Raw genomic sequence first — 57,591 nt, 5'->3', positions numbered from 1 at the left:
AAAATTGTGAATTTTATGACCCCAGATTTAAGGGTTCTGGTGAGGGGAGGGGGGGGGGGCTTCTATTGATTATAAAGTGAAAAAGCAAAATGTATTTGAAAATATTCCTTTCTGCTTCTGGTTAAAATAGCAATGAAGCTAAGTGTATAGTTATGATGAGCAAGAGTGCTTCTTCCAGAGTAGTGAATTCCATGACCCCTGGGTCAGATGTGCTGGTGTGAGGGTGGGGCTCTTGATAATATAGTAAAAATGCATTAATTCTATTAAATAATCCTGTTTGCTCCTTGGTGTTAAGCAGGTAAACAAAGTGATTAGTTATGATAAGCAAACTTATGGTCCCAGGGTCAGAAGCTCTGGTGGGGGGGGGGGGGGGGCTCTATTGATAATATAGTGAATCTGTAGTAAAAATGCATTATTAGTCCCCTACCGGTGAAACCGGAGGGGACTATAGGTTTCCTCTGAGTCTGTCCGTCCGTCTGTCTGTCTGTCTGTCTGTCTGTCCGTCTGTCTGTCTGTCCCTCTGTCTGTCTGTCAGTCTGTCCCACTTGGTTTTCCGCACTTTCTTTCCTAAACGCTTGCAGATATTGAGCTGATTTTTGGTATGTGAGTGTATCTTGATGAGTTACAGATCAAGTTTGCATTTCGTTTCGCTTCATTGATTTTTGACGGAATTACGGCCTTTTCAATTTTTACGGGTTTTCCGCAATTTTCTTTTAAACGCTTGTAGATATTGAGCTGATTTTTGGTGTGTGGCTTTACCTTGATTAGTTATAGATCATGTTTGCATTTCGTCCAGCTTCATTAATTTTTGACGGAATTATGGCATTTTCAATTCTTAACGGGAACGGAACCAGATTACACTTGCCAGTAGGGGACTAGTATTGCTAATGCAATACTCTCAGAATGCTTGTTTCTTTAAAAATCTTCTCCGCACCTGGGCATATCAGAGGCAAGAAGAGTAAAAGTTTTAATAAGGAAGATTATTTTTACCAGATTTTTGAACATCTGGACCATTTTGGTCAAGTGTTCTGGTCCTGGCCAGGGCTCTATTATTTTGTATTCTACTGAGAGGAGTTATTCCCCTTTGCCATTTACTTTTGATAATTTATCACTGTAAATAATGTACTTGAAAGGTAAATAGAATACGATAATTATGCAAAAACTTTTATTGTATAATATAGAAAGTACTTTCATAGTTTTAATGATCAGATAGACTTGTAAGTAGTAGATAAATAAAAATGAGACAAAAATAACTTGTCTTCTTAAATGTTCAGTAAGGACCAAGAGAGGCCAATGTAAGAAATTTCAACAAAGGATTAAAATAGTACAGAAGCATTGATAATTTGTTAATATACTGTATGGTGATAGTGATAAATGGGGATCAGATTTATAGAACATAATTTATAAACTGTTAATGAATGTTAAGACCAATTATTTTGTTGATCATGATCACCCTATTTTTCTTGCTTTTTGGCAACAAAGTTTCACCTTTCAGTTCATATTATACTCTATGCATCCTTTAAATTGTTGTATCATACTCAGGTGACCGTTAAGGCCCTTGGGCCTCTTGTTTTTTTTCACCATAGATTGATCCTAATAGGGTTTGTACTGTGCAGCTATAATCAGATAATCCGGCATAGAAAATGTAAAATTCTCAAATTAAAAAAAAAAGATATCATTTAAATCTTTTTACCCTTTTAAAAACGTGTAACAGTCACCCACGTGTAAGTCGCAGTGGTTAGAGCGTTTGCTCTAGAGTCGCGGTGTAGGGAGTTGACCCTTACGTCGCGGGTTTGAATCCACTGCGGGACCTGGAGACGGATCCGAAGTCTCGTGTTGCAGTACTTAGGTGTTGGCACAAAAAAGATCCCTCACTGCTCAGTGGCCCTAAGTGCCGAATAAAGGTATAATTTTCATCAGCCCTCCACCGGCAAGTGGTGGCGTCTTGAGTGAAAAATTCTCGAAAGGGACGTTAAACAACAAACAAACAAAACGTACGTGTAAGGACGGATCAAGATTTTTTTAAAGGCGGAGGGATTGTAAAATATATATATTCTCGATCAAATAATTTTTAGATAAATTGAGGACAAAGATAAAAAATACCCCAATCATTTGGGGAAAGATGTCAAAATTAAAACCTATGTTGGGATAAGAGGGAGAGAGAGGGAGTCCCTTTAATTTAATTAATTTCTGTACACAGAAGCCGGAGATTGAAGATGAATTTCATTTTCTATTCAGCTGCCAAAAATACAATAATCATAGGTTAACTTTTGAAAGGAATTTGTTGAATTTTTTTTCAAGGGAAAATATCAAATATGTCTTATACTAAAAAAGTTAAGCTCTGCTTTAATAATCAATTAATGCCCTGAAATACTGAAAATAACACACTCATTTATTGAAAAATGTCATATATCTAGAAATGATTGTATTACATAACTATTGTACAAGTGATTGTATGATTTATGCATTTCCTCCCATTCTAGAATATTGTTTAAATGTATGAACAATTAATGATTCTTATATATGTTGTGTCTTTGCCAATTATTGTAATTGTGTTTGCGCCAATATATTGTATTGTACATACAATGATAGTTCCGCCATTTTTCGGGGAGGGGGGGGGGTGTCATTTTCAGTCTTATTGATTAGAATAACACTGAAAACATCGGTGGAGAAGGGCTCTTTAAAATAAACTTGGACTGCGGAGTCCCCAACCCCCTTCCCCCTGCAGTTTACGTCCTCAATGTGAAGAAAACCTTATTTTTGAAATATACTTGATATTATATCAAGATATTTATTTTAAACTGCTCTAGCTAGTCAAAGACAAAAAAATAGCTTATGCATCTTGCAAGACAATATTTAGTTAGAATAATCTGTGTTTCGGGACAAGCCCTCACCACAATTAATTAAACCGGGTCCGTATGACAATATCATTTTAACGATAGAACATTCTATCTAGACAATATTAAGATAATGAAGGCACATTGTATTCACTAATTCTCGAAATACATTGGTGCGATCTATCTAATGTTTGATAAATCATATTTGTATCTTCATTTACCAAAGAGCTCTAACATAAATTTTCTGTTGAAATTGATACACATTCGACCAACAGGGAAAGTTTTCTTACATTTGGAAAATGTGCTGAGTTTGGATATAAAGCTATGAGGGAATGGATATTTACATATGTAGAATTCACCACAAAAGATTTACATACGAGAAAAATAAACATCTGCTTTGAAATCGTAAGTATGCTATTTGTTTTGTTTCGTGCAATCCACTCACTTGTTAGAAGTCTTTCTTCCAAGTTATTGTGTTATGAAGTTTTGTCATTAAACAATTCTGCCATTTAACACTGGTGTACTGTACATAAATTTTATTCTGACATAAATCATTTACTTCATTGCAATGCATATATACATACTCTATATTTGGAACTGAGAAGTTGTTCAATCTCATTAGATATTATACACCAAGGAACCAAGGAAGCAGTATTTCCCAAGTAATATTACTATTCTAGTAACTTAAATATTTATTCTCCCCTTTTGAGACTACATCATAACACCCCCGCCACCCCTCCACCCCCCCCCCCCCCCAAAAAAAAGCTACCAAAATATAATGAATCTGTATATGGTGTAATTAAAACACATACGAGGTAAGAAACCAAAATTATTAAACAAGGAAATTAAAGAGCATTCTGTGAAGTAGAATGTTATATTGTTAAAATGATTAATGTTCCAGGGTTCTCATTAACGCAAGTATCTGCGTCCTAGACGCAGCAAAATTATTTGGGACGCAAGGTTCTTAAAAACGATGCGTCCGCGGACTCATGAGTGGACGCGTCCTCGTCAGCGAGAAAATTCGGGTGCTTTCGAAAACCAGAGATTTCAGATGTTAGGATTTGTCAAAGAAATATTTAATCGAAACCTTCCTGTAACTATCATAAAGTTTATCCTAGAAACAACTTTTCTTGTACCTATTTCTATGTTTTTTTTAAACAGGGATTGATTATAAGATATTTCATGTTTATTAGTCCAGTGCCGCATGCCGAACTCCAATAGCTTTAAACACAAAGCAGCTTTTTTTTTTTTTTTTTTTTTTTTTTTTTTTGTAAAAACACTTTTGAATCTTGAGTTTTATCTAGAAACCATAATTACTGCTTGTATACACAATGCGGCTTGATTATCTCGTGAATTTCACCCAGTGCAGACGACCGACAGGATTAGTTACGCCTCATTGCACATGACAGCTGTGATTGTATACAGTCAACTTTGGGGTACTAATTGATTATGCAACAGTTAATTTTTGCTTTATAAACACCAAGTTTATTTTTATGGCAATTGATTACGCATGTATTTTAGAATATGGCTTGAATGCATCACCAGTTTACGTATTTGAATATGTTAATATTTTGTAAACAAACTGTTAAAATAATGAAAGATTTTTTTTTTATGTTTGGATGGAACAGGGACCTATATACTAACTGTTAGTATATAGGTCCCTGGGATGGAAGGATACTGCAATAATTCAGTTGGGACTCAACATAATTTTTCTGGGACGCATCAAATTTAGCTGGGACGCAACCTTGTCAGAAATTTTGAGTCCTGGGACTCAAGTTAGCAAAATCCTAGTGAGAACCCTGAATGTTCTATGGATCTGGTTTAACAATAGAATGTGTTCTGTGTATTGGCAATGTAGCAAAGCAAACACAGGTGATAATTCTTAGTCTAACTCAGTGCATTTGCTATTAAAAGTCTAGAGAGTTCTGAATGTCAATATGGCTTGTAAATTTGAAGCGAGTAATAAAAAACTTGAGAAAAAGTGTTGAATTCTTCCATTTTATGTATTAAATTTTTGGGTGAAAGGTATCCACAATCTCAGAAAGATTTGTCATGAATAATTTGATAGTAATTTCAATGCAACTTCATATATTTTCTTCAAAATCGTTTCGGAGCGATTCTGCCATTTTCTGCTACATTGCAGGTATATGGGAGGCATTCTAACTGTGGTGAGGGCCTGTCCCAAGACATGGTTAGATTATTCTAACTATCTGTCAGGGAGATGTTACTAGTCAGTTTACCCTTAACTGGCTCACACCAATCTGTGTCTAGCTGTATATCTATATTTGTCAATATTGAACATCTGAATCAAACTGTCATCCTGTAAACTGTCATCTACAAATGAAGCAATAGTAAGTAAGTAAATTTTATTTAAAATCAGCATTTTGTACATGACATAACAATTATATGAGGGGGAAAGTACTCTGGAGAGCTTACACTTCTGCCATCATAGGATGTTACTCCCAAAGTTTCAGCCCCCAGGGTCCCTATACTGGAAAGTTTAAGAAATTAACAGAGTTAAAAATATAGCATAGAGGTAAAGGATTGTAGATAACTAAATAAAAGAGATGGAAGGCTTGAAAAATAAATAAAACATACTACAAAATAAAACTATGATAGTATAATAAATAAATATTGTCTAATCGGCTATGCAGTCCACATGCTGTGGCTTATGTAGGAACTACATTTATTTACTATTTTTGCATTTTACCTCTTTCCATGTGTCGATAAATGTTCTAAACTGGTTGAGGGTGGATAGTTCCCTAGCATGGTTTGATAAGGAGTCCCACAATGTAGCAGCCGCACAGCTGAATGACTGTTTACCATACTTAGAAGTTCTTTGCCTAGGTAGTTCCAGAGTCTTCTGAAATTGTATGTTAATTTCTTTGTTGAACTAAATCTTGTAGGAATAATAGACTGCTTAATAATTAACAATTTTGAAAACTTCTAGGGCCATGTCTCTCATATGCCTGATTTTCAGTGAGGGGAGGTTTGATTTTTCCAGTAGTTGGTCATAACTGCTTCAGTCTATAGACATTATAGATAAACTTTAGTGCTTGTTCTTGAATTTTTTCTATTTTCTTTTTTACAATTCCAAGAATTCCAATTCCAAGTTGTCTACCAATACATTTTTATTAACACATTTAATTGTCGAGCTGCTTTCTAAATATTAAATTTGATATATGAGACTTAAAAGTTAGGTTAAAATCAAGTATAACATCAAGCAGTTTCACTTCTTCATCACAGGCAAGAGTTGTTCCAATTTTAATTACATTCTGGGTAACTTACCTGTGTTTACAAACAAATTGGCTGTACACAGGTTAAAGGTAAGTATCAGTAATCCTTTACTCAAAAAATATTACTTAAGTTCCAAACTGGAATATTTAATAATTTGTTCGTGTATGGGGTTTACATGTAGATGTACATGTATATTATCAAAGATCTTATGCATATAACAAATACGGTACTTCTGACATCTTATATAATAAAAAAAAAAAGCAAAACATATGGTGTTTTTATGATGCACACATTCTGGGTATGTAAAGGATATTTGAATTTATTGGATTGAAGAATTTATACCAGATCTGTCTGATTTTTCCACACCTTTGATTGAATATCTGTTGGAAAACTCAGCTTTCAGAGGCTGTATTCACACCTTTTAGAATTTGTTTTCTCATGGTGACCTTGATCAAGAATTCAGCTTCACACCCTCTGACACGTGCCATTTTCAGTTTATTGTGGGTAATCCTGGATTCACTGTGTATGATAGTTTAAAACTTGTACACAAGTAAGACAGAAGCCCCCCCCCCCCCCAAAAAAAAAATAAAAGGTGAATGATGAAAATGAAAATCATATGCAAGACTTATATATATATATATATATATATATATATATATATATATATATATATATATATATATATATATATATATATATATATATATATATATTACTTTTTACTTAGACACTGACAGAAGCTCCCCCCCCCCCCCCCAAAAAAAAGATGAATGATGAAAATGATTTTGCAAACCATATGCAAGATATATATATATATATATATATATATATATATATATATATATATATATATATATATATTTATATATATTTCTATATATTTATACTTTTTTACTCCTTTTACTCCTATAACTTGCAGACACTTGGATTGTACTAAATACCAATTACAATTTACGCATTTTTCAGAGTAGATTATGCTCGCAATAGAGAAAATTATAGGTAAATTACTTGTTTGTTGTTCTGATCAACATGATCAAAGCACAGTTTTGTCAGAAAATATGATAGAAACCCAGGACAATGGTAGGAGGAAGCTTGCTAGAACAAGAGTTCTGGCCTTTTCTTATGATTGTAAACGTAACAAAAAAGACCAAATGTGTTGTAAAACTACTATATAAGCAACAAAACATATATATGTGTGAATTAATGTAAATTAAATTTGTTTAAGTCATAATTCTGGCTTGGTTTCAAGCCTCATTAGAAGAGTTTGCATTACACTTTTTTTTTAATTATATATCAATCAGACTAATGTACTGCCTCTTAGATTTTCAAGTTCATTTTGTATTCACTTTTAAGGCAATATTGTATTTTATGTTCAAAATGAGCTTTTCACTTTTTACTTCTCCTGGGAAAAAAAATTCTTCAAGCAGTGATGTCCTTGCTGAATTCTATTCCAGGTTCAGATCACAACTAAATGGCTTCTTCTAATTGGTTTTTCCTCCAAGTCATTTAAAACAAGCAAAGATTGTGTGAACATATCAAATTTGTCACCTTCTTCAATGCTGACATTCGGAGCATGAAAGTGGGAAATTCATAAAACAGTTACACTGCCTTTGTTGATGAAAAAGAGAATGCTTCAGGCAAAAATAAAAAAAAAATTGGGTTCATTTTTGTCATATGAAAAATGAAAAAAAAATCATCAATAGACTGATAGAACCTTTGTTAGTAGTCATGACGGCTTAGATATCTAGTGTTTGAAGGTGAGTGATCTAGCTTATATGGGTAATATGATAGCCAAGGCTGAGGAATGGAAACCCTATCACATGGTGATATTTATATGAGTGTCAATAATATTTCTGATGTACCAGTATATTAGACAGGCTATTTTATTTTTTTCTTTTTCAGATTGGCTATTGGTAATTCTCAGTGAATCTCACAACATTGGAACGTAAAGAGTGATCTCTGTACAAATGGTGGAAGTCATTTCACAGATTTTGTTTTAAAGAGACTTTTTTACAATAAAAGCTTCAAATGGATGCTTGAATGAACACATATTTCATGTTTACATTAAGTTGGAAGAAACAGTGAAATTATAGATGGCTCATAGGCTGCAAAATGAAATGGAATGAGTACCTCTGACTGCGGAGTACATTATGGTATAAGGTAAGACATAAAGCAAACTTTAAGGTAATCATGGTAATATTGACATTATAAAAAAATTAATTATTATTCATGTCATTGATAATGACACAGATTGACATTTAAGATAATTGAAGAATTCTTAAACAAAACTCATTGACAATTGCTTCATTGCAAAGGTTAGCCAACCAACGCATTAGCATTTCTTAGAGAACATCTGAACTAGAAGATATTATGCTACATTTAGCTGAAGTTAATTGTTAATATATTTTCCATGGGAGATATTAAAAGCAGAAAGTTGATGTGGAAAAGTTAAATTGAAATTTCTCTCCTGATTTTCTCAAACTGACTGTAGCTGTGAGTCTTAGGTAAAGTACCTTAAAAGATTGTAAGGAAGGAATTGTTGTCAAGTCATAAATGTTAGAATATCTGACAAATCCTATTTATTAACAAGGAAATTTCTGAAGAGGTATTGAGGAAGCTACCTTAATTTCAAAATACCTTTAACAACAATTACAGATTTCTACAAAGTTGTGTATGAAGATCAGAAATCTGTCACCAATGTCTAGTGGTGCCTTTGGAGGACGGTATTTTATCCACAATGCAACAGAACAAGAATCGGATGATGCATATTTCAGTTGTACATCTGGGGATGATTGCAATCGAGTGAATAGTTGTAACGGAATAACCTCTGAATGTCAAACTAGCAAAATGACAAATGGAACATGTTCTCCACCAGATGATGGTGAATGTTCCCTAGAACAGGTTACATGCATGAATGGTGCTTCGCCAGATCGAGTAAAAAGGAGATCATGTACGCGGCAAAATTCGTCAATTCCAGGTGAAAAATATTTGTGTCAGAAGGACTCTAAAGGACTTGTGTCCAGATATGATGTTCGGAATCTGGAGTTCATGTCTGCTGATTGTTACCGTAACGATGTTCCCTACAGACAAGAGGAAATGGACGATGAGGGAAGTAAAGATTCAAAAAAAAATTCAGAATGCTCAAATTTAGAAACTGAGACACCTTATCAGCCATCCTGTGTTGTGAATTCTTGGGGACATTTTTCTCAGTGTGTGAAAAATCGGTACAAATATCGGCGAAGTGACTACTCGAGTGAGAGTGAGGAAGAACAAAGTGTTCCGCAGTGGCCAAACAAAACGGAGATCATGCAGCCTCAGAAGAGTCACCTCCCAACGTGTGATCTTAGTACACTGACTCCAGTGTTAAAACCAAAGGATGCGGGGAAAAACGAAGTCATTAAAAGTATCACATCGCGTACAAAAGACGGCATCAAACCTACTGTATTCAAAGAGAAATTAGCAGTAAGTACAAACAGAGGTGTCATGTTGGTGTGTTTGTTTTTTATTCTTTATTAAAGATGTTTTCTGTTCTTTTTCAGCAATTTATATTCAGTTTGCCTCAGGTCCTTTTGAGTAGTTTGTTCAACTTGTCTTAGATCAGTTGAAGTAATTTATTCAGTTGTCTTATATCCTTTGATTGAAAGATATTTGAACAATTTCTCTAATCTTTTTAAGTATTTAAATAAGAAGTTTATTCAATTTATCTTTATGTCTTTTTGAGTAATATTCTTTAGCTCACCTGAGCTGAAGGTGTAAACTACTCTCATTTTCATCTTCTCCAGAACCACTGGGCTAGTTTCAAACAAACTTGGCACAGCATATCCTTGGGTAAAGCGGATTCAAGTTTGTACAAATGAAAGGCCACACCTTCTTTTAAGGGGAGATAATGAAGAAATATTGAAAAATGGATGGGGTCATTTAAAAATCTTTTTCTTAAGAACCACTAGGCACCGGAGAAGATTAAACTCATGTAAAAGCTTCTTGACATAGTGTAGATTCATGTTCAAATCATGACCTCTGGGAATAGGGCAGTGTCACTATGGGCTATCAGAGTTTTACATAGGAATGTTTAAGAAAAATCTTCAAAAATCTTCTCATGAACAGCAAAGCCATGAACTGTCATATTTATATTGAAGCTTCCTCGGGTAGTGAAGTCTCAAATTTGTTCAGATCATGACCCCAGGGGGTAGGGTATGGCCACGGTATGTAATCTAAGTTTTGTACTGGGATAGGTGAAAAAATCTGCTGCTGAAAAACAGAAGGGTGATTAGTGACTCAGGTGAGCATTGTCTCCCATGAGCCTCAAGTTATTTATCCTACATCCTCTGAACAATATATCATGTATATTGAAGTAATTTTTTTCATTTTGTCTTGCATCTTTTAAGTAATTTGCTCAGTTAGTACTAAGCTGACCTGTAGTGTAGGCTCTCTAATTTTATTGTATTGTCTAATCAGATATGATTAGCTGATAACATCAGACAAGAATCTGACATTTGTTGCTGTTACTTCTATCTATATATACAATTGTAAGAATGTGAAAAATTATAAATATTGGACTTTTCTGAAATATTCTACTTTTCCACATGAAGGGTGAGTAAAGAATGAATGAATGATTTGCAAACACTGAATAACATGAACAAACCTAGGGCTTGACATGGTGAGTGAACAGTGCATGAACACTGAACACAACTTGGTGTATGGTTAGTGAATACTAAAATTAAATGCTCTGTGAACAGTGAGCACAAACTTAGAATTATGAGTGCTCACCATACTCACTGAATCCATACTGAACTCACAGCGAATAAAAAGTGAAAAAGTAGAATGCTTCAGGGACTGTACATTTTCTATTTCGTATCAAACTTAAGCATATTAATTGATGAAAAAAGTAAGAAAAAAAACTGGTTGGAAAAATTTCTCCAGACTTCTCCATTTTATATAAGATGGCCGACAAAGCCAAACAAAGCTTATTTTATTTTTGGTCTCGTAAAGAAATAGAGCCTTTATTTCACACTTACAGCTACCTTGCTTTCCCTAAAATTTAATTCATTACTTATCAATCAGAAGTTCTACTGGCCATGCCTGATCAACTAATTGTGCACAGAAAAAAGGTTACTTTAATATTGCAACAATGTAATGAAATGAACATGTTGAATGCAAGTAGAGTGTGTGCAAGAGTGAATGTAAGTTTACTCATTATGTGGATATTTTGTTAGTCTGTTTTGTGAGATATTGATGAAAAAAAACTGTACATTTCTTTGCAGACAATTCTTCGCTGGTTTAATGAATTTAATGATATCCAGAAAAACACACTGATCAGTCGGCTCCTGGTGAGTAGTGTTAAGGGTGTGGATATTGCTTTAGTTGTGTTGTATTCCGAATTCATTGAGTAATTTTAATCTTTACGTTTACAGAGGGAAATCTTTTTATTGAGTAAAATTTTAATTTTACGTTTACAGAAGGAATTTTATATATTTAGTAAATTTTTATCTTTATGTTAACAGAAGGAATTTTATTATTTTTATAGTAAATCTTAACGTTTCAGAAGAAATTTTATTATACAGTAAATTTTTATCTTTATGTTTACAGAAGGAATTTTATTATTTTTATAGTAAATCTTTACATTTACAGAAGGAATTTAATTTATTTAGTAAATTTTTATCTTTATGTTTACAGAAGGACTGTGATTTACCCCAGAACCACCTTCTGTCCGTCAGGGTGTCCTCACAGCTACACAAAGGCTGCCCCCCAAACTGTCAGGACATCATCACCTGGCTACCAGCTACCATAGCAACCAAAATCATGTCTTACCTGGACCCTGGTTAGTAACCATGGTAACAAATATTGCAATACTTAAGAGAGTATTTTCCTCCTCTAAGCAGATGTTGGGGATATTTTTACAGATATACACATCAGAGCTGTTTTAATACCACTGTATTTTGAGTCATTTATCGACCTTGAGGTCACGAACGTTGGTCGGCTGATACTGGTAGTGCTGAGTTGAATTGTCACCATTCACTGTAAATCGACTCCTCTTGCCTGCTGTATATTCGCTATATGATACAGCTGTCAAGTAGTAGGCAGATATTGTCACTCATCGGTGAAAAAATTATTATGAAAATTGATACTTACTGTTTGTGTTGTTAGTATTTTTTTCATACATTTTAATATAATTATAAGGACCCTCCGAACACTAATGAAAATGTTTTTCCTTGTTTTTGGACATAGAGAAAATTATATTGTAAAAAGGTGACTGACTTTAAATATTGACTGTGTATATTTCATTTTCAACACATAGTACCTAAGCCTTTTACCCTCAGGAAAAAAGTTCAAAGACATCAAAGCACCAGTAAAAATCTCAATTCAGTGTATTTTTGGTCACCTAAATCTAGGAAAAAGTAAGAAAAATGTTAATATACAATTTGTAATACAGCTGTAATTGCTTAAATGAATTTCTTGGAGTTGAACTTATGTTCAGTCTCCTTAGGCCGGCCATCGTGGTACAAAATTAATAACTAGGCAAGTGATTTATATATAGGTTATATAGCTCCACTTCTGTAAGAGCCAATTTACTCTTACATTATAGAGTATAGACCAAGACAATCATGTTCACTGACGAAATTGAACACCATAATTATCATCTTTCATTTTCTTTCAATATTCTGTAGAAAATAGGTTAAAATAGGATTAATCCGTGTGTATTTATTCTAAGTTAAAGGTTTCTTTAGCTTTCATGTGAAATTCATAAATGATTCTTCTGAAGACTGTGATCGTTATTTTGACCGTAAACTGCACGTTTGGCACTGGATGGACCGGTTCATTGCTGATTTACGTCTGGGAACTGATTGCAGCTTGTCTCCAGAATACACATTCAATGTGACCCCCAAAATATGCATATACTGTATGCAGGGAAATTTTTGCCCCCATTTTATTTTCACCCCTTCCGCCCTACTCACAGGCAGGTGAATTTAAAACGGGGCAAATTCAAACAACACAGTTTAATTTCTTAAACAGAATTGTGACTGGGCAAATTTAAAAAAGGGCAAAATTGTTTGCAAGTTTGAAAGGGTGAAAATAACACGGAGCGAAAATAACCCTGTATACAGTATTTGTTTTGCCTCAGACTAGAATGACACACTCTCTCTCTCTGGATAATAGATATCACATGCCTGCCATCTTTATATTATTATATACACATTTTATGAAGTACTGGTAATTACATGTACATGTGATGCATGAATATTAAAAGTATTCATGTAGTATTTCAGGGTTTTTTTTAGGGGTCGTAGGGGGCCTGTAATAGGCCCTATTCCCAATGGTAAAAAGTAGGTGTTTTTCCCAATTTCATAAAAGAAAATTCCCAAAAGAGAATCAAAACAAACAAATATGGTTAACGTTTATCAGGAATGGTGTTCAAAAAAAAAAAACTAAAAGGCATGCTCCAAAAACTGATTGACTGAATGTAAAATAAGTCAATAAATACCTTGCAAATGAAAAAAACCCTCTTATTTGAATTTATTTACAAAAATATTAAATATGATATTCTTCCCAATTTCAACCAAAAGTCGCTATTTTTCCCAAATGGAAAGACCCAGGCCCTTGATTTTAAGACCTAAAAAAAACCCTGTATTTTTTAAATGCATTACAGGATGTAGTAATGTTAACTGTAGGCCTGAGTATCGCAAGCTACCTAACAATACGATACATATCACAATGCAGTCATGCGATACAACATGTATCATGATACAACTGTCAAAAATGGAATTAACTGTTATCTTAACATATTATTCTTTGCTAACCTCCACAGTTATAGAAAATCTTGATATCTCTGACCAGAGTTAATAAAAGGTGGATTTATAGTCTTGACATTGTATTTTTTCTTTGCTACCTTTTTTCAGCCATTTTAAAACATAAAAATTTGTTAGGTTGTATGTAAAAGTTTCAAATAAAACAATGAAAATTATCTTGTACTGTATCACGATACACACATGGCGATATGATATCGTGAGCCCTTGCGATCAATATGATCGATGTATTGCTGTATCGTTACACCTTTAGTTAACTGTGTTATTTTTGTTTAAAAAATACTGTGATATTTAATAGATTTTTTTTCTTTATATGTTTTAAAAGTTCAACTATTAGGAGTACATTCTGAGTTCTGATTTAAACATTTCATTCCTTTCATTTAACATAAAAGGAAAAAGCCAGTGCGACATGGTACATGTTCACATACTGTGGAATCATTTTTATTCATGGGGGTCAATGTTCGTGGACAAGCAAAATTTTACTTGTTCGAGGGGACGTAATTTCGTGGGTTACTCGTTTATACGGTAGATTCATTTAATCAATATGTGTACAAAATAAACGTTCGTGGGAATGAAAATTCGTGGGTAAGGGTAACCCACAAAATCCACGAACATTGGTTCCCCACGAACAATGATGATTCCATAGTATTATATTTATGAGTGTTAGGAATATAATACATTGTACTTAGTAAGATAAACAAAATTTGACATACGTATTAGGATCTAAAAGAAAATTCTATAAAACAACTTGAACATTACAAAGATAAAAATTAAGTGTTTTAAAAATTTGCAATTAAATTTTCCTACACTGTATTTTTATTAATACATCAAAATGAAGCTTTACTTTGGTTACAGTTAGTTTGTGTCGTGCGGCCCAGGTTTGTCGGGTGTGGCGATACATTACTGAGGATCCTTCTCTGTGGAGAAAATTCTGTTGTCAACAGACATGGAGGCTTTCTAAAGCAGCAGAACACAAACAAGTCATCAGTCACATGACCGGAGGCAGCATCATGGTTTGTCAGATGTTTGAACATTATAACAGATTCAATGCTTCAAATAAAACATTCCTTTGATGTTTGTTTGGGGCTCTGATGTTATTTACCTTTGAAAAAAAACTATTTTATGTTTTTATACTTCTTCAATGGCTAATTGATGTCTGTAATTAATAGTTAATCACTGGTTTATCACCATGTCAACAGGATATTATAGAGTGATCGGATTTTTAGATTCAGAATGGTACTTTGTTGTACATTTTATTAAATCCTCACTGATTGACTGTTAGAATTTCCATGTATCAGATAGATTAACTTAGTCAGTGTTCATTTGAATACATATAAATAACAGAAAAAAAGAAACTTTAAATTATTGGTCATAATACCACATAATCATAATTTTTGTTCAATCCATGGGACCAGGTAGAACATTGGGGGGATTTGTGGGATTGCCTTAGTTTGTCTTAAAAGCACTTGAAGTATTCTGTGACAAATTTCTATGAAAATTTCTGAGTGCATGGTGTAAATTAATCTCAAACATCTACATCTACAGTATTTTGTCCAGTATTTGCCCAATTTGTATGTTGGTCTGTTGTATGACTGAAGTAACACTCTTGTACAAATGGCCAAATAGTTCTTCATCACACCTCCATATTTATAATACTGACACTATTACATGAAAAGGCAACACTAATGACATACAAGGTCAAGGTCATTAAACTAAAACAAAGCACTTTAAATTTGTACTTTCAGTTTCAATTTACAATTTACAATGTAAAAGTCTTCTATGAAAAGATTTTAGACTGAGCAATACTGTGTGTTAAGGAATGCCTTGAAACCTGTACATGAAACATATAGCCTTCACACATTTCCCCAGTAGCCTTCATACTTTTTACCTCCACCAAATAGAAATAGAATTTATTTACCATAAAATACCTTGTACAGTAGTTGATAATTAAATGATCTGACACTTAATTTTCTTCATCAGAGAGTTTAAGGACACGATTGTCTTTGCATATCTTTACAGTGGAAGAAGGTTTTTGCTGAGCGATTCAGACTCCGAAACAACTGGCTGAGTGGGCGTTGTACTGTCAGGACATTTGAAGGTCATTCACAAGGTAAAAATAGATTGTCTGCATTATACATGTATTGGTTTAAGGTTACAGATAGTTTTTTTGTTCATTTGTAATAATTGATATAAATTATAGAATGTATGGCATGGTTCACAACAGCTGGAGCTGAAGTATTTTGATGTTATTGTTTCTCTGAACATGTAAATAATTTAAATTGATGCCAATAAATTCATCATATGACATTTTCTCTTGCTTTGAAGCAATCATGAGCTTTGAATTATTTAATAATAATTCTTAACATGATTGTTAATTCTTAACAATGCTTGGAGACAAATATTAAATAAATGATTTACTGTTACGAAAGATAGATAATAGGCATAATTGGTAGTGGGGAAGTACATAAAAACCAAGTTATCCTTGTTCGGCATTGTTCTGATCAGTTAAAAAAGTGGGCAAAAAATTTGTTCAGTGGAGAAAATGGAGAAAGGAATAACAAATTTTGCAATGCACAGGGTCAAAGACACCTCCATCTTTTGAGAAAAATTATTACTGCTGGGGGAAAATGCAGAGACAGGCTACTATGAATATACACATGATTACACTCTCGTAAAAATCTTAACCCATATGAAATTGCCAAACACAGAGCAAATATTAATATCTTTGTCTCATTTCCTCCAGAAGAACATTAATGGCCTCACTTTTCCAGCAGATATTTGATATTTTATGACAATTAGCATTTGTGAAAATCAATTATCATGGAAGTTGCAAGGACTTTGAAATCAAGCTGACAGGTCAGATATTGTAATATGGAGAGAGGTTCCCTCCATGCTGTATATTGATTTTTTAATTTTGTTGACACCTCTAGCCTGGGGGGATTTTTGATGGTTTTCTTTGAAGTTAGCATTATGTAGACTAGGAGTCTAGAATGGTGTACAATGCAAAGACAAGAATATTGAGTTCCTTTTTCCCCCCCAATTGACAAGCTGTCTGGTAAAGTTAATTTTTGTTACATGCATCTTGTACAGGTTCATACTCAGTAACTCGGTGTTCTTGGTTGCCAGGTACTTGCTGGCTATCAAATGTACGGAAAATAACCTTTAAATTAAAATTTGTAATACTGAAACCTTTCTGGTTGATGAACTATATGTACCTGAATTACACAAGTAAATTAAACTGCTCTCTTGAGATGGAGAGATTCCTATTACATAGGTGCAGGTGATTTCCAGCTTGTATTTCACACATCCGAACTATCTGATATATCTCCAATTCTGACATTTGATGAAATAAGACAACATATTGTGTAGTTACATGCCTTGAATTTCTTATGCTGCATATTTAGTTTGAAGATATTTAAATTTTAAAAAGTGATGATGTAATATCATCTGTTGATAACAACCTTCTTATTTTTGATCAAAATCCACAGAAATTACATCTAAATAAGAATGATGTTTCTTAAAATTTGACAGAAGCTGTGAAGAATTTGGTGAATTAAAGTCTTATAAGGATCTTATATAATAATATAGATTATTTTAAACATTATGATAATAATTATTAGGTTCTTCCTGTGTTTATTGTTTGAGGTATTTCCTAAGTACAGTTTGTTGTTTGAGGTATTACCTATGTACAGTTTGTTGTTTTAGGTATTTCCTTTGTACAGGTTGTTGTTTTAAGTATTTCCTATGTACAGTTTGTTGTTTGAGGTATTACCTTTGTACAGTTTGTTGTTTGAGGTATTTCCTATGTACAATTTGTTGACTGAGGTATTTCCTATGTACAGTTTGTTGATTGAGGTATTTCCTATATACAGTTTGTTGTTTTAGGTATTTCCTATGTACAATTTGTTGTTTGAGGTATTTCCTTTGTACAGTTTGTTGATTGAGGTATTTTCTATGTACAGTTTGTTGATTGAGGTATTACCTAAGTACAGTTTGTTATTTTAGGTATTACCTAAGTACAGTTTGCTATTTTAGGTATTACCTAAGTACAGTTTGCTATTTTAGGTATTACCTAAGTACAGTTTGTTGTTTGAGGTATTACCTAAGTACAGTTTGTTATTTTAGGTATTACCTAAGTACAGTTTGTTGTTTTAGGTATTTCCTATGTACAGTTTGTTGTTTTAGGCATTTCCTCAGTCACTGTACAGTTTGTTGTTTTAGGTATTTCCTTAGTTACTGTACAGTTTGTTGTTTGAGGTATTTCCTATGTACAGTTTGTTGATTGAGGTATTTCCTATGTACAGTTTGTTGTTTGAGGTATTTCCTATGTACAGTTTGTTGATTGAGGTATTTCCTATGTACAGTTTGTTGATTGAGGTATTTTCTATGTACAATTTGTTGTTTGAGGTATTACCTAAGTACAGTTTGTTATTTTAGGTATTACCTATGTACAGTTTGTTGTTTGAGGTATTACCTATGTATAGTTTGTTGTTTGAGGTATTACCTAAGTACAGTTTGTTATTTTAGGTATTACCTGAGTACAGTTTGTTATTTTAGGTATTACCTATGTACAGTTTGTTGTTTGAGGTATTACCTAAGTACAGTTTGTTATTTTAGGTATTACCTAAGTACAGTTTGTTGTTTGAGGTATTACCTAAGTACAGTTTGTTGTTTGAGGTATTACCTAAGTACAGTTTGTTATTTTAGGTATTACCTAAGTACAGTTTGTTATTTTAGGTATTACCTATGTACAGTTTGTTGTTTTAGGTATTTCCTATGTACAAATTGTTGTTTTAAGTATTTCCTTAGTCACTGTACAGTTTGTTGTTTGAGGTATTTCCTTAGTTACTGTACAGTTTGTTGTTTGAGGTATTTCCTATGTACAGTTTGTTGATTGAGATATTTCCTATGTACAGTTTGTTGATTGAGGTATTTCCTATGTACAGTTTGTTGATTGAGGTATTTCCTATATACAGTTTGTTATTTTAGGTATTATCTAAGTACAGTTTGTTATTTTAGGTATTACCTATGTACAGTTTGTTGTTTGAGGTATTACCTGAGTACAGTTTGTTATTTTAGGTATTACCTATGTACAGTTTGTTGTTTGAGGTATTACCTAAGTACAGTTTGTTATTTTAGGTATTACCTAAGTACAGTTTGATGTTTGAGGTATTACCTAAGTACAGTTTGTTGTTTGGGGTATTACCTAAGTACAGTTTGTTATTTTAGGTATTACCTAAGTACAGTTTGTTATTTTAGGTATTACCTAAGTACAGTTTGTTGTTTTAGGTATTTCCTATGTACAAATTGTTGTTTTAGGTATTTCCTTAGTCACTGTACAGTTTGTTGTTTGAGGTATTTCCTTAGTTACTGTACAGTTTGTTGTTTGAGGTATTTCCTATGTACAGTTTGTTGTTTGAGGTATTTCCTATGTACAGTTTGTTGATTGAGGTATTTCCTTTGTACAGTTTGTTGTTTGAGGTATTTCCTATGTACAGTTTGTTGATTGAGGTATTTCCTATGTACAGTTTGTTGTTTGAGGTATTTCCTATGTACAATTTGTTGTTTGAGGTATTACCTAAGTACAGTTTGTTATTTTAGGTATTACCTATGTACAGTTTGTTGTTTGAGGTATTACCTATGTATAGTTTGTTGTTTGAGGTATTACCTAAGTACAGTTTGCTATTTTAGGTATTACCTGAGTACAGTTTGTTATTTTAGGTATTACCTATGTACAGTTTGTTGTTTGAGGTATTACCTAAGTACAGTTTGTTATTTTAGGTATTACCTAAGTACAGTTTGTTGATTGAGGTATTACCTAAGTGCAGTTTGTTGTTTGAGGTATTACCTAAGTACAGTTTGTTATTTTAGGTATTACCTAAGTACAGTTTGTTATTTTAGGTATTACCTAAGTACAGTTTGTTGTTTTAGGTATTTCTTATGTACAAATTGTTGTTTGAGGTATTTCCTTAGTTACTGTACAGTTTGTTGTTTGAGGTATTTCCTATGTACAGTTTGTTGTTTGAGGTATTTCCTATGTACAGTTTGTTGATTGAGGTATTTCCTAGGTACAGCTTGTTGATTGAGGTATTTCCTATGTACAGTTTGTTGATTGAGGTATTACCTATGTACAGTTTGTTGTTTTAGGTATTTCCTATGTACCGGTACATATTGTTGCTTTTATTGGTATTTTCTGTGTACAGTTCTTTTTTTTTTGGTATTTCCTTTATACATTTATACAGTTCTGTTTTTTAATTGGTATTTCCTGTGAAGAGTTCTGTTTTTTTTATAGGTATTTCCTGTGTACAGTTCTGCTTTTTTTGTAGGTATTTCCTGCGTACAATTTGATGACACCAGAATTGTCAGTGGGTCTTCAGATAAAACCATTAAGGTCAGTCCAATGAAAATTTTCCAAAGATCGAGTTTTGGAAAATTAGGGGAAATTTGATACCCAATGATTAAAGAATGGGTGTCTCAGTATATTAATTTTCATGCACCTGCTCAGATCTTTAGCTGAAATTTGATATTAATGAATTGAAACTTTATATTTCTGTCATGAATGTTGACAGCATGGTTCAGTACACAATCAGGCAATTAGATAGATATAGTTGTCATCCCTAGGGAATTGTGTTTTACAAACATATTAATTTGTAATTGATAATTGAAAAAAATATGAGTTGAATTTTAAATGGGCTGATTGTTTTTCATAATTAAATATCAATGCCATTGGGAACAATCCTATCATGATTTGCATATTAAATATAATTTTTACTTTAAGGTAATTCAGACAGTTAGAAATTGTATGACTTCACCTGTAGGAAAATGATTGGTCAGCAGTCCAACAATTTTACTTTTCTCTGTTTTAGGTGTGGAACATCCGAACTAATGCCCAGTGGTCAGTCCAAACATTGGTTGGACACAGTGGAACAGTGCGCTGTCTTCACCTGGAAGGAAAACGATTAGTCAGTGGCTCAACAGACAAATCCATCAAGGTGCGAAAAACCGCTTACTGAAAAACAAGAAAATTTGGCGCACTACTAATTTTAGCACCTTTAGCGCAAGCACCCCTGAATGCTAAAATTGATTGAGTGCAAACAGATTTCTGAATATTAATTTTTTAGTACAGTTATGAACTTTAGTACAATGTAAACTGGAACATGTGATTACGTAATGTTGTAGGGTCACTGTATTTTTGCATACACATTCACAATGGCAAACTGTAGCGTCAGTCGAAAAAATTCTGCCAAATCCTTAATTAATTAAAATATAATTTGTTGTTACCCGGTACTTATCATTAGCACCTTCAAAGTTGGACTTCTTGTCTTTTCAACCATCTAATCGCCTCTAGGCGAACAATGAGATCAAGCATGGCGATCAACCTTGCAGACAATACCTGATTACAAATTAACTTTCCTTCGATGCATGCGTGGTTTTAATATGAAACTAATCACGTTTTCTTTTATTAAAAATTTTCAAAATTGACAATGTGCCAGTTCCATGTGCTTGCAACACCACAGAAAAGTAAATGAATGTTTACCTGTGTATGTGAGTTAGAAATCAATGCTATTGTGCTTGCGTGATTGAGTGACCACAAAATCAAATATAGTGTGGATGAAAGGAAAAAATATCACATTTATATATTCTAATGACAAGCATAATGCGCTAAAATTTATTTGCGCCAATGCATTCCCACTTGCATTTGCACTAAAATGAGTAATGCACCAAATTTTCTCATTTTACAGTATTTGTAAAAGAATCTTAGAGATCCATCTCTTCTAATTAAGGAACGAATTTTAAATAAAGTCACTGAGGATATGTTAGTTTAACCAAGATTAGGGCATTATACGCTTTATAATCTACAAAAATGGTTTATAGATAAGTGTAACCCAGATTACTGTATACTCTAATAACTTGGGTGATTTTTAAATTCATTTCTTAAGATTTAATTTTCTGCTAATAAGTGAAGAAAATAAGATGATTTGTACTCAAGAATGGCATTACAATATATATATATATATATATATATATATATATATATATATATATATATATATAAAATTGAATAAAATGTTAAGGCGGATTGATGCATTTTCATTGATGCAAGTCATATTGTGACATAGCAACAAAGGGTATACAATGCTATATAATTTTTTTCAGCCAGTCAAATACATGTAGCTCTTAAAATCCAGATTTAGGTGTTTTTATGAAGGGAGGGCATATTGCTTTGCTGCTGTCTGTTGGTCAATCGGTCTGTGGGTCTGTTCGTCAGTCTGTCTGTCTGTCTGTCTGTCTGTCGGTCCCCCAAGTTTCGGTTCATGTTCTTTGCAGAGGTTGCACATAGTGAAATGAAATTTGGTATACAGATTTATCATAAAAATATCTAGGTCAAGTTTTGTTCTGGGTAGGATCGAGCAATTTTTGACAGAGTTATGCCCCTTGGACTTGGAAAATTTTCAATTATTTTGGGGGTGGGGGGCATTAATGTTTCACAAACATCTCTAGACTTGTTTAATCTTAATTAAATCTTTCCCAAGTAAAATTACCATTAAGTAATAAAGTTCCTAAGTTTATTGATACAGTTATGAAAATGGTTGTGTGTTGAAAATTCACAGTTTGTGAATCCTTTAGAAGGATAAACATGGGCTTATATCTGTGATGCCCTTATGTTTTAATGAATTTTTTATACAAAGGAATTGATACTTCAACAAACTTTAAAGTGGAAAGAAGGGGTATTAATTAGCATAGATTTTGACCCCTAAATTTCAAAGATGATAGCAGTAAGCTAAAAAGTTTAATACCATGAAATCACTAATTTTCATGTGGTTTACATTTTTGTTGTTTTCATGATATGAAGAGACCAATGAATTCATGTCCTCCACAGAATGAAAAATTTCAAATGCATATTAAGAACTTGACATTTCTTCAATTATGAAATCAAATCCCCACAATGAACATGTTGTCCTCAAAACACAAAAATCTGACCCCATGGAAAGATGTAATTTTAGTACATGGAGGATAGAAAACAAGACTATTAAAAACAAAACATGTGCTGAACATGTGCTAATTATAGATCGACATGATTTTGATTTCATAAGTATGACATTTGTTCATAACAGGATTAAAATTTTTGAGTAAACAAGATATCTGATGGTAGTTTTCCATTAAGAAATATAAAGTACATTCTAATGATTTATGAAAATCATTTCATAACATACACAAGTTTGGTGTTGCTTGAAACAAACTCGATCATCTAGACAAACATAAGAAAAGATTTTATTTGTTGACAAGTCTAGACAAAACATTCATTTCGTGAACGAGACTTGACAAACAAATTCATTTATGGCTGAGTCTAGACTAAGAGAACCAAAAAAAATCATTAGTGACAGAGACTAGACAAAGTTCTTTGTCATTTATTCAAGACAAAAAACTTCATAAGAGACTGAGTCTAGACAAACCAAATAAAAGTTTTCTGGTTACTGAGTCTAGACAAACAAAGTTCATTGATCACTGAGTCTAGACAAACAAAGTTCGTTGATCACCAAGTCTAGACAAACATAGCTCGTTGATCACTGAGTGTAGACAAACATAGCTCATTGATGGCTGAGTCTAGACTAACATAGTTCATTGATCACTGAATTTAGGCAAAGAAAATATCATTTATGACTGGGTCAAGACAAACATACATTTGTAGTTCATTGGTGACTTAATCTAGGCAAACAAAATTTATTGGTCCCTGAGTACATACAAAGAAACTGATTATTCACCTATTCTAGTCAACAAAGTTCAATGTCAACTAAATTGCCATGCGCTTAGGCAAACAATATTGAAAGCTTATACTATTAAGTACTGTGTAATTTAGATCAGTTTTGAATTTGTGTCTGTTACAGATGAAAATATTGGTGGACATTGTGTCAAGTCATTTCTTGGTCACTGTTGAGTTTTTTGTGTGTGTTTTTAGTACATTTTTGATATGTTTCCAGTTTGTTGAAGTGAGCATTGTGAAGTTCTTTTTGATTACTATGAGCTTTGTGTTTTGTTTTTGTACAGTTTGGATTTGTGTCCAGTTGTTAGATACAGTGGTTGGTGAACAAGTTGTCTACTCATTTATTGATCTCTGTTGATCAAAGTGTTTTGTTTAGGGTTTTTTTTTTTTGCACTACATTGCATATGTGTGCAGCATGTTAAAAGATGCAGGGATTAGTGCACATTATGAAGTTATTAGATTGTCACACCTAGTCATTGTTTTCTGTAGGTCTAGGATTTATTCAGCTATTGGATAGTCACCACTAGTCACTGTGAATTTGTCTTCTAAATGCTGGGATTTGTTCATTTCTTAGATTGTTGCTACTAGTCATTTTTTGTCTGCTTCAGATCTGGGATTTGTTCAGTTATTGGGTTGTCACCACTAGTCACAATGTTTCTTTTTTTTGTCCTCTGTAGGTCTGGGACTTGTCCACTCAGGAGAGCTGGTCCAGTATAGCCTGTAAGGTGACCATGATTGGGCACACAGAGACCGTCAGGTGTCTACAGGTAAGAACAGTACAACACACGCTTATATGAATTGATGCTTACATCGAAGTGGTTTTCATTCCCTGTGGCTTTAAAACATCATGGATATAACAAATTATGTTTATAAGGAAGCAAAATTGTCCGGCCCTGCACTTCGTTATAAGTGTGTTTTACTGTACAGTTGATTAAGCACTTAGAGACTGTCAGGTGTCTACAGGTAAGTCTAACAGTCTGTTATATTTATACCCCCAACTTGAAAAGTTGGGCATATAGTGATGAGGGTGTCTATGTCCGTAACACTTGGAGGTACCCATCTCTTATCCCCAACTCCTCCTATACCAATGAATGAGACTTTCACAGAATCTTTATTACATAGAGCTTTTGTGAGCTCCTATTTTACATTTCAATTGAACAGGTATTTGGGGTTTCTCACTGCAAAACATGAATACTGCCATTCCTTCTATAAAATTGGGGGTACCCATCTCTTTTCCACAACTTCTCTTATACCACTGAATAGAATTTGATGAGACTTTCACAAAATCTTTATTTTTTATAGTGCCATTGTGCATCTCCTATTTTTCATTTTAATCAGACAAATTTGGAGTTTCCCATGATAGCAAAACCAGGACACTGCCATTCTTTCTATAAAATTCAGGGTACCCATCTCTTTCCCAGAACTCCTCCTATACCACTAGATAAATTTAATGAGACTTTCACAGAATCTTTAAAGGAAAAAAAAGTGTCATTGTGACCTCCTATTTTACATTTCAATTGGATAGATATTTGAGTTTTCCCACAGCAAAAAATGGACTTTTCCTATATGCTCATATGGGAGTGGGGTATCATTTTGTGAGCACAGTGCTCACTGTACCTCAAATTGTCTCTGTAAACTACCAAGATTTCATCATTTTTACTTAACAAAAATTCTTTAATTGTTTTCATGGTTGAGTCAAACCACCAAATTAGGTGGTGAACAAAGTAAAAATTTTGCGTATGATAGAATAGGATGATGTACCCTATGTTAACTCTCCCCATGCCAGAAGGCACATAAAGCCATAACTCTTTCTTCCATTTTCTATTTACATGTAGTGGTGGAATTCCTGCTTGGCCAGCCATCTGTATTCCTTTTTTTATTGTTCTCCTCCAGGTGGTCTCTGGTCTTCCTCTTGCTCGTTTACCTTCTGGCTACTGTACGTCCCAAGGCTATTTTTAAATTAGTCTTTATCTTCTTCTATGCTTAGATTATGCCCTGCAGGACGATGTAGCTGTTCACAAATTTAGATGTCAACAAAATAGTATTTTTTGCCCGAAATCCCCACAGATATTAATGAAATCACAGTATTCAGGGAGTTTTTGTTTCTATTTCTGACTTTCTAATGCAAATTTAGAATTAGTATACTTAAAAGTGAGTGATTGCATATGCATCTTAAACACGATTATCGTTGTAATGAGAACTTCCTTTTAAGGACATACGCAACGTACCTTACCTACTGATAATTTTTCAAGATATTCTTAATTTAAGATTATAGTGCCATCAGATGTTTGTAGACAAAAAATCAGCATGCATTACCAGGGGTTTTGAAAAGTTATCAATTGATGAAAAATCTTGTATAATTCAAAGAAAAATATACAAAAATTACTAAACATATATTCTAGATGTTTTGTTCATCCAAACTTGTTTTAGAAGAAGTGTACAACAGCATATATAAACCTTAAAATGCAGCACACAGTTCCTTTGAGTATTGGAACTCTTCAACTCCAGGGAAAAAGACAATAAAGTTCAAACTACATTGCATATGTCCTTAATACATGTATCATGTAGTTTTCAGATTTAGAGAAAATAGCCCAATACTTACTAACATGGCAGTTTTGACAATTTTCTCACAGAATTTGGAGATAAAATGAAATTTAAGCAAATTTAGAATACCATGCAGGGAAAGAGGTTCATTTTGACTAAAGAGGGATCAGGCAAAAGTGATTTGTTAAGTTGACAAGACTTTTCAACAGGATAATGTACAATCCCCAAAACATTACCTGGCAAGATAATTATTTCATATTTGAGAGACATAGCTTTATTGATCTGACAGAAGTAGCATTTTCTGTTGACAGGTGGACGATGATAAAGTGGTCAGTGGATCATATGACAAAACACTCAAAGTCTGGGATATCAGAAGTGGAGACTGCAGGATTACTCTCAGGTGAGTTACAAGGTAGCTTATAAGTAAGCGAACAGTGGGAGGGGAGGGGTTGGGGGAGGTAATACTCTCAGGTGAGTTACAAGTAGTTCACAGGTAAGCAGACAGTTTAGGAGGGGGTATTACGCTCAGGTGAGTTACAAGTAGTTCACAGGTAAGCAGACAGTTTGGGAGGGGGTATTACACTCAGGTGAGTTACAAGTAGTTCACAGGTAAGCAGACAGTTTGGGAGGAGGTATTACACTCAGGTGAGTTACAAGTAGTTCACAGGTAAGCAGACAGTTTGGGAGAGGGTATTATACTCAGGTGAGTTACAAGATAGCTCACAGGTAACCTGAAAGTTAGGCGGGGGACTTATGCTCAGATGAGTTACAAAGAAGCTCCCAGGTGAGCTGAAAGTTTTTCTTGGGGGTGGGGGGTTGGGGTCTAATAATCAATTGACTGCATTAGGGGTTTAATACAGGAGAGTCTGGGGTTTAACTGTTGCACCATGTATGAAAAGCACATTAGAAGATTGTGTATTCAGTGTTTGATAATAACTCTTTTCCCCTGAATTCATTCATAGAAGAGCATTGTTGTACATTTGGTCGTATTAATCAGGTTAATAAATTACAGTTTATCTCATCAAATGAAAGACAAGAATTGCATAAACAGTGATAAAATTCAAATATTACAAAGAATTGTAAGTTTAAGTTGTGTATAAACTATACACAACATTGAAAAATACTTCAGAAACCCTAATAGTTATTGTCATTATAATAGACTGAAGTACTCCTCTAAATTTCAATTTATTTAATAGAACTTTATGAAATGTTCATATATTGGGAGTAAAACACTATGGAATGGAAGAGAGAGGTATATAAATTTTTGTTTAAAAATATGGATTTCAGATATTGATTTTTTTTTCTTCAAGGATTTCATAATAACAGTAAGGTTGAGAATTTCTTTTAAGTTTTGACACATTTTGTCTATTTGATGTGTTTCATACCATTTCCTCCATTCTTCTCTTTAAAAGTCCTTTTAATTAGGGATGTTGGTGACAGATTGTAGAAATTCTACAACTCCCATTTAATGATGTTAATAATGCATTTGAGACCATGCTATGGAGCAATTTCCTTGAATTTCTAATTCAGTTTGTTTGATTGTATGAACTCAGAGTGAGTCTTAAAAAAAAACAATCCCCGTTGAATTATTTAGATATTTCATGTACACTACATGTACCAATAATACATAATTTCCATTTTAGAACATATCTCTGAGTCAATCATATTTCTGTATTATTTTACAGGTACTTTTGTTGCTATAGCTACATGTAATATATTCCTCAATATTTACATTTCCAATGTCTTTGTCCGAGATAAAATTTCAAATAGTAAAAATACTTTATTTCTGCATAAATCTACTGGCTCATCGATAGGCGTGGTGAAAAAAATCACGTGTGGGGCGGGACAAATAGAGACAGATGTGGGGCTTGTAGCACGTGAATTTGCAGAATCAAGAGCATGTAAATATAAGGAATAACTTTCTAATTTTTTGGTTTCATGACGATGATCATTCGATTGGCTTGCGTGATAATTTTATGCATAAATGCATATGCATGTATGTATGTGTATTTGTGATTTTAGGGGTCACCAGGCAGCAGTATTGTGTGTTCACTTCAATGACACCAGATGAGTATGGTGATTATGTATGTATATTTGTGATTTTAGGGGCCATCAGGCAGCAGTATTGTGTGTTCATTTCAATGACACCAAATTAGTTTCTGGATCCTGTGACAAGACCATCAAGGTAAATGTACTTCTATTTTTACAAGGGTTGTTCAAAAACTTTTGATCCGATTTTGATTGATCGTCTGTTTCCTCACAGATTAATAATTGTAAATTATTAAATTTTGACCTGCTTCCTGAACCCATTTTTTGCATTTTTAAATTTTGAAAAAGTTTGAAGTTTATTATGATATATTTGAAATTTTATATTCAAACAATTTAAATTTATTGTTAATTAAAACATGTCTACCAAATTTGAATATAATACATGTATGACATTAAGTAAAAAAGTTGTGACAGAAATCCACAAACTTTCCAAACAGCCTTTGTATATAACTGTTTCTTTACTAAAAGGCATGAATTCACTTATAATTTAGTTGCTGTTAAATTTTAAGTCTTTTTTTTTTTTGGGGGGGGGTGTATGCTTTGAAGAAGTAACTACTTAGGATCTTTTTTTTTAAATTCTCAAGAAAAGGTCCAATAAATTACAATTGGGGTTGAGGTAGAGGATAAGTCATGTATATTGGTCAGAGATGCTCTTAATCATGTTAATATTTTCATCGTTAGTATAATAGTTAACTGTTTAAAATGTAATTCAAAAAAAAGGAGGAACTACCTGTTTAAAAGGCCCTATATTTGGTTTAGCTTTGCTTAACCAAAAACCAGTTTTTTAGAAAAATTTTTCCTTGATTCTGTTGGACAGGTCTGGAATTACGAGGGTGAGTGTTTGAGGACGTTGATGGGACACCAGGATGCCGTCACCTGTCTTCAGTTTGACTCCACACGGATTGTGAGTGGCTCTCTGGATTGTACCCTGAAGTTCTGGGATATCCACAGTGGGACCTGTGTGAACACCATAGACTGGAAGGATGCAGAGGGGCACACTGGGGTTGTCAGGTAGAGGTTTAAATTTAGAGCTGGGGATCTAGGCAAGGGCACACAGGCAGGTTAGTGGGTCTAGAGAGGGGCACACAGGGGTTGTCAGGTAAAAATGTTAAAGCAGGGTAGGGAATCTACAGAGGGACCTGTAGGGAAATAAATATAAACTAAGGCAGGTTAGAGGGTCTAGAGAGGGACACACAGGGATTTAAAAGCAGGGAAGAGGATTTAGAGAGAGACACACAGAGGTTGTTCAGTAGAGTTAAAAGGTGGGATAGGGAATCTGGAGAGGGGCTTAGAGGGATTGTCAAGAAGAGATGTAAAGTAGGGTAGAGGATCTACATTATTGTATGCTAAAAAAAGTGTGAATTAAATTGTGAAATTACTGATTAACTTGTAGATTTTCCTGCTCTACAGGAAGATACTTATTAAGTTTATAGATGTTGAATTATCTTTGATTAAAATGTTTACTAGCAATCACTAAGCACTGTACAGATGTGACAATGTTTTATCTGATTTAGATGTCTACAAGCAGACAGTTGGAGGTTGGTGAGTGCAGCAGATGATAAAACTATCAAGGTATTTAGAACCTTAAAGATATACATCCCATACTAGTTATTTACTGCACAGTAACACTCTTTAAAAGTGATTATACGTGTGTCCCTTTCATCTAGGCTGTTTAATGCATTTACGAGCTGTAAATCACAGATAAGTTTATCATTCTTGTTCATTGTTTAATTTGTTCTGTCCATAAAACTTTTTTCAGTTCATGCTGCCACAGTATTTATATATTTTCTAATTACATATTATATGAAAATGCCAGCAAGGCAGAAAAAAAATTAATATTTGATGATATTAATGGCTTGGAATTGATGTTGATAGGTGTGGAATCTGGAGACGGGGGAGAGACTTGTTACACTGAGGAACCATACTGACGGGGTGACATGCATGCAGTTTAATGACTTCATTATCGTGTCAGGATCCTATGACAAGACAGTCAAACTGTGGGATTTCAGCTGCTGTTAGCTATCAGGGTCACAGAAAAAAATGACATAACTGGGGGATTTCACCTGCTACTAGTTGTCAGGGTCATACAAGAAATGGCATAAGTGTGGGATTTCAGCTGCTGCTAGCTGTCAGGGTCACACAAAAAATGGCCAAACTGTGGGATTTCAGCTGGTACTAGCTGGATTTATAGGCTACTTCTCCATTCGTTATGAAGTAAACCACAAGAGAGAATGTCGGATTGTGGTATTACTGCTGATGTTATTCATCCATTACACAGGCATTAGAAAACTGTGTCAATGGTAATGAATCACTAGAAGACCATCTATATAGGGTTCTACAGCTAGTATCATTCATTGGGAGGCAGCTGAAAGCAGGAGTGCCCTAGGAGTAGTGTAAGTTCAGAGAAGGAACTCTCTTGGTTTGCAGACTAGATTCTTTTAGTTTGAACTGAATTTGCAGTTGAAAGTGTCCTTGAGAAAAATTTTGTATGTATCTTCAAAGTATAAGAACAGGGTTTTTTGAGAAAGTATTTTTAAGCTGTGAAAACCGTTTTATTATTACTAAGAGAAGATTGTTATGGAATGATATCAGATTGATTTTGACTTTCATTTTAATTTGTAATTTTAGCATAAGAGTTGTCTCTCCTTTACAGTTGATAGTTTTTAATATTTTTGATAATTGGTTGTGACGTACATGATTTTGTATATAAATAGATCTGTAAAAAGAGAGAGCAAACAGAGACTTCCACTTTCTGGATTAAAAGTTTTTTGTTTTGAAACTGAAGGAGAAAATCCAAATCTGCAGGGATTATTTGTATGTTAGCAGATTTGTATCCATGGTTTATTTATTTTGATCTCGTAGATTTCATGTGTTACCATTTTGTATTTCTTGGTTAGATAGGTTATATATGTTTTTTCAAGTTTAGCTAGTTTTCAAGTTTAGATTGTTATGTCCAAGAATTTCAAGGATCTCTTAAAATTGTTTTGTGTCTTATGTATTAATTCATGAATGATATGTTAAAAGTATCTTAAAACATACTGCCTAAAAAGGATGTAGAGTGCAGAATTCATTTTTCCCCCAAGAAATGCCAGGGATATACATGTATGTGCTAGAACATGAAGAAGCAAAAAAAAAAAATGCCAACAAACCAGACAAAAATCGAACAAAACAAACAAAATAAATAAAACAAAGAATGGCATATCCAAAAGTATAAGGTAATGAATTGCAATGAGACAATGAATATTTTATTTACATCCCATAATTTAGAGTCCTCTTTGACCTTTGGCATCATCCTTGACCTTCATATTGAGGGAAATTTTTAATAATCCTAGGAGAAAGAAAAAAAATCTGAGAAATAATAAATCTGACTTCGATCAAGTCTGACATTTGATTTGCTTAATAATAGTACTGTAGGCTTGTAATAAACTAGTTTCTCTAATTTTTTATATGGATTTTTACAAAACATTAGGTTGTAGTCATATAGAGAATGTTGTGAATCCCACATGTTGTGTTTGTATTTTATTTTTTGCTCATTAATACAGAAGACAATTCTCAGTACATTCTCTGTGATAACCACATTTACAGAATTCTGGTTGTGAACTTGTGCTGTATTGTAGTGAATAGGATATTTACTGTAGGTTGTTAATTGAAATTGAAGTACCCGTGTAGTCTAAATACACTCTTTATTGAATTTGTTTATAGTAATTTCTTTCTTTTTCCCTTGACATCATTAATTTTCAGGAACTCAAGAAAAATGTCCAATGCTGTTATGTTATTATGTATGTGTTAAAAACATAATGTTGCTAATATTTATTTTATTTTCCTTAATATTTTATAAGTTTTATACTACTAAGTAACTCAATTCTTCTGGATTGTCAAAAACATTGCCTTGAGACTAGATTTTTGTAGAGTCTCTCATAATGGGAATATGATGTTTTTCATTCGTTTGGCTTATCTTTTCTTCTGAATTTTTATTGCATTTATTTGCATTTTATTTGTATTAATGCGTTTTAATGATTTTAATACATGTAATCAGAAATTAATATGTTTGCTTTACGTGCACTTAGACTATTGATCTTCATAAAGTGCATGTAAATACACAATGCACTCAAAAGAAAAGCATTTAATTAAATAATTCTCCTGCCATTTTGATTGGTATTAGTATGCATCAATTGTCTAGTGATTGTGAAAGTACATGTAATGTGTGAATAAGCTGAGATGTTGAAGTGTAGGACTGTAGCACATTGGCCTGTAAAAGATTTGGGGTAGTTTGCCAGCTGCCAGATCTCAATTCTTGGACAAGCTAGAGTTATTTACAGTAAATACACATAGTATTAGTTTCAATATTGAGAATTTTGGTGACCCTCTATATTGAAAGGAAAAAGTATAAATGTATACAGTTTCCATTTCTGAATTAGTTCAATTAATTCATTTGCATTGAATTGTGAATAGTTCAGTATGAAAATAATGCGTTATAGTGCATAATAATATATTATGGATGTACATGCATCAATTTCATTTATTGTATTCATAAGTAAACAAAAATTCCTGACATTTTATAGAGCATAATCAAAAGAGACACAATCTGTAATTACAGGCAAAGTTAGATTTCGTAATTAGAAGAGTTTTAATTACATGACAGTGGCAATGTCCTTGGAAGGGGCAATGTTAAAGTTTTCTGATGTGCAACAATTGATCATGACAATCTTTAGCCTTTCTTATATATACACATTATTTTGATGAGTACAAAATTGGAATTAAGTTTATTAATTAAATATATTGGTTTCACAGACCTAAAAATGTGTTCTAAAAATGAGATGTTTTTTCTCATTAATCACATTTATGTCAATTTCCTATGTTTTAAATTAAGATGTTTAATTGAAAGTTATTCTTGGGAGGAAACTTTATAAGTATTCATCAATGGTATTTTTAAGGCTAACCAAATGAAGAATTTTTTAAATGATTTCATGGTACAATTAATCAACAGAATTGTAATTTCTTCACATTTGTACAAAGCTCTTTGTATTTTTGATGTACTATTTCGATTAGATTTAGTTATTTTATTCATGTGTTTAAATTTTTTTTCCATTTGGTTAACTTTGATTTGACAATATTTAAAATCAAGTAAATCTTCATTTAACATTGTAAAGATAATTCTGTTAGAAAGTTGATTCATAGCAGACACGTATGGTCTCTGGTATATCAACATCTCTTCTTTTTTTTTTGAGATGATACTTTGTATATTCTTCTATAGACACACGTGGTCTGTGTTATATCAATATCCTACATCTGTGTCTCTTCTCTATTCTGAGATGCATTCAGGGATCGACATTAACGGTTGTCCGATTGCCCGGGACAAGTAAATTCTCAGTTCGGGCAAGTGAAACTGTCAACTTGCTTGTCCGATCGGGCAAGTGAATTTTTCTGATAGAAATGTATGTTGGTATCTATCTTACATTAATTATAAATAAAACAATAGATTGAACACTTGATTTCCGCCAGATACGTGACTGACATTGCTCCCTTGGATTTCTAGATTATATCGTTCATTAAAAATCGGGTTCGTTATTCTTTTTTATTTCATGTTAAATACGCTCTACGTACTTTGTTAACTACTTAATTCATTCACACTGACAGAATATAACATGACCTATCCTGATCAAGATATGTATTTTTCATAGCAACGATCTTCCTTAGCGTTGCATCAATCAAAATTCACAAAACAAAACGATCCTACCCAAACAATGATGTTTTATTAAAAAGGAAACGGATGGTTATTGATGCATTGCAGTGTGTGTTTACAGATTAAATCGACAAGGAAAGTGGTAGTATACATTTATGTCCAAACGTACCATCTAAATTTTTTCAGGTACCTCAACTTGCCAGATTTATAGTAGTGCATTTGTTCACACTTTTTCTTATCATAATATTTACGGCAATAAATTATTTTCCTATTTTGGCAACCAAGTTTTGCATTCGGACAAGTCAAAATTTGAGATCACTTGCCCGGAGGTCAAGTGAATCTGAAAGTTAACGTCTATCCCTGGCATTCTCGTACAGACGTGGTCTGTTGTATTTTGTAGTGTCTAGGTCTTCTCACTATAGCATTCTTGTTCCCCCCACATTTGTACTGTTGTTCATCATGTACATGTCAAATAAATTAAAGTCAACAGAAGCCTTGCATTATTTTCAATTAATTGTCAGAGATAGACAATGTAAAAGACCAGGCATGGGGATTAATACTCTAATACTGAGTCAAAAGAAAGACACACATAGGTAAAAAAAAAATCACTAGAAATATGTGTACATGAAACTAGTTAGAGCCCTTTAAGGATATGCAGGTGTCCTATAGTAATCTGTCATTCTGTCCATCCACAAGGGGAGTTTCGATAAGGCCGTTTTTCGGCCCCTCACGAAATTTTATGAAATTTTGTTATTATGTAGAAAAACTTCTTATCTTCCTAAAAATATGAAAATAATTTATGTTACGCATTTTCCGGTCACGTGATAATTGAAAATTTAAGTATACCCCCATTTCGTATATTTTGGGAGCAGACATTTTCATAGGGGGAAAGTGGATTTTTTAACTGTTAAAATCGTAAATGAAATAGGATAAATATGAATTAAGACATAAATTAACCAATCTCAACATTTTTTTTTTTTTTTTTTTTACGGAAAATGGTGTTTATCTTATGCGAATGTTTTTTTAAGGTGCGATATTTTTCTGGTGTGTCAAATGTTACATTTCTTTAAAAGAGGATGGATTTAACTTATAAAACGTAAACATATATAGAAAGTTTTAACATCATAATTAATCGACAGTTTATACATAAACTTTATAATCGATATTTAACATTTTCCCATACGAAAAATGCAAATGAGAAGATATGTAGACATGAGATAGGTAAAATTAATGTAAAAACGTCATATACAGGTATATGCAATACATTTTCATCAATAAGGTTATACAACTACATGTTTTATAAAAATATACCTTAATATCATAATATTGAAATTAAACAACATATTTTGAAATAAAAAGATTAAAAAATAAATGCAATTTTATATACATACATGAATAAAAAGTATACTTAAAAGCATCACATTGCTAGGTAAGCCAGTACATTGTAGGTGCAAGGTAAGAAAAATATTTTATCTGGCGGCCGCCACATAATTATTCGGCGGCCGCTAGAAAAATATATTTGGCGGCGGCCAAATAGTTTTCCTGCGGCCACCGCATAAATGACTGGCGGCGACCAGAAACTTGTCTGTTGGCTGCAACATAAAAAATAACTAGAATCCGACAAATAAGTTCCTTATGTTGTAGACATGTAATCTAACATAAATTTAAAGTTATGAGGTGAAGACCTTATGAAGTGAATTTTTGTATGAAGTGTAGATTTTATCTTTGCTAATAAGGCATGAAACTCCAAGATTTGACTTCAAAAGGAAGTTGTAGATGTCGTTAAGATGGCTGGGGGGTTGTGGCCATTTTCAGACTATATTGATCTCCTTTAGAAGAAGAGCTCCATATAAAGATATACAAAAATGATCAAATTTTAAAACAAAAATGTATGAAATTTTTCTTTGCCAAATAATAGTTGACAGCTTAAGATATCATATCTAAAAAATTAAGTTATATCCGATGGTTAATTTGTTGACCAGCCAGCCTCCTTAAAGGCAGAGATTTTAAGCACCGCCTTCAAAAATACCTGGTCTGTGTACATGTACCTCTGTCAATCAAGTGCATTAAGGCCTGTGCAGCCATAGGATTTCTAATTTTCTCTTTCTTGATTGAAAAACAAGTTATATTTCAAATAGCAGCCGGTGCCTACATACCAACATTTCTGATAGTAACCGTAACTTAAGAAGATCGTGTTTTGTCCAAAAATCTCTTTCAAAATACACCCTTTTTATAAAAATGAACTCAAACTAACCTATAAATGATGAAAAGAAGCATGGAAACTTGGAGTATATTGACTTGCGAATGGGTACATACTTCGGAAATTTTACTATATTTAAATTTTTAGACGGTTGTTCTACGAAATACATCTGGCATCATTTTAAGAAACCCCGTACTTGTTCCGTGCACAATGATTTTTCTGAGACTTAATCGATTTGGGGTCACTTTCTGACAATTTTACCTCTTGTTACAAGTTCCTCCAACATATTTATTTCAGCTAGCGGCCGTATAATTTACGAATAGAAACAATGAACGCTTTTCTGTTTTGATAGCAACCGTTTAGGTACAACACCGTGTATGTTCATTGTTTACACATGCCAGGTACAGGTACAGAGACACACATTTGCGTCTGCGTGAACAGTAACTTAATGCACGCTCTGCCGCTCCATTGATCACCGATTCCCGTTATAATTACCGCTCGAATGAGCAGATATAGCCGTTGCAACTTTGGTTATTTTTTCATTTTTTTATTTTTCATTTTATTTAATATTTATTTTTTTCCTTTTTTTGCAAAATTATTGGGGCTGTGACGAACACCCCTTTGCCTACACCCTTGAAGCAGGGGTTTAAATCATCAATTTATCATTCTTTGGGCTAAAAGTTGAAGTTTAATTGGATTTTCCTTACGGAACACTCTCATTTCTCTTTAGTTAAATTTTCATTATTTATCAATTAAAACCTCGAGGGAGACCACTGTCACTGAATGCTTAAGCGGAGGTTGACAATGATTTTCTGAGAGGTGTCAATTTCATCACTGTTACCCTCAAAGGCATGTACTATTTAATGACTCATTGATGTATGATGTAAACAAAAAATCAAAGATTGTCGATAAGACCAGATGAAAATTGTCAATGAACCTTCAATTACGTCCAGTATTGATTTTTTCATATTAATGTTTTATGCTAAGTACTTATATGGAGAGAAGTGCGCGCATAAATTCCGCGCAGCCAACATCTTATGGAATATTATATACTACATGTAAATTAGTTGAATTTGATTCGTCGAGAAACATTTGTTATACAAACACGGTTACAAGTAGATAAAAAAAACTACCGGCATTCCAATACTCTTTTCCGCAAGTCGGCAAGTATTACATTGCATGGGCAATATAACCATATCAGATGGTGTCAAATTTCGTACAACGCAAGGAAAATACAAGTTAAATAAGTGGCTTTTTATAGAGAGCCTTTGCGATATTTGGCTTATTTAAGAGTTTAAAAATAATCATAACATTGGAAATTAAAATTAAGGAAGTCATGGCTGGAAAAATTTGCTCTTATTTTAGTTCTTTATTTTTTATCGTGTGCCTACTGATAGATATAGATGTGAAGCAATCAGAAAGTCAGCTGATATATAATACCCAATCCGATAAAGAAAACTGTGATTTACGAGAGAGAATGAGGAAAGTCGAAGAAGAAAACATTCGACTACGGCAGGTTAATCAACGTAAGTATATTCAAATACCCCCCCCCCCCTATCTCTCGGAATTGATGAAACCTACTGATATGCACAGGTTAAAAATTTCGCAGAGTACATTTCTCTTCAAATTACATACTGGGTTTTAAAAGCATACCATGACTACTACTTTTCTCAATAGTAACCACTATTATGGAGTGAAATGCTGTAATGTTTGACGTTTGTTAATTTGTTTTCAGTGAATCGAATCGGAATCGTTGTGAGCTTCTCAGTCACAGCAGAGAATGATGAAAAACTAACAATCAAGGGACCAAACGAGATCATTGTTTTCAAGAATGTTTTGAGTAATGTTGGAGACGGATATAACCCTACTACAGGAATATTTACAGCGCCTGTGACTGGAAATTACGTCTTTTTCTTCGCGGTGGAAGTGCCAAAAAATACGTATTTCAGTATAAATTTGTTTGTCAATAATAATTTTGTTGCAGAGGCCTTGGCAGGAAAAATTGGGGATTCCTTTAATACAGGTAGCAATATGGTAAGCCTGTTAGTGCGAAAAAATGATCGTGTATGTATCAAGTCACATCCAGTTAAATCCAGAACAATGGATATTCGATACACGGCCAATAGTTTCTCTGGTTTCTTACTTTCCTTGGCCTAGGAAACTTTTGAAATACGGACAACCGAAGTTTTTTTCCAAATATTTTACAGGAAAACAATTTAATCATTTAGTTTTTTTTTCATTTCATGAAATGGAAAATTTAAGAAAAATATTAAAAATTACATTTTAAAAAAAATAGTTCTTTTTGTCATTTTCCTTTTGCAAATGCAACTGTGATATGGATTTTATCAACGTCATAAACTGTTTTGTACATCACACGTATTATGAATGAAGTCAAATGAATTCTGCACAAGAATAATAAGTATTATTTGCATGCATATATATTTATCAATATGTATTTATTTTCCCTATTCCTTAAAATCAGGTGCTGATATATTCCGTATAAATAATGTTGTCTTTTATTTAATCGTTTACCTGGTTAACATACTTTCCTTAATAAAATATGGTTATGTAAATGGATATTGAAGTGTTTCATAAAAATGTTTAAAATGTAACCTTGTGTCAAGATTATGATACGTGCAAATTCTATAAGTTTTGAACAATATGCAATATAATGTCCAATATATTTATATTCCTCATGTAGTTTGCTTATGAAATGTTTGGAAAGCTTCGGCAGGACGACTTTCACATTTACAAAAAAAGCTGTTGGAATGGCTCTTCCATTAATTGTAACTTACCCAAAGGGCAATGCAAGGATTTTGAAGAAAAAAAATCACCTTTACATGTAAGGCAGTTAGTTAAAAAAGTAAATATAAGCATTGAATTATTATTTTTTGATAGATGTAGTCTCATTCAATAATAATTCAATACTTAATTGTCATGACTCTCACATTGCGCTAAAACGAAATGAAATTTAAACAATGAATTTAGTAAAGTTATCTCACATACCAAATTGCGATACAACATATTGTTTTGTTGAACAGTAATAAGATATAGTTGTCCTCATTGAAAAAAAAAGTAGTGAGTAGCAATGTAATTTTGAGGTGCACTCGGGAAAACTCCAAATAAGCTCTGAAAATGCAGTAGAAAGCAGGAAACACGAGTATCAAAAGTTAATCTAACATTTGTGTAAAAATGGCGACAAAACATGTTTATTTTAAATTTACGTATCATCAGTTCCATTTAATGTAAAATTGAAGATAACGAACATTTATCGATCTCAAAAAATCTATAAGCAATACAAATCTGTGAAGAGGGCATAAAACACGGACCCCTGGAGATTCCAGTGGTGGGATCAGGTGCCTAGGAAGAGTAAGCATCCCTTGTTGACCCGTCAAACCCGCCATGAACCCTATGTATTGATCGGGTAGACGTAACATTCCGTAGTCAAATTCGGTATTAAAACAAAGGCCTGACAATTGTTATGAAACAAGTCAGTAAAAATACGACCCAATGATAGGTTATATTTGCTAACAAGGTCAATGTAACGACCATAGAATTTATGAAATTCTGATTTTAAACGAAGTTGTTGAAATCCCTGTAACATCAACTTATCTGTCAGTAGTCTGCCTCCGTTTAAAAAAATTGATCGTACTCGGAGCATGCTCTTGAGTATCAATCAGCTAGGAGATTGAACACCATATGCAGGTGATAGCGGGATATGAATATGCACACATCGGCAAAATAAATGTTTTTATACATTGTATATGATCGTGCATTCATCTCAAATTTCTGAAAAAATATAATAAAAAGCGATATTGTTGTCTACGTATTTTTTAATGGCCCTCGTATGCAAGGATTCCTGGTACACATTGCAGAAATATATAGTGCCCATTGTATGACTGTTGCCCATGAAATCAGAAGACTGACAATAAATATTTTGTAATAATACAGATGTTTCCTTGAAACAGGAACTAAAGCAGTTATTGAGTGCATGATTATAATTTTACATTCTTTATGCAGAGACAACGTTTACATCATCCCCTTGCTCTTATGAGCTATTTCCTTCTACCTACTTAAAGTTGTGGAGAATTGCATAATGCTACTGAAAAGACAAATCTTATTCTTCTCACTTGTTTTATTCTTTTCTCTTTATTGAGGTTTTTAATTTCATTTTAACATCTGAAATTATTTTGCAATTAATCAATTCCTATCACTATCTTTGATTGGTAATGATATGCAAAAATATTCTTAAAAATTACAATATAGTCTTCCAATATGACTATAATTAAATAATGCTTAATACTAGAATATAAAATTACAATTATATGGTTTTTGTTCCTGAGGGAAATATATAACTATGTGTAACCTATGGCGTTCCTTTTTCCTAAATCCTCAATTTTAAAGTATTTGCGAAACAATTTGTTTATTAAAAGCACATTTAAAAATGTTATTAAGATGTGCAAGGGGTAAAACTTATTTTATAGATATTCTATAATTTTCATAAATATGTCTGTATCTTATTTTAAATATACATGTTTTTTATTGTTATAACACATTTATGATAAATTTCACCATTTGGTACAAGTTAACATCCAATTACACATACTCTGTCTTAATCATATTTACACAAAGATACTGTGAAAGTTGTTTTAAAAGAAAAAAAAAAACAGAAACAAAAAGGGGGGGGGGTCCACAAAAGAAAACAATTATTCTATATTACAAATAATACAAAATGATAAATGATCAATCTAATTTTTTCCTCTGAATCAAATAGGTAATAGGAAGTATATATAACTGTATTAATTACAATGCATCACAAATATTTTGCCAATGCCTTTCATATTCCTCATATCTACAACTTTTAAACAACAAAACTTTTTCAATAAAAATTCTATCTGTGATCCCTTTTAATACAGCGTCAACATATATTTTTGAAACCTTCTTATATTTACTAGAAAAAATGAACTGTTTTACAATAAGTATTAAAAGATTTTGAAATTTATAGACATTCATATTTACCAAATAGTATTGCTTGTCTATCAAAACTACAATGGTTATTAAACTTAATTATTTAAATGGATATTAAACTTATTTAAAATCCATTCTTTAATAGTGCACCATAGTTCTTTTACATAAAAACATTCTACAAATAAGTGATCAATTGTTTCTTTGTCACTTCTGCAGAAAGTACATGCTGGAGAATCAGACAATTTAAGTCTGAATAGGTAATGATTAGTTGGGATGATTCTATGTAATAGTTGTCGCCCACGTGACGCAGTGGTTAGAGCGTATTCTCTAGAGTCGCGAAGTAAGGAGTTGATCCTTACGTCGCGGGTTCCAATCCCACTGTGGGACGTGGAGACCGGTCTTTCGGATGAAACCGTATAAACCGAGGTCCTGTGTCGCAGTAGGTGTTGGCACGAAAAAGTTCCCTCACTGCTCAATGGCATTCGGCAAACCTCGGCTGATTCCGTCACCTTCGAAGAGGTACGAATCGGCCGAGGTGTGCCGAGTGTGCTCAATGGCCGTAAGTGCCGAGTATAGGTCTCCACCGGTCTCCACCAGCAAGTGGTGGCGTCTCCATATGAGTGAAAAATTCTCGAGAGGGACGTTAAACAACATACAATCAATCAATCAATTTATGTAATAGTTGAAATTGTAGTCATTGAAATTTCGATTCTTTTGATGTTTTAAAAGGAAGTTCAAATATTTTATTCCAGTCTGCTTCACAAAGGGAAACACTGTTTTCTTTCCATTTTTTGAACGAGTTGACTGGCTCTTTCTTTTTACATATAAATATATTGCACATGTCATTACAACCTTTTTCATGTTTATAATACACAAAAATGGAATTTGGAATATGTATTAAATTGGATATTTTATATTTTCAATTTCATTATTGTTTATATTTTTCAGTCTATCTAACACTGCTGTTCTAAGACCATTATAATCAATAAATTTTGTTTTCACTTTCAAGTTTATAAAGGAGTCAAAACTTATGAAACTACCCTCATTTTTAAAGAGGTCAATAAGAAAAACAATGCCTTTATTAAAATTGTTTTTTCAAAAGAAGGATTTATTATTAATTTTAATCTTTGGATTATTCCGTATATGTTCAAAAAGCACACGACTGTCGTTTTCTTGATTTATCCCAATTAGCCTTGCCCAGCTTGACAGAACTTACTTCCAAAAAAAATTATTTAATCTTATTGAAAGATTCAGAATGTAATCAGAACCCCTTATCCAAAGATTTTTTTTATCTACTTTTATATCAGCTTCAGAAAGTTTTACCCAGTTTGCATCCGAGTGAATAAGTCTTCTGATCCAACTTGATTTGAGAGCAGAAATGAATTCTGTATAATCAATCATTTTAAGATCTCCATATTATAATGGATTATAACATTTTTCTTTACCTTATGAATTTTGCTACCCCATAAAAAATAATACATTTCTGTATCAAACATCTTAAAAATTCTGACTTAGGGTTTGGTAAAGTAAGAATTAAATGGTTTAGTTTAGGTAATATTAAAGTTTTAAGTACTGTTAACCTTCCAACAGGGGTAAGTTTCCTCAACATCCACTTATTTAACAATGTTTTAATTTCATTTAGTTTTATGGAATAATTTAAATCAAGCATTTCACCCAAGTTTACTGAAAATTTTATTCCTAGAAGATCAAAATTTGAATTATCCCAATCAAGCTTCCACCTCGAGTGATGGAATACTTCCCTTGAGAATATTTTACTTCCAATCCATATCATTTTAGTTTTTAAGAAATTTATCTTTAAGCCTGACATATCAGCAAAATAATCTAATTCTCGGAGAATACCATCCATGGATTTTAGTGAATCATCCGAAATAATAGAGGTATCATCAGCATATTGCGAAAGTATGTACTCTTCGCCCTCGATTGTTATACCTTTAATATCTTGATTATTTCGAATTAAGATTTCAAGAATTTCAGTAAATAGCAAAAAGAGATATGGTGAGATTGGATCACCTTGCCCACAGCCTCTCTGGGGGAAAAGATAGTCTGAAGTAAATCCATTTTGTATAACACTTGATTTAAAGGTCATATGAAACAATGCCCTGAGCATTTTGGGTTGTATACGGAAATGAGTTCATCTGAGCAACTTTAATAAGCCTGAAATTACATTTTGGATTTTTTATGCAAGTTAGCGGCAGCAGAGTCGATCAAAATTACTTGACTGCGAAAATGAACTTCAACTAGCGCGGCTTATTTCCCTTTGCTTATGACGTCAGTAAGACCCACTCGCTACATTCAGTACTAACATTTATACAAGCGATCATGTCTTTTGCAGCGTAATTTTTAAGAAATATCATCATCTTGGCTAAAATATCGCATAAATATACGACGTTCAAACAAGATAGTATTTGTCTTTTAACATCCTATTGCATATTTGCAAGATTTTAGCATGTTTTATCTTTGTAATTTATTGTTGTCCTTCGACACTTCAATCGAGAGGGAGAGAGGGAGAGAGAGAAAAAAAAACAGAGAGAGGGAGTCTGTACTAGAGTAATTAAGTGAATATAGACGCTGTCAAATAATTTACAATTGAATAAATTTCTAACACAAGAATATTGATGATTTGTTTTCTGATTAAAATTTATAAGTATTTAGCTGAATTCGATTGACCGCGGTGTGTGAAAGTGAAACTAAACCTGCAAATAAATTATTTCATTTATTCATGGGAAATGAAATGATTCTATCGCTTTCTCGCTTTCCCCCTCTCTCAATCGCTTTCCCTTTTCTCTCTTTGGCTTTCCCTGTCTCGATGACTCTCTCTCTCTCTCTCTCTCTCTCTCTCTCTTCCCGTATATTTTTCTTACCAAAAAGTCAGTACATGTATACACGTAACACTGTAACTATATTTAATATCGTTATAATTTTTAAAAAGTCAGACATCAAACACAATTCTATCTATGCAATTCTACTTTTCTGTGTGAATATATTTACAGGCCGAATTGATTAAATTTATTTCAGATTATTTCAACACAGAGTATATAGTCTGATATAAAAAGAAAATGTTTAACTGTAAAAATATTAATTTTAAAAATTGTTCAGGTTCAATCGCGCAAATAATGGGGGGTATGGATTTTTTAACTGATCAATTTATGCACGAACTGTATGAGTATTTTCAAACTGCAATTGCTCAGTCAGTTAGAAGTATCAGTACCGTAACATTACAGTGCATGTATATACATGTACATGTATACATGTACGTGTACGTACTCGCGATCGTGATGCCGGTAATTTTGCGCCATTTTTTTTTAAATCATGTTTATTACGATGATGTCGTCATAAACCCCTATTTCTATATCGTTTTACATTAGTCCTCGTGTTTCAGATTGCAGAAAGCGTGCATTCAACTACGCCGTCTTTTCATTGATCCATGTTCATCATGAACTTCAATATCCCCGTGTTTACTTGGGAATAAGGGGTACCCTTGAGCTGGATATTTTTCCCTCTCAATATATGACACAACTTTATTTTACAGATTTTGCATGCCCATTAAAATTTTTATTGTAAGAAGCATACATGTGATAAGTCAAAGACCACAAAACTGTACAGGAGCCATAAAAAAACTGGAATTTGGGTGAAAAAACTGTACACTGCCTATCAAAAAACGGTACAAAAAAATGGTATAAAATATCGCTTAAATTCTTCTGAAATTCCATCATAATCATTGTAATAAACATCGTATATTTTATACCTACGAAGATCTGGGTCAGATTCACGTATATTAAGACTAAAGTCATGTATATCAACTTTAGAAGTTGGCTTAATTTTTTTCAATCAAGTTACGTATACGAAACATTAACAGTAATTAAGTACCCCTTAAAAAATAAAGCTACCTAAAGGGGTATTTGATACGGATTTATAGCAAGATAATTATCCCAATTGGCAGTTCACACCTTCGCACGTGATGGTTTGTGTACACTACACATCAGAAGGTCAAGTGTCAAACACAGGTGACGTTTTCCAGTGTCTCGCGAGCGAGAATGAGAGGAAAATGGCGGCATTTAGCGAGAAATTCAAAATACTGTACAAATTTTCATATTCCGTGAATTTTGGTGTCCCGCCGGTACACGATGAATGGGCTCAAAAAACTGTACATTTTGCGTACAGCCTGTACATATCACATGTATGAAGAAGCTTCAGGTCAATATGTTAATTAATTACGCTGTTTTTTGTTGTTAATTATACACTTTCACTAGGAATGAAAAAAAACATCATGAATCGTATAGAAATAAGAAGATTTTTGTTTCTAAAGTACTAATTTAAAATAAGTAATCATAGTTGGAGGAGAAAATTCTTGATTTCAACGGAATATTCATCAGGATCATCCTACGATGGAAAGCTCTCGTTTTCAGTTGTTGGGCTAAATAACGATTAGTGTAAATAGAGTAAATTGTACTTTAGAATCAGATAGCTCATCTAAAAACATAATCACATTTATATCCCCAAAAAATGACTAAAATTAACTCAATAAAAAACGGTAAAATTACACTATATCTAATGCGTTATTTACATCAATGGGTCTTTGTGACGTCATAAAAACACAAAATCAAGAACGATAAGCGGGTAACAAATTTATCAAGTGGACAAGTTTAGGCCTTCATTTTTCAGTTAAGCAAAGGCAAAAAAAAAAATATATTAAACGTAATTTGACATTCTTTCATACAAGTCTTTATGTTTAAAATGTAAAATCCTACTGTTTTGAACCGTTTCATATGACCTTTAATACCATTATAGAAGGTTCTAATCCAATTTATAAAAGAAGGTCCAATATTAAAAAAGTCAAGGGTTTGATATATAAAATTCCATGAGATTGTATAAAATGCTTTTTCAAAGCCGATTAACATCAATAGGCCAGGTATTTGATTATATACTGTATAATGCATTATACCATATCTCAGTCTAATATTCAGAGCCACGTATACAGAGTTGGCTATTCCTTAAAATGAAAGATTTTTTGGAAGAAAATAGTGTGACAGACAGAATAACAGAATAACAACAATATACCCTAACTATCTTTAGAAAGTGCAGGTATACAGTGGTATAAATTATTAGCAGTAAGCCCACTTACACCGCTGCTTTGTGGCAACGCACTTTGAAAAAATTACGCACTTTGAAAAAAAAATTAAAGTGCGTTAAATCTGGGACAAACTCTACGTACTTTGAAAAATCTTTTTAAAGTGCATTGAGATTGTACATCCGCATTTTTTACCATGGAGACACTTAATGCATTTAAAAAAAATATGTGTAAAACAAAAATTCTTGACTTAGATTTTAGTAATAGAGAGCATTAATTTGTTATATATCTTTTGAAAAACTTATGAATTGATTTACCCTCATCGAGAACGAGGAGAAGACGGGTAGGTCTCTAAGCCCAACTCTTTATCTTTCTTATACAAAGGCGTCGATAGCAAATTGAAAGTGGGGGGGGGGTAATTGAAAGTGGAATGGGGGACTGAATTAAAAGACATTATGCCCCAATTTTCAATGCCTATATTATGTATATTTTTGCAAAAAAGAAAAGCGGGGGGGGGGGGGGTTAAATTATATGGTCGATATTAACGCACTTTGAAAAGAAATTTTATTTTTTCAAAGTGCGTTAACTTGGTTCCAATTTAACGCACTTTGAAAAACTTTTTCAAAGTGCGTAATTTTTCAAAGTGCGTTGTAACACAGCTTTCTTTTATTACTTCTCTAGACTGGACCAACAGATTCAAACAGTCAGATTCAAGGGTCAATTTTTTTTTTTTTTGGAACAACTTATACGCATATATTGATTTCATTGATTTAAGCTGACAACTATTTGAATTCTTCTGAGGAAATCTCCCGTTTCCCTAGCGTACTGATTTTGACACATCTTGCAGCTGATGAGATATATATTCCGTATAGCTGTAGCCTGTAATTGGGTTGTTTAAACTGCCTGCTTACAGAGAAGATATCTTCTGCCAGAACAAGTTTTAAAACCCTCGTTAGGTAATGGGGTATCCAATCTGGTTCTTTCTACCATATCCTTGAATATTCTCGCTTAAAGAACTCTACCATTCTTTGTTTGCATAAAGAATTGGGAGGTTCTTTTTAAGAATATCGTTGAGGTTCTTTTTTTTCCTTCACTTTTCTGAAAAAGTTGATCTTACTTAAACAATGCTGAATCATGATTTGATCTTGTTTCAGATAATTATGACTAATTTTGCCGGGTACTGGTAAAATTTGTATTTGTTTATAGCTAGATTTACTTAATATCATAAAATAAAGGAATGTTTTGGATGTTTGTAAATGCGCTATATTGTAGACCATCTGATACATTAAGTGCGCTATACCTCTTTGCCATCCATCCACGGAAGTGGTTTAGTTAGGAATTGTTTAATACATACATCTCAGGATGTGACGCAACAAAGAATAAGACACTGGTTCTTTGTTTGACAGAATGATATAATTTTAACATCTGTCTTAATTGCATGTTAAAAATGTTTGTAATATTTTATCGCTGGTGTTTGTGTCTTTCCTTTGTCGTTATTTTAATTTTTATGTGTACAGCTCAGGTGGAAAGTCAAATGATATACAATTCCGATGAAAAATGGTATGAATATGAAAGAAGATTGACGGATTTGGAAGATCGAATGAAAAGATTACAGCTAGAAAAGCAAAGTAAGTGCACTGAATATGATTTAAACATGCTGTTCTTCTATATTTGCAGTGAATGTAGATACATGATGTCGCCGGGAACAATGTTTACACATTTTTTTTTTCAGTCAGTCACCTGGGTTCTCCATCATTTCACATTTAACTGTGGCGCAAGACGTACTCAAAATGCTAATATTCGCGGTCTTTTCGCGACAGAATTAGCGAAGTAGCCACTGAATAAGTTGAAAAAAAGCACAGAAATTGTATTAAATAATTGGCAAATTGAAATATAAAATTAATGATAATTAAAACAAATTAATGTATATCGAATTCAACATAGTGTAAAAGAAAAATTAGAACGTTTCCAGTGTATAATTGTTCTGTGATCCCCCCAACACACCTACCTACAAAACGTACTTATAAATAAACAAATATAAGCTAATAGAATTTGAAAATATTAGTACCAGTAATAACAAGTTTTCAGTGTTTAACAGTATTCTGAGACTAGATAAACAGTAAATAAACATTAAAGAGAAGGTTACACGTGCAGAGGATATATACTATGTCAACGATTGAACTGAGGGACAGACCAAGGTGCATGCCATGGATTCATTGGAAAAATCATGGCGTAATGTTCGGTTGGTTAGGAGATGAGGTTCCATTCCCACGTACAGGGATGTTCATTTGTCTATTGGGTGCTATTTACAGAACGAAGCTTGTTCCTCGTTCATTTTTGCCCTCAATTTTATCTCATTTGTTTTTAATTTTCGACTTTTCGGAGAACTTTGTCTGACAAGTTCATTTGTCAAGTGGAGAAGATTACTAAATTATGTTACCGTTAGGACCCATGTAATGTACTATATCTTTATATCAATATATCGTGTAATATTTATCATTTTTATTTACATGTATTTATTTGCTTTTCGGCACATAAACTTAATTATGTATGTATTCATATGTGATTTAATATTTACTTTCAGAAAATAAACACCTAGTGGGTTTTTCAGTGACTGCTAAGGACGATATTGACGAAAACATAACAAGAAGCGGACAGATAATTATTCTAAAAAACGTTCTGCTTAATATTGGAGACGGGTATAACTCTACAACAGGAACATTTACAGCACCCGTGGATGGAAATTACGCATTTTTCATTTCTGTAGAAGTAGAAAGAGGAGAAGTGCTTCACGTCTTTTTGACTGTGAATGACAAATACGTATTAGAGGCAATAGCTGGGGTACGTCATGCTCCAGACACCGTCACAAGATATTACACTGGTGCTAATATGGCCATTATTTCACTGCAAAAGAATGATGTTGTGTGCTTGAAGTCACAACAAATGTATATTTATTCAAACGCAATACGAATTCGATATTCTGGAAATAGCTTTTCTGGATTTTTGATTCCATTTCAATGATATCCTGTATAATGACTTTAACGTTTTTGACTGGAGGAATTAGGAGAGCTTTCTTTGTAGAAACAACCTTTGCAGAATTTTTTGTAACCTCTCTCTCTCTCTCTATCTGTGTGTGTGTGTGTGTGTGTGTGTTTTGTAATTTACTATATCAAAATGGGTTTCACAATGTAAATATGTAAATTACAATTATGTTATTTCAAAATGGATTGCACAATGTAAATATAGGGTATATCAAAAGGGGTTTGTCAATGTAATTTATCATTTGGTCGGCAGGGGATGCTCACTCCTCCATGGCACCTGATCCCACCTCTGATGTTTGGAGGTCCGTGTTTGCTCTGCTCCTATTTTGTATTGTTTGATGGACTTTTGAGCCTGAATACTGTTCGTTATCTTTATATATTTCATTGGAATAAGTTAACGTTTCACGCACAAAGTACAAGTAGAATAATACTCAAAATACAGGAACAGAAATAAATGCTCCATATCCACAGAATTGCATCACATTATGAGTATCTATAGAACATTTATCAAAAACTTTAGTGTAGGTATTTTCACAAAAACCAAAAGTGGCAGCACTTGGGTGTAAAGAGCCCACCAGTTGAGACGATTTGCAAAATCATCGAGACTACGTAGACTACATAATGCAACAGGAATATTTACAGTATTATTGCTAGAAACTTTTTCTTCACACTCCGAGTGCAATGCAATAAGAATCCGTGCAGCCCTAAGACTATTCAAATTTCCGTTCCTTCTCAGCACACCTTCAATGGATGAACCAATTTTACGAAGTCATGAATAACTTTGGCAGAAATTGGTCATGCCAAGAAAACTATAGCTACGAACTATTTTTTTCGTTTTTGAGTTTTCGATAATGACAACTCATTCATAAAAATGTTTGCTGGACCTAAAAACCCTTTTGTGAGTTCCCAAATCCTTCCGAAATTAATTTCTGTAAATTGATATGACACATGAGAGATATAACATGATATTCTCTCGAAAATTTGCCTTAAATGATAACTATGTGGTCTTTAAATTTACGTGAGAATATGACAATATATTCTACATCACTTAAACAGATTTCAAGTCTCTCAGAACATTTGACGTTAAGGTTTGAAAACAGTCTGGAAAATTCATCAAAACAAAAGGCAATTTCTTTCACTCGTACAGTCTTAAATAGAATATATCCTCCTTGAAAACAACTACTGTTCAAGGATTCTTAATTCAGAATTGTATATTGTCCATTGTTTACATCTGTTGCCTATCAAATCACGAGACAGACACCAATTGTTTTGTGTTGATACAGATATTTCTCGGAATAGGAACTAATGCAGTAATTGCACACACGTTAAATTCTTTAAGTCCTTTGTAGAAAGTCAACGTTTTCTCTGTCTCATTGTTCTTAAAAACTTTCCTGCTACTTAAAGTTTAGGAAGATTGCATAATGCTTCTGTATACTAGTTTTATTCTGTGTGTGTGTGTGTGTGTGTGTGTGTGTGTTTTACATATAATATAAAAAGCTTTGATTGGCATTGATATATAACTTTTTTTAACTACAATAGTTTTCTACTTAAAGGATTCTGTTTATTTTATTGAAACAGTATTACAAAACTAATAACAGTGTAATTTTTTATTGTTAAAATCTTATATAGATGTATTTACTTTTTGACTAAAAAGTGAAAAGCTGTATAAGAGAATTTACAAACTTGATAAAAAAAATTCAAAAAATTAAAAATATCTTCTTTCCTCGGAGATATTGTACCAGAGAACTTAATGCATGAATATGTCTTAACCTCTACTATGTAGTCAAAGTCAGTATTAAAGACTTAAAGAAGCGCTCTTGAAAGACATCTTTAATTGGTAAAATATGTCTTTTGTGAAAAAGTGAAAAGTTCACCAATATGCCAGAAATAAGTCAGGTAGGTAAAATAATCATGTAACGGCATCAATGGGCCATAAAAAGTGATCTTTTTACTAGAATCTAGAACTAGAATCCTACTGTCTCTGTCACAGAAGTAAGTTTTGAACACTGTTGCATAAAACCTTTCCAAAACTTTTTACAGTTTTCACATAAAATCCAAGAATTTTTCCTCTACTCATATTCACTATGCTTCCAGGTATTAAAGATCACAAGCTTTCGATCTGAACAAGTGCCATAATACAAGTTTAGAATGTGAATTGAGTAATCACACATTAACAAACATATTATAATAAAAAAAAAATCATAAATACCGTTATTTACACTTGAAAGACCGTACTAAATACATGTACTATGCAACCGAAAAGGAAAATGTGATATTGCTGAACAACCACATTGTTGTCTATCATTAAAATATATGGCTCAAACTTAAAACAAGTATTTGCTGCTTCAAAAATTGAAGTGGTCTACTAAGTACGCGTTTTGGCGATATCACCACTAACAACATTATATGGTGATGAAACAATAGAATATTTCACATTAATTTGTACGTAGAATGAGTTACTTCGAAAATATTTGTTGGCTTAATTGGAGAATTAAACTATCAACATCACATGGAAAATTAGAACTACAGTTGAACTTTGTTATTAAAACACTGATATCCCGAATACCAGGGATATGTCGGAGTTGGCAGTCCCAACAATTTATTCTTTATACTTTTTTACCTTGATTATCCTGAATCATAGGATATTTCGAGAATTTTCACTCATATGGAGACGCCACCAGTTGCCGGTGGAGGGCTGCAAATTTTTGAGCTATGCTCGACACTCAGGGCCATTGAGCCCTTTTTCTTTTTCGTGCCAGCCTACTGCGACACGGAACCATGGTTTAAACGGTCTCATCCGATGGACCAGTCTCCACGTCCCATAGCGGGATTCGAACCCGCGTCGTAAAGATCAACCCCTTACTCCGCGAGTCTAGGGCAGACGCTCTAACCAATGCACCACGTGGACGACCATCGTATCACAAAGTCATTTTCACGTTGCATCAAAACAAATTTATATGGAATTAACAGGGATGAGAAAAAGGATTGATTTAGCTACTTTTACAGTTGTGATGTTCATTTACAAAATAGTAGTGCTTTTTGTTCCAGGAACAGGGAATTTTCAAATAATACTTATAAAGGACAGGGTATGGTAATGGCTGAATTTGGCCTCGTATTTGATGTAAAAATCGGAAAACAGTCAAAACTGTGATAGTTTGTCATTAAGAACTTAAAATGATGCCTGTTTTAAAACCAGTAGTCTGAAGTTCCAAAGTTTTTACTGTAGTAAATCAAAGTTCCAAAGTTTTCACTATAGTAAATCAAAGTTCCAAAGTTTTTATTATAGTAAATCAAAGTTCCAAAGTTTTTACTTTGGTACTATAGTTAACTATAGTAAACTATAGTTAACTATAGTATTTTTTGTTAGGAAATGGCTGAATTTGGCCCCTTATTTGATGTAAAAATCGGAACACAGTTCAAACTGTGATAGTTTGTTATTAAGAACTTAAAATGATGCTTGTTTTAAAACCAGTACTAATTTTGATTCAAAGCTTATGTGGAGGCCACAAGAGGGTGCAAAAGTAAGACATTTTCCCGAATTTCCTCAATTCTGGTGGAATTTCGTCAAATTTAAGATACTTTTCACTTCGGGAATCATAGAGCACAAGCTTGCCTATCTGAGATTTTTATACACAAGATGCATCTGATACTAGTGTATGAAATATATAAATTTGGTAGATGGGCAAGCTTGTGCTCTATGATTTCTGAAACAAACTGTGCTGTAAAATCGATGAAAATTTTGCATAAACATGAGAAAATTCGGAAATTGACATATTTTCTGATCTTCCTGTGACCTATGTGTATCCCATAACTTAGAACCAATACTCATTTTATGGTAGGGGTGAAAACAGGTTTCATTGATAAACCTGTTGCATCATTCTAAAAGACGCCCAAAACCAGGGGCCAAAAAAGGGGTTTTAACCTATCTTGTCCTTTGCATAGTTTGGAATATTCACGGCGTTTTATCCATTTCTTTAACACCTGATCATGTCGCCTGCGTGGCACAGTGGTTAAAGCGTCTGCTCTGTAGTTGAGAAGAAAGGAGTTGATCCTTACGTCGCGGGTTCGAATCCCACTGTGGGACGTGGAGACCTGTCCTTCGGATGAGACCGTATAAACCGAGATCCCGTGTCGCAGTAGGTGCTGGCACGAAAAAGATCCCTTACTGCTCAATGGCCGTAAGTGCCGAGTATAGGATAAAATTTGCAGCTGTCCACCGGCAAGTTGTGGCGTCTCCATATGAGTGAAAAATTCTCGAGAGGGACGTTAAACAACATACAAACAAACCAAAAACACCAGATCATTAGTATTAAACTTTATACAAATTTCTCGTGGGATACTCCGCTTAAAACTTCCCTAAGACTCAGATGAATGGAATTATTGAATTCATATCCCCTCCATTATAACCATTTGAGTTCAATGTTTTGCCTTCACAAAACTTAATTTCTTTAAAAAAAAAAATCTCTCCTCCATATTAGAAGTTGATGGTTCTGACTCAAAACACAACGCTCTGTCAAACAGTGTCGGATGAAACTATTTTTTTCAAGTGGAATGTTTTAGCATAAGAATATACATGTACTTGGGAAGTTTCATTTATTCAAGAGGATAGACAGCAGGCCGAAAGTTTTGTTCTTTGAGTTCATATATAAGATTTCAGAAAGATTCTGACTCTTTCTATATATATATATATATATATATATATATATATATATATATATATATATATATATATATATATATATATATATATATATATATATATATATATATCCAAAAAATTAAAAGAAATATCACAGTGTCCGGTAGTTAATATGAAAATAAAAAATAACAAGGCAACAATGTTAGTAAAATGTTACTAACATTGTTGTCTTGTTATTTTTTATTTTCATATATATATATATATATATATATATATATATATATATATATATATATATATATATATATATATATATATATATATATATATATATATATATATATATATATATATATATATATATATATATATATATATTATATATATAAAGCACTGCACTAAAAAAAACCAACAACACTGTTTATCTTAAGATTCGGATTCTGACCCTTTCTCTGTATATACGAGGGCCGTTCAAAAATTACGCGGACTTGTTGCACAAAAGATATATTTGACAACATAATAAAGCAAAAAGTCATAAATAATATATAAGAATCTTTTCATATAAGATCATCAAAATTTCATATCAAAATATTGTAAATTGGTATCAATTTCAAGTGATTTAACAGGACATATCATGAAGTCACGGCACAGTAAAACTTCAACGTCACGGGCATTTTAAAAAATGGGAGCTTTCATTATCTCCATATTTTCCCTTAGTATTTCACCCTGTATAATTTGGGTTACCTTATCTACTCAGAATAAAAATCCATATACCATTTCTGATTCAGCTTAAAAACTATAAAACTATTATTGTGTGTTTTAGTTTGTATTAAACCCCAAAACTGCAGATATTTCTGAAGAAAAGTTTGACTTCAGTCGATCTCAATCACATTCTTAACAGTCCAGATCAGTGTTTTGTCGCTGAACTTCTTCCATCCCTCCCGGATTGCCTTTTGACTAAGGTCTAACAGTCTAAAATTCTTTTTTACATTTTGTAGAGATTTGTCGGATATTCCGCTGGTTTACTACATGTTTCTTTAGGCTTATTTTGTGTCTCTATTTGCGTTTTCCCAGCATGATTCATGATTTGATAAAAGTACGCTGCTCCGTGAAATCACAATTTGCAGTTGATTTCGTTGGGGTAACATCGGAGAAAAATTACAATATTTCTGTTGGTACTTCAAATATTACGCCAGAAATCTAAATACTTAATAATAAAACAATAAAAAGAAATTTTAGAGAAAATTGTTGAAGAATATCGTGAAATATAGATAATAAATGAATAAAATTTGGATACCGCATGTCTGTTTTTCAACATTTTTGTCGTGCTCCGTACATCACCATCAGCAGTATCAAAACAGCAATGATTTTGCGAGATATAAAATAAAATTAAAAAAATTTACCTAGAATTTATTGGAATTTTTAAGAAATATGTTCCTGAGAAAATTTCAATTCTATATGACGTCTGTAAGAGTAGGTAATAGCAGAGTCCGCGTAATTTTTGAACGGCCCTCGTATATATATATATATATATATATATAAGGCACTGCACTAAAAAAAAAACAATAACACTGTATATCTTAAGTGTCGGATCTACCAAGTAGATACAAGGTCACGGAAGGAAATTAATATAAAGCACTGAAAATGACGAACGACACGAACAATAAAAATTGTCAAATATTCGGGACGCCCTGTCCCTTCCTCATAACAAAGAGAAAAGTTAAGAAGTCATAAAAACAAAGGAAATAGAGAAACAAAAACAACTAGCACTACTACTAAACTACCAAAAGCTATGTATTTACAATGTTACATGTTTAATTTGAAGTTTTTAACCAGTTGTAAAAAAAGGAATCCGGACCACTGTAATACTGGTTCATGGTGGGTTTGACCGGCCAACAGGGGGTGTTTACTCATCCTAGGTACTTGATCCTACCCCGAAATTTCTGGAGGTCCCTGTTTAATGCCCTGTTCACTGAATTGCATTGTTTGTAGATTTTTTTTTTCAGACAGACCACTGTTCGTTATCTGCAGCTTTTTCTTTTCATAAGAATTTATACACTTCTTGGTTACACTACAAACTTTTTATTACTTCACTATATGGTTTGCATTCAATACTTCGATGAGCTTATTACGATAAGCGTAAGAGTAAAACATGTATATTTCGAATTTACTAATATCGATATATATTTTCAAATTATTGCCATATGAAGTTCTCAGGACTTCGCTATAACCTAGTTTTACTGTATGCAAAAAATAGGACCATATCATTTGATTATAATTTGAAAGATAAAAGAGAGATAATTCAGTGTAAATAAATACAAAAAAATGTTCACAGTTTTTTCATAAAAGTAGGCAGAATTTATATTCAGTCACAAAGTCATTGTTTCCGTTTTCGAAAATACTTTGCATCATCATTGTATAAGTTTTTGCTATGTTGTTAAGACTTGCTATCAGAAGATATGAAAATGTTCAACTCCATATCAAATAATCACTGATGTCAACATTTAACACTCATCAAAATTATTCTTATAATCATGGAAATACTAGTGTATGGCCCATGTTTTAAAATCTCCATAATCTGCTACATCACAGATGATATCTTATTTTTTGGCAATTTCACTACGAACATAATTAAAAGAGAGTTTAAAAATGTTAAATATAGATATTGTAACGTGAAAACCTATTGGGTTCTACAAGGGACAAGAGTTCCTCTTGCCCTACCTGAATTATAATTGATTGGAATATGTACAATAATCAATATGGTAGGCCGTAGTTCTTTACCAAGGTATCCCGCATTGTATTCCTGAACAGGTATTGTTCCTATTGTTTTGTGAAGCACCGGGTTTTACTTCCAACCTTTGCTCTCTTATGTATATTTCTCTAAAAGTGGCTTTATTACCTCTCATCTTCTGCTGTGCTTTCTTCTCTCAGTAAAAACTTTAACTGATTCAGTCGTAAAAGGCCTGGCAGCTGCCAGCGTCTCCATTTATAAATTTGGCTCATTCTACCTACAATTGGGTGATCAGCTCTTAAGGAGAGTCTATTTTCCAAATATCCCCCCTGAGAGGTAGGCATGGCCAAATACGCTAACCATTAAAATATTCATTAAATAAGTGGCTTTTCATAATTATGAAATCTCTCTCTGATACTTGTTATATTTGCACTAAATAAAAGCATCTGGGAAGTTATTTAAAGGGTTATGCCATCATCATATCAACAGAAATTTGAATAAAGGAAGCCATGTTGAACCTTTCATTAACTTCCATTATTTTTCAACTGCTGTTTTAGATACTTTTCATTGCTTAGCGTGAACATAGACATGATATGTTTTGTGTTTCTTTTTTGACTACTATGTAAATACACGTAAAGTAAATGTATGTTAAAAAGATTTTGCCAAAAAAAAAAAAAAGAAAGAAAAATAAAATGATCATAATTATAAGAGAACATTTTAGTAAAGAATTGATTGATTGATTGATTGTATATTGTTTTACGTCCCATTCGAGAATTTTTCACTCATATAGAGACGTCACCATATACCGGTGAAGGGCTTCAAATTTTGACCTATACTCGGCACTCAGGGCCATTGAGCAGTGAGGGATCTTTATCGTGCCAACGCCTGCCGTGACACGGGGCCTCGGTTTTTAAGGTCTCATCCGAAAGACCCGCAACTTTCACTTCAAAGTGCCGAGCGCATGGCGAAGGAACAGTTGCTACCTATTTTTTTATCGACTTAGGTCTG

At 33.0% G+C, this 57,591-nt stretch overlaps 3 protein-coding genes across 3 annotated transcripts; all 3 read left to right on the top strand.

Annotated features, from left to right (window-relative positions):
• Positions 1–3,118: 3,118 nt before the first annotated feature.
• LOC133195533 (beta-TrCP-like) lies at positions 3,119–33,173 on the top strand. The gene is made up of 15 exons (XM_061331404.1): positions 3,119–3,242; positions 7,977–8,234; positions 8,730–9,536; positions 11,336–11,401; positions 11,748–11,892; positions 14,732–14,889; positions 15,896–15,986; positions 20,203–20,267; positions 20,743–20,868; positions 24,317–24,406; positions 26,495–26,583; positions 28,290–28,368; positions 29,050–29,243; positions 29,747–29,804; positions 30,108–33,173. Exons 3-15 carry the CDS (start codon positions 8,748–8,750, stop codon positions 30,249–30,251), a joined length of 2,094 nt encoding a protein of 697 aa, XP_061187388.1. The 5' UTR covers positions 3,119–3,242; positions 7,977–8,234; positions 8,730–8,747; the 3' UTR covers positions 30,252–33,173.
• A 4,103-nt stretch (positions 33,174–37,276) lies between these two features.
• On the top strand, positions 37,277–38,316 carry LOC133194410 (complement C1q-like protein 3). Its single transcript, XM_061330372.1, has 2 exons — positions 37,277–37,641; positions 37,851–38,316. Exons 1-2 carry the CDS (start codon positions 37,452–37,454, stop codon positions 38,270–38,272), a joined length of 612 nt encoding a protein of 203 aa, XP_061186356.1. The 5' UTR covers positions 37,277–37,451; the 3' UTR covers positions 38,273–38,316.
• Positions 38,317–47,549: 9,233 nt separating this feature from the next.
• On the top strand, positions 47,550–50,805 carry LOC133194408 (cerebellin-1-like). Its single transcript, XM_061330369.1, has 2 exons — positions 47,550–47,800; positions 48,757–50,805. Exons 1-2 carry the CDS (start codon positions 47,611–47,613, stop codon positions 49,191–49,193), a joined length of 627 nt encoding a protein of 208 aa, XP_061186353.1. The 5' UTR covers positions 47,550–47,610; the 3' UTR covers positions 49,194–50,805.
• Positions 50,806–57,591: the final 6,786 nt, after the last annotated feature.

This window comes from Saccostrea echinata, unplaced genomic scaffold (assembly GCF_033153115.1).
Source record: "Saccostrea echinata isolate AGI-Se365-2 ecotype Australia unplaced genomic scaffold, CSIRO_AGI_Sech_v1 ptg000029l, whole genome shotgun sequence".
Lineage (NCBI taxonomy): Eukaryota > Metazoa > Mollusca > Bivalvia > Ostreida > Ostreidae > Saccostrea > Saccostrea echinata.
The sequence above is the reverse complement of the archived record's forward strand: the minus strand, read 5'-3'. Positions and strand labels throughout refer to the sequence as shown.

Bases quoted from the DNA above. Each gene is read 5' to 3' on its own strand.
- LOC133195533 (XM_061331404.1), top strand. From the start codon at position 8,748: ATGAAGATCAGAAATCTGTCACCAATGTCTAGTGGTGCCTTTGGAGGA. The intron at 11,893-14,731 runs GTTAGTAACCAT...CTTTGGTTACAG, and splicing joins CATGTCTTACCTGGACCCTG to TTAGTTTGTGTCGTGCGGCC. The intron at 24,407-26,494 runs GTAAGAACAGTA...TTCTGTTGACAG, and splicing joins AGACCGTCAGGTGTCTACAG to GTGGACGATGATAAAGTGGT.
- LOC133194410 (XM_061330372.1), top strand. From the start codon at position 37,452: ATGGCTGGAAAAATTTGCTCTTATTTTAGTTCTTTATTTTTTATCGTG. The intron at 37,642-37,850 runs GTAAGTATATTC...ATTTGTTTTCAG, and splicing joins ACTACGGCAGGTTAATCAAC to TGAATCGAATCGGAATCGTT.
- LOC133194408 (XM_061330369.1), top strand. From the start codon at position 47,611: ATGTTAAAAATGTTTGTAATATTTTATCGCTGGTGTTTGTGTCTTTCC. The intron at 47,801-48,756 runs GTAAGTGCACTG...ATTTACTTTCAG, and splicing joins ATTACAGCTAGAAAAGCAAA to AAAATAAACACCTAGTGGGT.